The sequence below is a fragment of the Equus caballus genome, chromosome 27 (assembly GCF_041296265.1).
Source record: "Equus caballus isolate H_3958 breed thoroughbred chromosome 27, TB-T2T, whole genome shotgun sequence".
Lineage (NCBI taxonomy): Eukaryota > Metazoa > Chordata > Mammalia > Perissodactyla > Equidae > Equus > Equus caballus.
Genome location: NC_091710.1, coordinates 18,003,376 through 18,063,128, shown reverse-complemented (window position 1 = coordinate 18,063,128; position 59,753 = coordinate 18,003,376). Strand labels below are relative to the sequence as shown.

At 37.9% G+C, this 59,753-nt stretch overlaps 1 non-coding gene and 2 pseudogenes across 1 annotated transcript; 2 read left to right on the top strand and 1 right to left on the bottom strand.

Annotated features, from left to right (window-relative positions):
• OR4C205BP (olfactory receptor family 4 subfamily C member 205B, pseudogene) lies at positions 42,489-43,417 on the top strand (annotated as a pseudogene).
• Positions 45,605-45,734, top strand: LOC111772036 (small nucleolar RNA SNORA18). The gene has a single exon (XR_002805906.1). It is a non-coding gene; the product is annotated as a small nucleolar RNA SNORA18 (small nucleolar RNA).
• On the bottom strand, positions 57,063-58,007 carry OR2AE1KP (olfactory receptor family 2 subfamily AE member 1K, pseudogene; annotated as a pseudogene).

Genomic DNA, 59,753 nt, shown 5'->3' with positions numbered 1-59,753 from the left:
AATTAGATACAAAGAACCCCTGCAACAAGGGGCAGTTCTGACTTGCCCTTAATGGAAGTGATGGAAGAGCATGAAATTCCTTTCTGGAGAGAAAAAAAGCCACTTCACAAGCTTCAGAGCTTCACAGCCGGCCAGGAGAAATTCTAAGTTATGCAGCCTTCTCTGCAGGGTTGGGGAATCTGAGCAGGTGGGTATTACCACTATAAGTCTCCTTTGGACTCAGCACAACTGAGAAGAATCTCATAATATCTGACTTTTCTGGCTACTAACAACAATGTGGAATACCATCAGAAAAGCTATCAGACATAGTGGAGAAAAGTTGGCTCTTAAAAGGCCCATGCACAAATTCACACGTTTCAGAAAGCAACTTAAAATCACCCGAAATAAAGGTGCACACTCCTTTGGTGAAAAGAGACTCGTGTGATAGGTTCTGTGTGCATTTTGGTGAGAGATGCGAGCTCTCCAGGGACTGAGATATTGGCAGCACCCGTTATTATGAGCTAATACAGGTGTGTGGACACAGACACTGGCAGAAACCATTGGAGTTCTTTCCCTTGCCTGTTAGCCTGGGGTCTGCCCCACCCACTACAGTAACAATTTAAACAGCTCAGGGCCACGAGCCTCCCTAAGGACTGGTCCCAACCAACAGCAAGCCCTCAGGCAACTTGTATGTCTGCATAGATGGGGTGCCTTCATCCTCTTCAGTCAGATAATTGGGCCCATCTGTGTGGGACAAGGCATGCGAAAAGGAGCAAGTAGAGAATATGGGGCATTGAATGAGTGTGTGGGGCCTCCACTGTGGGGTGGCTGGGTCTGTTTCAGGGTGTCAGGGTTTGTGCATGAACCAAGACTGTGTTGAGTGTGTGTGGCACTGTGGGCAGTGGGGCTTGTCAGCTGCAGCAGACTTATGTTTCTCAAACAGCCACATCCACATAGGTGAATGGTCCTACTTTCCAAAGCTGGAAAATATTGGATGCTCCCATGCCTGGGTCCAGCCCTACTCAACTGCAATCCTGGGAGAGCTAACAACAGCCTTACAGGCTGGAGGCCTACAGCAATTGGAGGCCCCTGACCTAGCAAGCAGCCACATTGTGGGCCTACTCAACAGAAAAACTGTGACAGGACTGTGCTATTATAGTTTACAGCCAAATGTGCTGGGGCTCCCCATTCTTATTAAAGTGACTGAAGTGTCCATAGCATCCAGATGCAGATGAGCATTTCAAGTAGTAGGCCAGGGGGACAGCTTAGCCTCCTTGGGCAACTACAGAAAGAGGAACTCTGCCACAACATAAGGACACACATATCAAACACAGAGGTCACTCCTGGAACATTTGGAACTGGTGATGATAGGGAAGCACATTGCTGGGTCTCATAAGGCATTGCTTATATAAGGCCACCTCTCCAAGACAAGGAGACATGGCTGAACTACCTAATACATAGATATAAGGAGAAAGAATCAGACAAAATGAGGAGGGAAAGGAATACATTCTAAGTAAGGCAACAGGACAAAACTCCAGATAAAGACCTAAAGGAAACAGCAATAAACAAACTACCTGACAAAGAGTTTAAACAAAAAGTCATAAGCATGCTCACTGATGTTGGGAGAAGAATGGATGACCTTAGTTAGAACTTCAAGAAAGAATTGGAAAATGTAAAAAAGAACAATCAGAAATGAGGAATACAATATTAGAAGTGAAAAGTTCACTAGAGGGACTCAATAGTAGAGTAGATGATACAGAAGAACAGATCAGCGAGCTGGATGAAAGACTAGAGGAAATCACCCAAGCTGAGCAGACAATAGAAAAAAAGATTTAAAAAGAAGGAGGGTAGTCTAAGGGAACTCTGGGACAATATGAAGCACACTAACATTTGTATTGTAGGTGTCTCAGAAGGAGAAAAGAGAGGCAAATGGGCAGAGAATCTATTTGAAGAAATAATACCTGGAAATTTTCCTAACCCAAGGAAGGAAACAGACATCCAAGTACAGGAAGCACAGAGAGCACCAAACAAGATAAACAAAAAGATGCTCACACCAAGACAAGTTATAATTAAAATGTCAAGAAGTAAAAAGAGACAGAATCCCAAAAGTGACAAGAGAAAGGCAACAATTTACATTCAAAGGAAATCCCATAAGGCTATCAGATGACTTCTCATCAGAAACCTTACAGGTTAGAAGGGAGTGGGACAAGATATTTAAAGTGATAAAAGGAAAAGAGCCTACAGAAAAGAATATACCTAGCAATGTTGTCATTCAGAATGGAAGGAGAGATAAAGAGTTTCCAAGACAAACAAAAATTAAACAAGTTTTTATCCAAGAAACTAGTCTTACAAGAAATGGTAAAGGGACTTCCTTAAGTGGGAAAGAGAAGATCACAAATAGGAATAAGAAAATTATCCAAAAAAGGCAATAAGTTCATGGTAAAGGCAAAAATACAGTAAAGGTAGCAGATATAGCACATATGAAGATATATAAAGGTCAAAAGACAAAAATACTAAAATTACCTATTTCCATGATAAGAGGGTAATGGATACACACACACACACAAAAGAGGTTAGATATGATAACAAAAACATAAAATGTGGGAGGAGAGGAGCAAAAGAGTAGAGCTTTCAGGAAGAGGTCAAACTAAAGAAATCATCAACTTAATATAGAATGCTATATAGGGAGGTAGTTATATATGAACCTCATGGTAATCACAAACCAGAAACCTAAAATTAATACACAAAAATTAAGAGAAGGAATGCAAACATAATAGAAAAGGTAGCCATCAAACCACAAGTGAAGAGAGCAGGAGAAGGAGAAAGGAACAGAAAGGAACTACTTAAACATAGAGAAAAAAGTAACAAAATAGCAATATGTACATTTATGAATAGCTACTTTAAATGTCAATGGACTAAATGCTTCAATCAAAAGGCATAGAGTGGCCCATTGGATAAAAAAACAAGACCCATGTATATACTGCATACAGGAGACACACTTCATACCTAAAGACACTCATAAACCGAAAGTGAAGCAATGGGAAAAGATGCTCCATGCAAATGGAGATGAAAAGAAAGCTGGGGTAAACAATAGTTATATTAGACAAAATAGACTTTAAAACAAAAACTCTAACAAGAGACAAAGAAGGGCACTACATAATAATAAAGAGAGCAACCCAACAAGAAGATATAGTACTTGTAAATATCTATGCACTCAACATAGAAGCACCTAAATATGTAAAGAAATTAGTAACAGATATAAAAGGAGAAATATTAACCCAATAAGATTAGGGGACTTTAACACTCCACTTACACCAATGGATAAATCATCCAAACAAAGGATCAATAAGGTAACATTGGCCTTAAATGATACATTAGATCAAATGTACTTAGTGGATATATACAGAACATTCCAACCAAAACCACAGAATATACATCCCTTTCAATCTCCAGGACCGATCACATGTTAGACCACAGAACAAGTCTCAATATATTTGAGAAGACTGAAATAATACCAACCATCTTTTCTTACAACAAAGATACAAAACTAGAAATCAACAGGAAGAAAATAGGAAAAACCACAAATATGTTGAGATTAAACAAAATGCTGCTCAACAATGACTGGGTCAATTAAGAAATTAAAGGGGGACTCAAAAATACCTGGAGACAAATGAAAATGATAATAAATCATGCCAAAATTTTGGGAATACAGTAAGAGCAGTTCTTATGGGGGAGTTTATAGCAAAACAGTCCTACTCCAACAAATAAGATAAATCTCACATAAACATCTAACAGTGCACCTAAAACAAGTGGAAAATGAATAACAAAGGAAGCCCTAAATCAGCAGAAGGAAGGAAATAATAAAAATCAGAGCAGAAATAAATGAAATAGAGACTAAAATAGAATAGGAAAAAATCAATGAAACCAAAAGCTGGTTCTTTGAAATGATAAAAAAAAAAGTTGACAAACCTTTAGCTAGCCTCACCAAGAAAAAAAGAGAGAAGTCTCAAATAAATAAAATCAGAAATTGAATAGGAGAAATTACAATGGACATCTCAGAAATACAAAAGATTATAAGAGAATAATACGAAAAAGTGTATGTTAACAATTTGCATAATTTAGAAAGAATGGATAAATTCTTACAATCATATAACCTTCCAAAAACTGACTCAAGAAGAAATAGAGAATTTGAATAGACCAATCACCAGTAAGAAGATCCAATAGTAATCAAATAACTCCAAAAATATAAAAATCCAGGACCAGATGGCTTCCCTGGTGAATTCTACCACAGATTCAAAGAAAACTTAATACCTATTTTTTCTCAAGCTATTCCAAAAAACTGAAGAAGATGGAAAGCTTCCTGAGTCATTCTACAAAGCTAACATTATCCTGATACCAAAACCAGACAAGGAAGGCACAAACCAAGAAAATTACCAGCCAATATCATTGATCAACATTGATGCAAAAATCCTCAAGAAAATACTAGCAAATCTAATGCAACAAAACATTAAAAAGATCATACACCCATATCAAGTGAGATTTATTCCAGGGATGCAGGGATGCTTCAACATCCGCAAATCAAATGATGTGATAAACCACACCAACCAAATGAAGAACAAAAATCATGCGATCACATCAACAGTTGCAGAGAAAGCATTTGACAAGAAACAGCATCTACTTATGATGAAAACTCTGAATGAAATGGGTATAGAAGTAAAGAATCTCAACATAAGAAAGGCCATATATGACAAATCCACAGGTAGTATCATCTTCAATGGAGGAAAACTTAAAGCTATCCCTCTAAGAACAGGAACCACACAAGGATGACAACTTCCACCATTTAACATAGTATTGGAAGTCTTAGCCAGAGCAGTCAGGCAAGAAAAAGAAATAACAGGTACCCAAATTGGAAAGGAAGAATTGACAATGTCACTATTTGTAGATAATATTTTACGTCTAGAAAACCCTAAAGAATCCAGTAAAAAACTTTTAGATATAAAAAATGAATATGATCAACTTGCAGAATAAAAATCAATATAGAAAAAGCAGTTGCATTTCATTTCTATACACTTACAACAAAGTAATAGAAAGAGAATTTAAGAATATAATCCTATTTACAATTGCAACAAAAAGGATAAAATACCTAGGAATAAACTTAATCAAAAAGGTGAAAGATGTGTACACTAAAAACTACAAAACATTGTTGAAAGAAATTAATAAGACAAAAAAAGTGAAAGATACTCTGTGCTCTTGGATTGGAAGAAGTAACATAGTTAAAATGTCCGTACTTCCTAAAGCAATCTAAAATTTCAGTTAAATCACTCTCAAAATACCAAAGATATTTTTCACAGAAATAGAACAAAGAATCCTAAAACTTATATGGAACAGCAAAAGACCCCAAATAACCAAAGGAATCCTGAGGAAGAAAAACAAAGCTGTAGGTATCACTCTCCCTGACTTCTAAATATGTTCCAAATCTATTGTAACCAAAACAGCATGGTACTAGCATAAAAACAGACACAGATCAATGGAACATAATTGAAAGCCCAGACATAAGCCTACACATCTATGGAAAACTAGTTTTTGAGAAGAGGTCCAAGAGCATACAATGGAGAAAGGAGAGTCTCTTCAATAAATGAGGTTTGGAAAACTGGACAGCTGCATGCAAAAGAAGAAAAGTAGAACACTGTCTTACATCATACACAAAGATTAACTCCAAATGGATTAAAGACTTGAATGTAAGACCTGAAACTGTCATCAGCCACAAATACAGGTTCTTTTTGCACCACTCAAGAATGACGAAATAAAAACTGGAATGCTGGGCTTATGGAAAGGAAAGGGTTTTATTTCAGATGACATCAGCTGGGAGATGAGAGTGAGGTCTCAAATTTGTGTCATCACCCCAAATGATGGAAGACAACAGATTTTAAATGTTTCAAGGTATGTGGCTGCTTTTAGGTAGATGGAGCCTGTGACCTTGCTAGTTCTTACTTTCCCACCAGCCTGCATTTAGCCTTATGAGGCTGCCTGCAGGGAGGAGGATGGTGACACAAGGGAATCTACAGCTGGATGCCCTTGGTTGTCTGTCCCTGTGGTTTATGGTAGATTCTGGTACCAGGAAGCCAAGGAGTAAGCAGGGAAAGGGAATGAATGCTTTTGCTTTTAACTCCATAAATGCTGGGCTTAAGGTAGGAGAACTGATATCGAGGCTGGTATCAATTCTCCCCTATTTTATGTTCATTCCTCAATCTTGAGTGATTTGGGGCAACGTCTGATCTATATCTACTTCCTGCTGAATCGGGGCATAGATCTGTGTTAGAGGAGTGAAACTGTTTAACACTCATTTGGAAATTTGCTGCTGTTGTTCCCAGGTTCAGGTTGACATTTCATATTATTAAATTTTTGTACCTTGTTCAACAGTTTGGAAAAACATCTAAAAGTACATAAATATCCAATCAGAAGGATAAGAAGTATAGATAGGTCAAATTTTAACAGTCCCTAAAATATAGACTTAATCCCTTCTGGAATCCAAGAAAATAGTCCTGAAAATTAGTCTGGACCTGGTACCTCTGGGGATATCTGCTCCTAAGGGACATAGATTGTTCCATCTCATTGATGGATTTTGTGGGCTCCCAATGTTAGGCCTATATCATTTAAGTAAGTAACCATGTAGTTAATAAGAAGAATTTTTAGAGAAAGAAAAAGTAAAAAAAGGTTAATGGTTGGAGCAAATTATAAACCAGTTCCTGAGCCAAGGGGACAGGTAATCAAGAAGGTTTCTGGAATTCAGGATCAAAACGTCTTTTGCAGTTTGAAATGTCTCTGATGGTGTCATTGGGCACTAAGGTATCTTTATGAGAGGGTTACACAGTAGCAGACATAAACCTTTCTTAATTTTATATAAAGATGTCTAGCTTCAGTTTGCAAGGGTTCAGGAAAAAGGAAGTTTCAGTTCTCAATGATTCCAAATGAAAATGATGGAAAACATTAGTTTGGAAATTTGTGATTTCAGATATTTCAGGATGCTAGAACAATTCAAGATTTAGTTAAGTTTAGTAGCAGGAAAAACCCTCAAAAACAATTGAAAGAACAAAAATCCAATATCCACAAATCTGTATTATAGTTTTTATTGAAACATAATTTTTCTCTCTAGAATCACCCCCTTTTTTTACCACAGATAGTCAAACTAAGATCGACTTATTTACAAAATAATTCAAGTTTCAATAAACGTGGCCCATTTACTTACATAAGTACAGCAAGATAGCAATCTATCATATAAGCTCTTTTAAATCTGCTTTGCTAGAACTTTTATAAGAAATCTCAGATTGAACTTTAAAAGCCTCTTGAGACCAGGAAAGCCAGACCAAGGACTTGTCATCAGACTCCACCTGCAATACCAACAGATTTGGGGGAATTCCTCTTTTCTGAGGTCCCCAAAATATTGAACTTCTTTGCACCTGCCCGATAAGTGACCTTCTTTACTTGTCCAGTGTGTGTGCTTTGAACCCTTGTAAGCAAGGTACCAGGCCCATATTTCCAAATGGCTTTATTTTATAAATTCAATCTTCATTCCTCAAAAGCTATCCGGTCATGTCTGAGTCTGTATATTTTTCTCAAATATGACGTTCCAGTCAAAGCCTTGGTACTGTAACCAATGTTTACAATTATGTCCTGTTATAAGGAAAACAGATTCTTATTGATCTTATGCATACAACTATATTGTCGTGAAAACAATACTTATTAAGAATTTCCCAATTCTGGAGGGATAAAGTAAGGAGGAAAATAAAGGTTTCAATTTTGTTTACAAATTGCCCTCAATCATAGTTCCTTAAGAGAAAAAGGTAGTTTTTAATCTGAAAAAAACACAAAAATCAGCAATATTTTAAACAGAGTCATAAAAATTATAATCATCTCTATCAGTTCATTTAGTTTTATGTAACCAACTCTTGATCTTCTATCAGCAGTTTCATGAGTCTGTCAGTTTTTCAGTTACAGTTCTGTAATTTCCTACCCAGCTCAGTTACACAATCTGAAATTTTATCAGACACCTGTATTCTAAAGCAGTGTCAGAGTCCTTTCCATGAATATCTCTAGAGATGAAATATATTTGCAAAAACATCTGAGTTAAACAACTGTCTATAAACAACAAAAGAGCTAAAAATTGCAACTGAGAAAGAAACTTGGTTATTTCTGTGACACGCAACAGTTTGAGATAACAACCAGAATTATAGCAGACAATCAGGACAGATTAGATGTTTAGGAATGTTATACAATTTTTAAAGCATTTATATTAATAACATTTACCCATATAATATCATAGGTTCCTATGAAATAAACTTCAGTTATACATCCAATCAAAGTAGCAATAGGAACAAAGGCAGAGCTAAAACAGCCAAAAAACCCTTTCACAGCCTTTTATCAAGAGGAGAGAAAAAGTTAAAAAAATTCTTTTAAGACAGAGAAGACTAAATTTTAATTTTGTACCTATTTGCTCTTGACATTTAAATAATTTACTTAACTAGATTTACTTTAATTTTAGCCAAGTTGACCATGTATAAAACTCTTTTCTCAGGGTTTTACTTGCATAAACCTTTTTTTTTTTTTAACCAGCAAAATGGATTTATTTAGGAATGGCAGAGCAATTACAATTCGGGACACACAAGCTATGGCGAAACATAGGTCTGTCCCAAGGGACAAAGGGAAGGTCAGGTTTTATGAGGTTTCAGGAGGAAATTGGGCAAGCTTCCTTTGAACAAAAGTTCCTTGGAGAAGAACCAGAGCTTGAGGCTGTGGCAGCTTCTCATTGACTACAAGCAGTGGTTAGTGCCTTGTCGCTGGGGCAGGGAGAAATCTTCCTTGTTTTTCTTAAAAGCAGGAGATGAAATTCCCACATGATTAATGTCCTCCCTTGTCAAAATAATTCTCACCTTTCTTCCTGCTGGTTATGCAGCTGCAACAAGTGGTATGTGTGTCAGTTCCCCCTTCAGGCCTTCCCGATTCCATTTTAAATGAGGTTTCCTTTATTTATTTTCACAAATGTACCACTACTTAATTCCTTCGAATGGCCAAATAATATCCCATTGCATGAATATTCCACATTTTTTAAATCCATTTCTCTGCTCTGGACCTTTGGGTTGTTTTCACCTTTTGGCTATTAAATAGTGCTGCTAGAAACATTTGTGTACAAGTCTTTTTCTGAACTCTGTTTTCAATTCGTACGTACCAAAGAGTGGAATTATATGGGTTATATGGTAATTCTATGTTTAACTTATTGGAGAACTGCCAGACTGTTTTCCAAAGTGGCTGCACCATTTGACTTTCCCACCAGCAATGCACAAGTGTTCCAATTTCTCCCCATGCTCACCAATACTTGTCATTTTGGTTTTTTGATTATAGCCTTCGTAGTGGGTTTGAAGTGGCATCTCATTGTGGTTTTAATTTGCATTTCTCATACTTGTTGACCATTCGTATATCTTCTTTGGAAAAAGTGCCTATCCAAGTCCTTTGCTTATTTTTTAGTTGGATTCTTATGTGCATCATTTATGATCCATTCATTTGGTCATTCAACAGAGCACCTCTCACATTCTGGGTACTGTAAGGCACCTCCCGTGAGGTGGCAGTGGTCTCCTCTCTCATTTACAGGCAAACACAGTTTTGCTCCCTCCTGCCTTGATTTTCCCAATAATTCTCCTTACATAAACCTTTTGCCACTTACTTTTTTCATTCAGAATTTGTCCCATGTCTTATTCTTATTTTTCCTAGTACTTTAGGATAAATTTATGTTTTTGAACAAAACAAACAAAAATATCTCTACTTTTTATACCTTCTTTACTGAAAACATACATTTCACTTTCCTTGTATACAGGTTATCTAGAAATATGTGCTTTCTCATAGAAGATTTCTCAGCATGTGCAAAACACATTTATCAATAAACTTAAGCAACTTTGGTTTCTCTGAGATAAGAAACCAAAGGCAGATAAATCCATGTTTAGTAATTAATACTTAATATTTTATCTTGTTTGGAAAAGTACCCAGATACTCAATAAACTTCATCATTTTAACTTAATTTAGCAAAACTCTAAAGTTCTAAGTTGCCAAAAATATTTTGGGAGCTATTTTTTCAAGAAAATATTCCATAAAACATAATTATTGCACCCAAACACTCTTACACTTGTTTCTTTATCTAAATTATTTGCTTCCAGCAATTATGTTTAGATTTCTCTCAAAAAACATGTGTGACATTAGAGCACCTAGCCATCATCTTATTTTGTTTTAAGTACATACATCATGTTTTAAGTACATCCGTACATAATTACTGTTGAAAAACTTCTCCAAAAACTTTTAAAAAATCTATTTAGTTTACCTGTCTTTAATAATTATCTTTAGATTGTCTGCAAATACCTCAAGAAACATCAAACAAAGTCAGCTATTATTCTATGTTATTACTTTTGATGACAAATTTTGTAACAGAGATAACATGTCTGCATGACATCCAATGTTGATAACTCTGAAAACATATTTATTTTAATCAAAGAAGCAAACTTAAACAGGCTTCCTTTTACCAAAGATCATTTTATATTGTGTTAAATAACTTTGTCTTTTAGATGTTGTTGCATATTAATCAAAGACTGAATTCCATATGAGAGGTTTTGAATCTTCTTTTTTATGGTTGACTCTTAAAGTGGACTCATCTAAAGCAGAGATTACCCAGAATGACCATTACAATTCCAAATTATCTCAAAAGTTTACTTATTTTCACTTGCTTAATTTTACATCAGAAATTTCAGGGGAGTTAAAGTGGGGAAGCTAAGCAAGAGAGAAGAAAGGAGCAGCATATTTGGCTTTGGCTGCTGGCATGTTTAATTCCTTAATTATTTTCTTTTAAAGAGGCACTAGAGTATTCCTGATTTTATTTAGAAGCCTCAAAAGACTAAAATAAGCTTCCTGTTGGTTATTTAACTTTGTAGCTGGCTTTTTCCAATTGCATATGTAATTACACCAGTTTGAGCAAACTGAAATTGCCCCATTTTGGTCATTTTAAAGTGAGATCTGCTTTGGCATGTTTAATTAGCATTGCTAGAAGGGTGGACTTATATGCTCTTACTATGTCAGGCATGGGAAGTGTTCTCCATTCAGAAAATGGACAGACGCACAGATGCAGATACAGAAATACCAGACACCAATGAACCAGTTCCCAGATATAGGGTAGAAAATCTTACAACTGTTCCAACTCAATATGCTCACCCAGAAGGTCCCTCTGTGAACAGAAATTACCCCAGATGGAGGGGAAAGGAGTTCAAGGGCATGCCTAAGGTGACTTACCCTATTGCAGATTGACTCCATCAAATGACCATAAGCAAAAACAATTAAACAAATCTAGAGCCTGTTTCCCTGCCATAAGAAAGTGTGCCTAGGGCCAATGCTGCCAGGTCAGACAGAACGTCCTGGGGACAGTCCCTAAGGCATATGACCTAGGCAGCTGCTGGACTGCTTCTCAGGAAATCCCAGTCAGCCCTGGGTCACAGAACCATGGGCAAGAGCCTCCTGGCTGGCTCACCAGATTGTTACTGGCCACAAACATTGATTTTTTACCTGCCACACAAGAGGGGACAAACAAAAACTGGAACACCAGGCTTATGGAAAGGAAAGGGTGGTTATTTTGAGTGACATCAGCCAAGAGATGAGAGGGAGCCCTCAAATTCATCTCATTTCCCTGGAAGGTGGGAGGCAGGGAGTTTTATAGGTTATAAAGAATGCAGCTGCTTGTAGAGAGATGGAGCCTGCATCTTACTGGTCAGAGCTTTCCTACCAGCCTGCATTTAGCCTTGTGAGGCTGCTTACAGGAAGGAGGTTGGTGAAATAAGGGAATCCACAGATGGATGTCCTTGGTTGTCTGCCTCCATGGAGTATGGTGGATTCTGGTGCCAGGAAGCTGAGGAGTAAGCAGGGAAAGGGGATGAGTGATTTTGGTTTTAACCCCATATGTGCTGGGTTTATTGTAGGGGAACTGATATCAGGGCCAGTATCAAAACCATTAAAGTCCTAGCAGAAAATATAGGCAGTACGCTCTTCAAAATAAGTCTTAACAGAATGTTTTCAAGAACCATGTCTGACCAGGCAATGGAAACAATAGAAAAAATAAACAAATGGGATTACATCAAACTAAAAATCTTCTGCACTGAAAAGGAAACCATCAACAAGATGAAATGACAACCTAACTATTGGGAGAAGATATTTGCAAACCATATATCTGATAAGGGGTTAATATCCAAAATATACAACCAACTCATACATCTCAACAAGAAAGAAACTAACAACCCAATTAAAAATGGGAAAAGATCTGAATAGACAGTTCTCCAAAGAAGATATACAGATGACCAATAGGCTCATGAAAAGATGTTCAACAGCATTAAATATCAGGGAAATGCAAATCAAAATTACAATGAGATATCATCTCAGCCCTGTCAGAATGGCTATAATTATCAAGACAGGAAACAAGTGTTAGAGAGGATGTGGAGAGAAGGGAACTCTCTTATACTACTGGTTAGAGTGAAAACTGGTGCAGCAACTATGGAAAACAATATGGAGAATCCTGAAAAAATTAAGAATAGAACTACCATATGATCCAGATATTCCACTACTGAGTATTTATCCAAAGAACATGAAAACATGAAGGTATAAAGACACATGCACCTCTATGTTCATTGCAGCATTATTCACAATAGCCAAGTCTTGGAAGCAACATAGATGCCCAAAAAGGGATGAATGGATAAAGAAGATGTGGTATATATACATAATGGAATACTACTCAGCCATAAGAAATGATGAAACCTGATCTTTTGTGAGAACATGGATGGACGTTGAGGATACTATGCGAAGTGAAATTAGTCAAAGGGGAAAAGTCAAATACCATATCATCTCATTCATAAGTAGAAGATAAAAACAATGACAACCAAACACATAGAAATAGAGATCGGATTGTTTACTGGAAGGGAATGGAGAAAGGGGAGGCCAAAAGGGGTGATTGGTCACATGTATGTGGTGATGGATTATAATTAGTCTTTGGGTGGTGAACATCATGCAATCTATACAGAAAACGAAATATATAACCATGTACACCTGAATTTGTATAATGTTGAAAACCAATGTTACCACAATAAAAATAAATAGATCATAAAAAATCATGTTAGGAAATAAATACTTCATTAATGCAAGGTTTCCTCCAAGCCTTTTTTCCTGCCTTTTCATGGCTCTTCCGTATGAAACATTTTTCCTCCTTCTCCCTTTATAAGTGCTATTATTAATAGCCAACTTTTTGAGCACCTTCCTTACTCCAAGCAGAGAATAACGCATGATTCACTCTGTTTTACAGATGAAGGAACTGGCTCTCAAAGTTTAGAAAACTTAACCAAAGCTGTACAGCCAGTGAGTGGTGAAGACAGAATGTGGACCATATTTTCTGACTCCAGTCAGTGCCATCAAACATCAACATTGCTTCTCAGGTAATTACAATGTGAGTTTGTCACTCACCAATCACTGAGCTAAGTCACATTACAATCATCATCGTGTTGCATCCTCAAAACAATCTGAAGTGGGTTTTTCCTCCTCTACTCTTTTTCAAACAATATGGCAATTCTTTTGTAATTTTATGCTTTACTTCTATATATTAAACGATCAAAATTCATCTAAAACTATTAATTCTATAGTCAATGGCTAATACATTGTTCAATGATGAAGATTACAAAGTGTGATGCTCTGGCAAAGACACAGATCCTCAATACAACAAACTCAAATCTGAATAAGCCCAAGACATTTCTTTCAGTTTCCTCTGTTTCTCAAATGAAGCAAAGGATCTCAGAACACAATAATAATCCTTAAACAATTAGAATTTAGATTCACTGTGTTGCTGGGCACTGTGCCAAGTATGATGGCATTTAAACCTCATGATACTGCATGAAGTCATTATCATTACTGCTCCCATTGTAAAGAAGATAAACTGAGGTCTTGAGGAGTTAAATCTCTTGTATAAGATTATATAACTAGTGTGCTGTGGAGCTGGCATTTTGATCATACACTACATTCCACCACTGCAGAAGAGAAGAAAGGATTATGTGGTATTTCAGGAGAGTTACAGTGTCAATCTAGAAGAAAAGCTACAATGTGGTATTTCAGGACAGTTACTATTTCAACCTAGAAGAAAAGCTACAATGAAAACCTCACTTATATTACTGGGGATTTTTAAGCAAAGGCTGGCTGTCACATCTTAGAAATTTTGCAAGTAGCGTAGTATCTAATTGATATTTGGACTATTAAACTCTGTGGATGCTGAGAGGTCACTCTTGCTTTTCAACAACCCACCTCCCCCCTTACTCCCTACACACATGCAGAACATCCCCTGGAGACTATGGAAGTGCTGTTGCATTCACATTGCTGAACCTCATCCTCTTCCTCCTAGCCCAAGCACTGAGGTCTTTCTTGTAAGAGCTCTTGTGGATTATCAGGAGCACTGGCTCAGGAGTCAGGAAATGAGAAGTGGATTTTATTCTAGGTTGTGTCACTAACTTAGTCTGTTATTTGGATCTATTGCTGGCATCTCTGAGCCTCAGTTTCCTCATTTGCAGTATAAAGATGGCTCACTAGATGAGTACAACAGAAAGAACTCTGATCTATTCACACACATTCAGCTCTTAATTGAATGAATTGTATATGCCTCTGGATAAGATTTCCTTAAATAGATGATTCCATTCATGTTAAAAAAGAATTGAAAGCCACGGCTCTAATGCCCCATCTGTCTGTATGGCTTGGAACTTAGAGGGATTCTCTATCGATACAGTACAGAATTGAATTTTCCTAACATGTAACTCCTGTCACAGAACATCCTTACTTATTCAAATTCATTTCTCTGTTCTCCTCACTTTAGTTACTCCACTGTGATCCTACCCACTGCTGCCAGACTCACACCATTTCTTTCCACATCTGCCTTTCTGTTTGTTGGGAATGTAACTGGATTCACACACAGCAAACCTACCTCTAAGTCACAGCCAGGACACTTCTTGGCTTTGTAATCTCAGCCTCATGAAGCATCAACTTCTGCAGCAGCACAATTAGTAAAAGAGAAACCACAGATACCACGTAGATATTGCTGACTGTCTGAGTGGAATGTGCAGAGGGCTTTTTCCTCATTTAATCATGCTGCACAGTCATATGATGTAAGTAGTATGATTGTGCGGATTTTCTGAAGCAGCACCTAACACTTAGAGAAGTTGTGTTACTTCCTCACAGTTTCTTGGCAGGTCCATGGCTAACTCCAAACTTCAGGCTATTAACTACTGTGCTTTACAGCCACACTGCTTTTACCTCCTGCCTCACAGACCTGCTGTGATGGCCAAAGGAGGTAATGCACATGAGAAAGCTGTGAAAGTAATATACACACTTCTTTTTTATCGACCATGTCGTGATTTCTATACATTCTAGGTTTGCCTACTGCCTTTGCCCACCTCCTCTATCAGTGAGTCCACCGCCAGCCTCCTTCATGGTGTCCTTCCTGCTACACTCAATGCTCACCTCCACTTTCACCAGGCTGAATATTCACTCTACTTAACCATAAAACACCTTTTCTGTATATCATTATTTCATGGTTCTCCTATTTCCATAGGGAAATGCTCAAGGATTGCTCCTTCTTTCACATTTCTCAAAGTTCCTAACAAATTAGTAAGGACACAGTGGGCATCAATACATTCCAAGACATTTTATCAACTGGAAGGAAACTGTAATGTGTAGTAGGGCATGGGAAATGCTGGTGCCAACTCATCCTCCAAGGTTGAGAACAGATCCATTATCAGAGTCTAGTTGCTATTTCTCTGTCAACCAGGCACAATGATGCCATTTACTAGCTGTAGTCTTCAGCTAAGGAGATCTACCTTAGTTCAATTTTCTGATATTTCAGCAATGCTGCAGTGAAAATATTTGTGTTTGTGTGTATAAAGATGCATATATATTTCTGTAAGAAATTTTTACAAAAGAATTGCGTAATCAAAGAGTCTGAGCATTTTAAATTGGAATAGGTATTGGTAAATTCTTTCAAGATGCTTATTACTCTGTGAGTATTCAACTAGAAAACTCGATTTATCACTGAAGCACTTCAGAAGAACACCTTCATACAATTATGTTCCCAGTTCCTTTCTCTTTTCATAAAACTAAGGACTAATTAGTGGGAATGCTGCAAAATCCAGTGGAATTTTGCAGTAAGTGACAATAATGTAGCAATTAAAAAAATTAAGTTCTACAATAACTTATTTGTGTTTTCTCAGGATGTTCGCACATTTATTTTATAGTCAACACACTAAACCACTGCCACTGCCACCATCATTTTCAGTGTTAGTATGGTTTCCTATGGCTAGATCTACTTGCAAGTACATTTAATACTTATGTTTTGACATATACAAAAATATAAAAATTCAACTCATTGTTAAACTAAACCATCAATCTAAACTATTATTGACTATTAAAATTTTAAGAAAAATAATACTTCAGGTTCTTTTTTTTCCTTAAGCAGAGATCAGATGCCAGTAATAGGAAAGGAAAGAGAGAAAGAGCTTTGGAGTCTAGGAAAGAGCAGAGAGAAAGAGAGGAATGAAATGGAAATAAATCGGGGTACACAGAAACATACTCACAGGCAGAGAGAGGGAGAGAGAAGTGAAATTGGGGAAAAAAGCATCAGAGAATCTCCTAGTAACTATTTCCAGATACGTTATCCATTCTCTTCTTGCTGGCTATGAGCACATTTTGGAAACCTATGCATTTTATTTTATTTACCAATTTTCTAAGATAGAGATGCATTCATTTAATGTTAAATATTTGCTCAAAAGGGCACACAAATAGATAAAGCAAAATAATTTGTCCTAACTCAGGTTAACACTCAACTATACCCTCAAATTCATAACTCAAGTTTCCTTATCCAGAGAATATATATTGCTCATAGATAAAGAAAATAGGTATGGAGTATGAATTATTGACATTTTTAAGAGCAATAGATATCTAGGCACTTATTCAATATAATTAATTAAATTAATAATTTTCATATTTTGGAAAGAATTTCTATACTGTAATTCTACGCAATAACTAAAATCTACATGTCAAGTATTTAACCAAAGAATAAAGATAGTTCTTAGAGCTTAACTTCTACAATTGGTCAAAAATTGAATATTGTATAGATAAAATTTCTAAGATCATCTCAAGACAAACTTAAGATCTTACCAAACTCAAGACTCATTCACACGAAGTAACTTCAGAGAGTCCAAGAACCAGGTGGAATTATTCCAGCTTGTTTTTTCTAACTGTGGAGGCAAGACACCTGGAATACAAATGAGAGAAAAGTCATCAATTATTATGTCTTGTTCAAATTTGTAGAACTAGGACTTTTATTGCTTTCAAAGAGAGATTTAAGAGATGTCTTAAGTATTTAAGATGATCCTAGTGAAGAAATACCCTTTCCAGTTTACAAAGGGATTTATATTCTCTCCAGTTAAGGATGATTGCTAAAAGGTGTCCAAGTGCAGTGTTTACCAAATGCCATATGTCCCTTTTTGAATCCAAGTTGACTATATTCTTGGGTGAAAGTAGAAAAAAATTTTGTTCAGCTTCATAGAACATACATTACGAATATAATGCTCTCCTTTGTGTGCTGGACCTATAAGATAGACCTTAAGATGTCAGAGTGTCTGTTTAAGCAATTGTGATGGCACAGACTCGCACCATTCTAGTTGCATTCCCTGAGGCTGAATCTCCACTGATGGACGTATTAGTCCCTAATGCAGTGAATTTCCACCCACTTGCCTGAATAAGAAGATTTTTGCATTGGCAAGAACATCATCAAGCCAAACAAACATGCAGCCGCACAGGCAGAAATCTAGATCACAGTATTAGCCATTTAGTCATTTGTTCCTGCGCTCTGATCTGTACCTCACTTAGAGAATGGCCACTCCTGTTATCATTCAGCAGAGCCATATGATTCTTGACATGCACTAATTTGCTTTTTCTCCCTATGGAATAATTTCTTTTTAAAGATCAAGAAGTTATTTGATGAGGGGCCGGCCCGGTGGCGCAGCGGTTAAGTTCGCACGTTCCGCTTCTCGGCGGCCCGGAGTTCGCTGGTTCGGATCCCGGGTGTGGACATGGTACTGCTTGGCAACCATGCTGTGGTAGGCGTCCCACGTATAAACTAGAGGCAGACGGGCATGGATGTTAGCTCAGAACCAGGCTTCCTCAGCAAAAAGAGGAGGACTGGCAGTAGTTAGCTCAGGGCTAATCTTCCTCAAAAAAAAAAAGAAAAAAAAAAAGAAGTTATTTGATGACAATTGGTATCCTTGAGCAGTTCTGCAATACTGTGGAAAGCAAGACTTGTTTCCTAGAAGAATTCCTAACCTATCCAGATTCTCTACCCTGAGACAGTCAAGCTGACTATACTACCTCCTGGAGTCCTGTTATTTCCTGTTGTCAATTTTTAACTTTTGTGTCTCATAAATAATTATTGTAGCACCTCCCCCAATGAGGTCCTGGTGTCTTTCAATCAGATTCTCATTCACTATCTTTATATTATTTAAATACTTTCTTGTGCCCTGGAATAAATGGCATCTTTTCAATACTTCTCCAGTACTGACCCTTGACTTGCCCTTCGTTGTATTCCAGCCTCCCACTCAGGACATGAGTATCAGATTGTGAAGAAAGAAGCCACAAATGGTTTATTCTTATTCTAATTTCTGCTACTTCAAATTTTCAGCAACGATTGCAACTTTTATCACTTTTAATAGTTGAAGTAGAAGTTCCAGTATTCTTCAGGAATTAGAACTTCTTGAAGAAAGTGTAATTGCTAGTGCTGTAGTCACCCAGCAGTGGGAATGCCATGCTCCAGAATTAACACCTTCAACAGACTCAAGGGTAGTTGAGAGACACACAGAGATTTTGGGAAAGGGAAGGTATTGTTGGAACTTGACATAAAATATCACATTCGGAGACCCATGTTTCTCTGTCAACTATATAATTTTGTATTTTCATGGGGGAAGTCTATTGCTAAAAGTTACAGTTGAGGAAATGTCATTTTCCAACTTGTTAGTCAAATTGTTTTTTAATGACAAAGTGTAATTTAAGTCAGATTAACAAAAATTATCTACAGGAACTTATACACCAAATACAGCCATATTCTAGTACACAGAACACTGAATTGGAGTTTAGAGATTCAAATTGGAATACTTTATCTGCTACTTATAGCTGTGGAACTCTTGAGTATAAGGAATTTACTAATCTTCTCTTAGTCTTATTTGCTCATCTGTTGCCAAGAGCTGGAAGAAGATTGCCTCTGCAGTATCACCTTCCAAGTACCTCAGGAATGCAAATAATGGAGGATCCTAATATACATCTAAAGTTCAAGATGTAGAGAGTGTGGTAAACATGGCTTTTAGCATTCCAGCACCTTCCAAAGTGAAGGTAGGTGGAATGGAGGTCAAAGAAGCCAACTTGTATTAAGTTTAAAATATGAACTATAGCTGCTCACAAGAAAGAATCAAATATTTCATAGAAGGAGATTTTTAAAGGCTTTATTAAGGTAGTAAAGGTAAAAAAGGAACAGAATATAAATTCCGTGGAAACTGGAATAGTTTCTCTCCTTAGTTCCTAGCACTGAATTATAAGCCATTTTGCTAAAGATGTGGTAATAAAGTGAGCATTTTATCTGATGGCCAATTTTCCAAATATACTAAGAAACCAATATTTAAAAATACATAAAAATATTCATATGGTTTATAGTAATTTATACACAATATGGTATTTTGAAAAAATTTCAGAGTTCTGCAAGTGCTTTGGTGACTCAAAGACTAGTGCAGATTGTTTAATTTTAGTTTAATTTATTTTCACAATATATTAACAAAAATCTGGGTCTAACAAGGTTTTTCATACTTTGGTTCTACACATTTTATAAGTTTATTTATTCTTTCCACAAATAATTATTGAATAACTATTATATGCCAGGCATATTTTAAGTGTTTGAGATAAATCAGTGAACAGAATACAGAAAGATCCTTGACCTCCAGAGCTTAGACTCTAGAGAGGGAGAGAGAAAATAATAAACTAACACAGAGTAGATTGCATATTTCATTAGTAGTTTACATGTACTGTGGAAAAATAAAACACAGAGGACTGTAATAAGGATGATCAGGGCCAGGGGAAGTTCTGTACTTTTAAATAGATGGTCAGGGTAGTCTTCATGAAGGGAATCACATTTGCATAAATATTTGAAGAAGGTGAAGGTGTCAGCCATGTGAATATTTGCTCGAACAAGTGTGTCTGGTGGGTTTGAGGAACAGTAAGCTGGCCAGTAAAGTGGAAACTTAGAGAGTAGGAAGAGATGAGGTCAGAGACAGGGTGGTGGGTCAAGATGACATACAGCTTTGTAGATTACATTAATATTCATTTTTATGATAGTGAAATTCTTTTCTGATTGTTTCAAGATTTCTCTGTAAAGTAGAAAGTAAAGTCATTGTGGAGACTGAGGAAAAAGACGAAGGTATGGGGATTTTAAAGAGAGAGAGCAGAAGAGATAGCCCTTTAGGCTGTAAAGTCCATTATTATTAAAATTCTAATAGCCGTTTAGTCACTTTAGGACAGTGAGAGAATACATGGACTGTGCACGCCAAGAGTGCTGGTCTAGCAGCACCAAGGGCTCACTTGAGATCCAGTTCGTGTATTTAACATGAAACCAGCTAGTGTGGTCGCTAAATACAATGCAGAGGATGAGGTACAACCTAGTTAAAAATTCACATAATCCTTTACCATTTTCTGAAGACAGGAAAATCTACAACATCCTCTAGTACCAGATTAAATTGAAGGAGCGACGACGTGAGTGCCACCTCGGAAGATCGCATAAGGGCCAAATTAATCAAAGTGTTGTAGAGTTACAGAAATGGCCATTAAGAAGGCTGCCTAATCTGAGTAAAGGTTGTGAGGCTTGTTCCTCTATCTGCTTAGGAAATCACCTGGGGAATTTGTCTTTATCTGAGCATTTATCATAGCATTGGCTGAGCTTATTTCTCCACAGCCGTGACCAATTTTCCACTTTTAAAAACATGTATTGTTAGCTCTCTTCAGTATTAAGCTTTTCCTATTCCCTCCAGATTGAGTCTTTGTACTTTTAGTTCTCTCTGAAAGGTCTGAAGAGTGTTGTGCTTCAGCTAAAAGTTCTGTAAAATGTGTATTTGGCACCCTCTGCAAACAAATCTCAAAACATCTCAAATCTGGCAGCCAGCCACCCAGGTGTGAAAGCTGCTAATGGTACCCCAGGAGCCATCCCCAGAGTACCATTTATTCCTGATTTTATCCCAAAGATTTGCTGCCAACATTTCCTATAATTAACAGGATTCTTCCACTTTATTGTGCCTATGAACGTAAATGTGGTTCAAATCTGTTTTCATGGGACGGATTGTTAACTTCACTTTCTTACAGAGTTTCATTTTCTGCGCAGAGCATGTTACAATCCTAGGACCCCAGGGCTGGCTCACTTTGCCTCTGCTCTTTGGATGACCATGTCCAGTCTAGAGGGCAGGACAGTTACCTAAGTTGACAGACATCTGACAAAGCAGAATTATTACATCATAGATCTAGTCCTTAAAATCTACTGGGTCTTTCCCTAAGAGGAGGACATGTTTTGATACATTTTCACATTTCTTATAGTCCACAAGGTTTTAATAATTACAATACACTCATCTTTTAGCTTGGTTCTGCCTGTTTTATAGAGGCAGCATGTACAACTTTCAGGGGATTTAAGAGTTGTAGCTATCTCAAGTGGATATTTAAATTTGGGTTTTGACTATTTGGTACACAGAAGAGAAAGCATTAAGATGGAAATTCTCTTGTGACAAAACTCTCATTTTACAATAAGCAAAAATGAGCTGATGTTGATTTTTGCTGACATAGAAATCATATTATTTGTACTTGAAAATACATTTACCACTTCTGATGGCCTTCCTTCCTTTCACTGGATCCAAACTTCCATTTGGTATTATGTGTCTCTCACTGATGAGTTTCCTTAAGCTTTGTTATTGTGAAGTCTAGTGTTGAGGAAATCCTTGAGTTTGTACATCTGAAAGTTTTTACTCCATCTTAGTTTTTGAAAGATGTTTTTGATGCATTGAATTCTAGATGGGAAATCTTTGTTTGAGTACTTTAAAGATGTTGCTCCAGTGTACTATGGTTTACATTGTTTCTGGTGACAATTTGTATCATTATTTCTCTGTACATAAAGTGTCTTTTCTCATTGGCTGCTTTTAAAGTTTTCTCTTTATCACTGCTTTTGACCAATTTATTAGGATGCAGTTTTAGTGTATTTTTCTTCCCTGATTTTTTGTGCTGTGGTTTGTTGGATTATTGGATCCAGGGGTTTATAGTTTTCATTAAATTTGGAAAAAATTTGTCCATTAGTTTTGTAAATATTTTTTCCTGTGTTTTCTGTTAATCGATTCTTTGAGGATTCCAGTTACTCATGTTAGGCTATCTAAAGTTTTTCCATAGCCCACTGGTAGTCTTTGTATTTGTTTTTCACTCTCCTTGTTCTTTGTTTCTCATTTTAGATAGTTTCTATTGCTGTTTCTTAGAGTTACTAACCTTTTCTGCTGCAGTGTCCAATCTTCTGCAGTGTCCAATTTTCTGTTAATCTGCCATTAATTTTCCGTTAATCTTCCATAACTGAAACCTTTTGCATTTCAGTTATTGTATTTTCATCACTAGAATTTCAACTGAATCTTATTTGTATGTCCCATGTCTCTACTTACCAATCTTGTCTCCACTTTCTTGAAAATACTTAATATAATTATAGCAATTGTTTTCATATACCAACTTACTAATTTTATAGTCACTGTAATTTTTTGGTTTGTTTACACTGGTTATTTTTCTCCCATATGGTGGATTATTTATCCCTTTATCTTTGCATACTTGTTAATTTCTTTTTATTAAGATTATGATAGTTAACAACCTTGTGAAATTACAGTTGTACATTATTGTTAGTCATGTTGTAGGTACACCACTTCACCCTTTGTGCCCTCCCCCCAACCCCCCTTTTCCCTGGTAACCACCAATCAGTTCTCTTTGTCTATATGTTAACTTCCACCTATGAGTGGAATCATACAGGGGTTGTCTTTCTCTATCTGGTTTATTTCACTCAACATAATACCCTCAAGGTCCATCCATGTTGTTGTGAATGGGACAATTTTGTCCTTTTTATGCCTAAGTAGTATTCCATTTATATATATATACCATGTCTTCTTTATCCAATCATCAGTTACTGGGCACTTAGGTTGGTACCATGTCTTGGCTATTGTGAATAATGCTGCAATGAACATAGGGGTGCATGGGACTTTTGGAATTGCTGATTTCAGCTTCTTAGGATACCCAGTAGTGGGATGACTAGGTCACAAGGTATTTCTATTTTTAACTTTTTGAGAAATCTCCATACTGTTTTCCATAGTGGCTGCACCAGTTTGCCTTCCCACCAACAGTGTATGAGGGTTCCTCTTTCTCCACAGCCTGTCCAACATTTGTCACTCTTGGTGTTGGATATTTTTGCCATTCTAACAGGTGTAAGGTGATATCTTAGTGTAGTTTTGATTTGCATTTCACTGGTGATTAGTGATGATGAGCAACTTTTCATGTGTCTATTGGCCATCCCTATTTCTTCTTTGGAGAAATGTCTGTTCATGTCTCTTGCCCATTTTTAGATTGGGCTTTTTGATTTTTTTGTTGTTGAGCTGTGTGAGTTCTTTATGTGTTATGGATATTAACCCTTTGTTAGATAAATAACCTGTAAATATTTTTTCCCAATTAGTGGGCTGTTTTTTTGTTTCAATCTTGTTTTCCCTGCCTTGAAGAAGCTCTTTACTCTGATGAAGTCCAATTTGTTTTTTCTTTCTATTGTTTCCCTTGTCTGAGGGGTTATGGTGTCCAAAAAGATTCTTTTGAAACTGATGTCAAAGAGTGTACTGCCTATATTCTCTCCTAGAAGACTTATTGTTTCAGGCCTAATCTTTAGGTCTTTGACCCATTTTGAGTTTATTTTGGTGAATGGTGAAAAAGAATGGTCAATTTTCATTCTTTCACATGTGGCTGTCCAGTTTTACCAGCAGCATTTGTTAAGGAGACTTTCTTTTCTCCATTGTATGCCCTAAGCTCTTTTGTCAAAGATTAGCTGTCCATAGATGTGTGGTTGTATTTCTGGGCTTTCAATTCTGTTCCATTGATGTGTGCATCTGTTTTTGTACCAGTACCATGCTGTTTTGATTACTGTAGCTTTGTAGTATGTTTTGAAGTCAGGGATTGTGATGCCCCCGTCTTTGTTCTTCTTTCTCAGGATTGCTTTAGCAATTGGGGGTCTTTTGTTGTCCCATATGAATTTTAGGATTCTTTGTTCAATTTCTGTAAAGAATGTCATTGGGATTCTGATTTTGATTGCGGTGAATCAGTAGATTGCTTTAGGTAGTATGGACAATTTAACTATGTTTATTCTTCCAGTCCGTGTGCATGGAATGTCTTTCCATCTCTTTATGTCATCATCAATTTCTTTTAAGAAAGTCTTGTTGTTTTCATTGTATAGATCTTTCACTTCCTTGGTTAAATTTATCCCAAAGAATTTTATTCTTCTTGTTGCAATTGTGAATGGGATTGCATTCTTGAGTTCTTTTTCTGTTACTTCATTGCTAGCATATAGAAATGCTACTGATTTATGAAGTTTGATTTTATACCCTGCAACTTTTCTGTAGCTGTAGATTGTTTCTAACAGTTTTCCTATGGATTCTTTGGTGTTTTCCATATATAAGATCATGTCTTATGCAAAGAACAAGAATTTTAATTCTTCCTTGCCTATTTGGATTCCTTCCATTCCTTTTTACTGCCTAATTGCTCTGGCCAACACCTCCAGTACTATGTTGAATACAAGTGGTGAAAGTGGGCAGCCTTGTCTTGTTCCTGTTCTCAGAGGGATGTGTTTCAGTTTTTTTCTGTTGGGTATGATATTGGCTGTGGGTTTGTCATATATGGCCTTTATTATGTTGAGGTACTTTCCTTCTATACCTATTTTATTGAGGGTTATTATCATAAATGCATGTTGGATCTTGTCAAATGCTTTCTCTGCATCTATTGAGATGATCATATCGTTGTTGTTTCTCATTTTGTTAATGTAGTGAATGATGTTGAGTGACTTGCGGATGTTGAACCATCCCTGTGTCCCTGGTATAAATCCCACTTGATCATGGTTTATAATCTTTTCGATGTATTGCTGTATTCGGTTTGTCAAAATTTTGTTGAGGATTTTTGCATCTACGTTCATCAGTGATATTGGCCTATAGTTTTCCTTCTTTGTGTTGTCCATGTCAGGTTTGAGGATCAGGGTGATATTGGCTTCATCGAATGTCTTAGGGAGTGCTCCATCTTCCTCTATTTTCTGGAAAAGTTTGAGAAGTGTAGGTATTAAATCTTCTTTGAATATTTGGTAGAATTCTCCAGAGAAGCTGTCTGGTCCTGGACTCTTACTTTTGGGGAGGTTTTTTATTACTGTTTCTATTTCTTCACTTGTGATTGGTCTATTCAGATACTCTATTTCTTCCTGATTAAGTTTGGGTAGGTTTTAAGAGCCTGGGAATTTATCCATTTCTTCTAGGTTGTCCAATTTGTTGGCATATACTTTTTCATAGTATTTTCTTATGATTCTTTGTATTTCTTTGGTATCTGTTGTGATTTCTACTCTCTCATTTCTAATTTTATTTATTTGAGATTTCTGTCTTTTTTTCTTAATGAGTCTGGCTAAGGGTTTATTGATTTCGTTAATTTTTTATAAAAACAAACTCTTTGTTTCATTGATCCTTTCTACTGTCTTTTTGGTTTCAATATTGTTTATTTCTGCTCTAATATTTATTATTTCCCTCTTTCTACTGACTTTGGGCTTTGTTTGTTCTTCTTTTTCTAATTCCGTTCGTTATCATTGAGGTTATTTATGTAAGATTTTTCTTGCTTATTGAGGTGAGCCTGTATTGCAATGAATTTCCCTCTTAGGACTGCTTTTGCTGCATCCCAAACAAGTTGGTATGGCGTGTGTTCATTTTCATTTGTCTCCAGATAATATTTGATTTCTTCTTTAATTTCTTCAATAATCCATTGTTTGTTCAGCAACATGTTGTTTTGTCTCCACAATTTTGCCCCTTTCCCAGTTTTCTTCTTGTAGTTGATTTCTAGTTTCATAGCATTATGATCCAAAAAGATGCTCAATATTATTTCAACCCTCTTGAATTTACTGATGCTTGCTTTGTTTCCAAAGATATGGTCTATCCTTGAGAATGTTCCATGTGCACTTGAGAAGAACGTGTAACCTGCTGTTTTTGGATGAAGTGTTCTATATATATCTATTAAGTCCATCTGGTCTAATTTTAAATTTAATTCTACAATTTCCTTGTTGAATTTCTGTCTGGATGATCTATCCATTGGTGTTAATGGGGTGTTGAGGTCCCCTACTATTATTGTATTGTTTTTGTTGTGTCCTTTTAGTTTTGTTAATAGTTGCTTTTCATATTTTGGTGCTCCTGTGTTGGGTGCATATATATTTATGTGTTATGTCATCTTGGTGGAGTGTCCCTTTTATCATTATATGCTGCCCCTCTTTGTCTTTCTTTATATGTTTTGCTTAGAAGTCTACTTTGTCTGATATAAGAATGGCAACACCTGCTTTTTTTGTTCATTATTATCTTAGAGTATTGTCTTCCATCCCTTCACTCTGAGTCTGTGTTTGTATTTGCGGCTGAGGTGTGTTTCCTGGAGTCAGCATATTGTTGGATCTCATTCTTTGATCCATCCTCCCACTCTGTGTCTTTTGCTTGGAGAGTTCAATACATTTATGTTTAGAGTGATTATTGAAACGTGGGGGCCTACCACTGCCAATTTATCTCTTGTTTTCCGGTTCTTTTGCATTTCTTTTGTTTCTCGTCACATGATTTTTGGATATCTAATTCAGGTAGGTAAATTTCTGTATTGGCTTTCTTCTTATTTGTAATTTGTGTCTTTATTCTTGTTATTTGTTTAGGGGTTACCAGGTGGTTTATATAACACATCTCATAGAGGAGATAGTCCTTTTTCTGATAGTCTCTTATTTCCTTAAATTAAAACATTTCGTCACTTCTCTCTTCCCCTTCTAAGCTTTTATTGTCAGATTTTTCTTTCCTCTTCCTTCTTGTGTTGTGAGTTTGTGGTTAAAATGACAAGGTTATATTTTTTCTTTGTGTTTCCCTTCCTTTTATCTTTAATGTTTTATTTAACTTTTGCTAACCTGTTCTGATGGAGAGCTACTACTTTCTGTTATTGTCCTTCTACTTATCTCCTTTGTTCTGGATTTTGTAACCCCTTTCCTTTTTTTGATTTTTCAGGTATGAGGTTCTTCCTGAGCTTTTCTTGAAGAGGAGGTTTTGTGGTATTGAACTCCCTTAACTTTTATTTATCTGGGAAAGTTTTTATTTCTCCATTGTATTTGAAGGATATTTTCACTGGGTAGAGTATTCTTGGCTGCAGTTTTTGTCCTTCAGAGTTTGGAATATTTCACTCCATTCTCTTCTAGCCTGTAAGATATCTCCTGAGAAATCTACTGATGGCCTTATGGGTGTTCCTTTCTAGGTGATTTTCTTCTGCCTGGCTTCCCTTAGTATTTTCTCTTTGTTGTTTACTTTTGCTAGCTTGACTACTATATGCCTTGAGGTTGGTCTTCTTACATGGATAAATTTTGGAGGTCTATTGGCTTCTGTCACATGAAGTTCGATATCTCTCCCCAAGTTTGGAAAGTTCTCAGCCATTATTCATTTTATCAAGCCTTCTGCCCCCTTCTCCTTCTCTTCTCCCTCTGGTAACCTATAATCCTTATGTTGCATCTCCTAATTGAGTTGGATAATTCTCGGAGAGCTTCTTCATTTCTTTTTAGTCTTAGTTCTCTCTCCTCCTTTGAATGCAGCGTTTCTATATTCTTATCCTCCAAATTGCTAATTCTGTCCTATATATTATTGACCCTACTATTCAGAGAGTCCAGATTTTTCTTAATCCCCTCCATTGTGTTCTTCATCTCCAGTATTTCTAATAGCTTCTTCTTTATAGTATCAAGCTCTTTTGTGACACAGCTCCTAAACTCATTGAGTTCTCTATCTGAATTCTCTTTTAACTCATTGAGTTTTTAAATAATGACTGTTTTGAATTCATCATCATTTAGGTTATAGATTTCATTGTCTTTGGGATTGTTTTCTGGGTACTTGTCATTTTCCTTATGTTCAGGAGATTTAACATATTTTTCATACTGCTTGATGTTGTGGATTTGTGCCTCCGCATAGGGATAGAGTTTAGTTACTCTTTCCGCTTGTTTCAACTGGTGTGGGTGGGGAGCATCTGTTTAGACTGCACCAACCAGGAACCCTGTCAGCTGTTACTGACTGGACCTGGGCCCCTCCTCGTAGTCACAGTGGTCCTGTGGGGTCCCTCCTCATTTGTGGGGGAAATCACAAGGGGGCCTCATGCTGCTGGTGCCTACTGTTGCAGACCACCTAGACACACTCCCTCCTTTGGGTCTGCAGCAGTGTTAAGGCTTTCCCAGCGTCTGTGAGCAAGGTCACCTATAATTGCAGCTCTGTCACTGTCAGAGCCTAAAAGATCTCACCTGTCCACTCTATGTCCCAGCAGAGCTATAGGTATCTTCTGCAGTCTGTGGTTAGCTCACCTAGCAGTGCTACTTTTGCCCCAGGGCCTTGCAGCCTTGTGATTGCCAGTCAGGGCCTCTCCACTAGTGCTGTGCAGAGGCTTTTGCTGAGGCTGCTGTGGGAAACTGGACTTCCCTGCTGGGCCACTGAGCTGGGCCACTGGAGCTCCACCTAGCACCAGACCACTCCCATGGAATCTCTGGGTGCCCCTTGCCCCATCTGGGACACAGACAGAGTCCATGAGTCCAGTGGTGGCTGGCAGGCTGCTGCCCTGCCTGGGATCCTGCTCTTTGGGAGCCCCCCCATGGCTCTGATGATGGATGCTGCCAGTGCAGGACCCTGGATTTTCCCCCTGGGATGTGGAGCTGGGCCGTTGGAGCTCCACCCAGCTGCTGACCATGCCCATGATATCTCTGGGTGCCTCTTGCACCATCTGAGGCACAGCCAGAGTCCTGAGTCTGGTGGCGACTGGTGGGCTGCTGCCTTGCTGTGAATTCTGCTCTTTGTGAGCTTCCTGGCTTTCTGAATGCTGGGCACAGCTTCTCTGCTAATGGCGAGCAGAGGCTTTCCCTGCTGGCAGTGTGGGACCCTGGAGTTTACCCTGGGCCACAGAACCAGGCCCTGGAGCTCCACCCAGACCCCAAGCACACCCACAGGATCTCTGGATGCCTCTTGCACTGTCTGGGGCACAGCCGGAGTCTGTGGGCCTGGCGGTGGCTGGTGGGCTGCTGCCTTGTCAGGAATTCTGCTCTTTGGGAGCTTCCCAGTGTTCTGAATTCTGGGTGGGGCCTCTCTGCTAATGGCAAGCAAATGCTTTCCCTGTTGGTGGTGCAGGACCCTGGAGTTTCCCCCTTGCCTTAGGTGTAATTGCAGGGGGCTTAGGTACGTCTGTAGTCACCTTTGTCCACCATAGCTCCACCGGTGCATGCATATGCCCACCCTTGGTGTGTGATGATGCTATGGGGGAGTCCACTGGAAGAGAGCCTCTTGCAGGTACTAGGCTATCTGTGGGTTTGGGGGTCAGAGAGTGTTCACCTATCTCCACCTCCTCCCAGGGGGAAGTCTGTCCACTTTCCAATGTATAGCAGCAAGGGTCTCTCAGGCATCTTGAGATGCTATTTGGATATCCTTTGTTAACTTATTAATGTCCAATTAGTTGTAGATTTGAAGGGGGAGAGGCAAGTAAGACTACTCACTTTGCCATCTTGGTCCTGCTCTCCATACTTGGTAATTTTTGATTGGATGATAAACATTATGAATTTTACCTTTGTTCCTGGATATTTTGCATTCACATAATTATACTTGAACTTTGTTAAGTGAGACTAGAGCATTATTTAGTTTATGGTAAGTTCATGGTTAACTTTCCTTCACTACTGAGGTAATGCATTTCTGAATAATCTAGTTGGTGTCCTGTGAATTATGAGATTTTTTATTCCAATGAGTGAGAGACCCAAACTATTCCAGGTCCTATGTGAGTCACAGCCTTGCTTCCTCTAATATCACTAATCCTACTTGATATATTAAAGATACTCAACATTTTAAAAATCTCAACTTCTCCACAAGTTGAGTTATACATTAAGGAATTCCCAAGTAAAATTACTAATAATACACTTTTTAATTAGAAAAGTTTGTTCACATTGAAAAATAAATATACAAAACATGGGAAGGTAAATTTTTATCAAAAAAAGGGGGAAAAGTGTTCCCAGATATTAAAATATAACACTCAGCTACAATAATTACAAAATTGTGGTATTAGCCGTAGAATAGATGTATCAGTGAAACTGAACACAAACCTCGAAGTAGAACATAATGTGTATGACATTTTGGAATAAAGTTAAGGTGGTGTGTCAAGTTACTGGAAAAAATAAATCATTCAAAAACTTGGTGTGGAACTGTACAGCTATCTGGAAAAAATATTCATTATATTATGGTAAATATATATAGACAAACATTGAAATCGAAAATATCTGTCAATGTAATTCAGGAAGCTATGGAAAAATTGTTTCACAACTTTGTCTTTTCTAATAATGATGTAAGCACAGTTTGAATTGAGAGAGGGTTTTATAACAAAATTCAGCAGATGGAAAAATTAAGGACTGAGGATAAATGGGAGGGAAAAAAGAAAGTAAAAGTGGTGATTTTCTTGAAATTATAGCAAGGAGGAGGACCTGTGCTTTATAATTTGGGACTCTCTTCTGGTCATATGAGTATTCGAGGAAAGACATGAATGATTGAGAAAGTGCAGCATCATGTTCTCAGAAGATCTCAGATTCCTGTGATCCAGTATGTTTATGTTTGAAAATTTAACTGTTCACTGATTCCTTTTATGTCCAAGGTTTATCAAAACCCTAGGACATTTGCCCCATCTAGGATGGAGCAGGGTTGTGATTGGGGAAGCAGGCCTGTGTGGCAGCTGCTGCTCTGGGATGGGGCTCCAATAAGTTTATTGCGTTCAGGAGGCAGAGAAAGATTTCAGTTGGGAAGTTCTGAGAATCTGAGCCTCTATGTATGTTTTACATGTTGACATTCTATAGTCAAGTAGAGGTATATATATTTATTTTTGCAAGAGTACAATGCTCCAATATTAACAATGGTCATAACATCTGTAGTATTAAATAGCTCAAAGACAATTAAGAGATTTCAAATAATTAAATAGGAAAATAGATTGACAGTTAATGAAATATTAAGAGAATATGTTGGCTACATACAAGTTTGGGAAGAATGCTATAGCCTGTTCTAGCTAAGAAATATTTCAAAATATTTTTAAAAAATTAAATCAAGGAGATTAATAATAGCTAGAATATGTCAAAATTCTAATCTTCATATAAAAGGTCGAATTTTAGCATTTATAACACTAGCAAAAATTACTTTTAAGGACTTTATTTTATTCTAAAGTATTTAATTCATTTAGGTCAGGGATCTTTCAAGAAAAAGCACTCTGGAAATTCTTCACACTAGATAATGATAAATTTAAAAAAAAAGAAATAGAGTGTCCACTGTGCCATCTCAAAATGTCAGCAAGAGGAAAATTCCCAAAATGTACAACAACATATTTACAACAAAAAGAATCAGACATAATAAATAATACAAAGAGTAAAAATAAAAAGATGTTAGAAAAAATGTTAGCTCAGGTCATTTGCCAAGCTTACACCCAGGCAGCTGGTTCATTTTGACAACTTGGATGGGAGCAGAAATGGCCATTCGAGGTTTGAACGTAATTTTTTTTTTCCATTCCAAGAACCTATGTGCCCTGAGGTTAGAATTTGTTAACACCAATACTAAAGATGACCAAAAGCAAACAAATAATGAGTATAAATTCCACCAAAGTGCACTCCAATCTGAGAGCACATTTCATTATGGATTCTTAGGACCTAATGTGGGGAGTTCTGATGCCATGTTCTCACCGGCTTAGGTCCCCACACTATGTGCCCCACAGAGATGATACCAGATATCACCATGATGAGTTAATTTTACTAAAGACCACTGACATCACAGAGACCTCCCTACATACTCAGGTGTGCTAGCATCCTTCTATGATGCCACACAGCAAGGAGAGAAATCTTGGCAATTGATAGTTCTCAGTCTTATTCCAGTAGCTTAGAGCCATAGGTTAGTTTCTGTTGTAGTATACCCTTCTGAGGTGCATACTCAAGAGATCATTTTGGAAATCTTTGTGGGTACCATAAGTGGTACCTACAGCATGCACCATGCCCATGGAGTTTCAAGAAGAGTTTATTTTCCTTCCCTCCAAAGACTGTGCATTTTTAACTTGACTCAGTGTCCTGTTTGTTAACTTTTATTTCTCCTCTTCCTCTTTTCTCTGCCCTATCCTGGAAAATTTCTTCAACATCTCAATGGAGGAATTTCCAAGACCCTTTCCAATAGTCATCATTCTCTACAAACGTCTAAACAAAATAAAAAGTAAAAATATTTTCAAAAGATAAATTTCATATTTTAATCAATTTAAATACTACAGAATTAAATATCACAATTTAAATATTTCAGAACTGTTCGAGCCTTATCAGATAATTTTATTAATTTGAAGCAAGAAGAAAAAAATAGGATCCCATTCTTTATCAGTGAGATGTTAGATTAAGAAAAATAAAGGAAGAAAAAATTTGTGCAATTTTATTTTTCTTTGTGATCCTATTTCCTTGTTGCTGAAGTGATTTACTGTTTCTTGCAGTTATGGTTGTCATGTCTATGTTCACATTTTGGAAAAGTGTATATTATAATTATTAATATTGTAAGAATGTCACTCTGCTTAATGTTTCATATCCAAAAGAAAATCAAAATGAAAAATAAAACAAATAAGGAGATATTGTCTCCAAGCCATATATAGAATGTTCACCAATATTTGAGAGTAAATATTCACATATTGACAATGAATCTGCATATCATGACTAGTTTGTAATAGTACCATCCTGCAGGTTGGACATGGTGGTAACGCATCAGTCGTATCTCTAAAGGGCAGAGATGTCAGCAATGACACTGATGTAGGCAGTTAGCTGTTCAGTGTTTCAAATTCTGAAGTCTAAGCTGATGAATGATTTGGGCTGAATACCAAGGCTGAAGCTGAACTTCAGAGCATCCTTATTTACAAGTCTTCTGCAAGATACACAAATTTGAGAAACGATCTACACAGTAAAAAAGGTACACTTAGGTACCATGTATGTAAACAATGGAAATTTAGTTCTAAGAGACACACAAGTCTTGAATGTGAAAGTGCTGCTGTACCCATGTTCTGAATGATGAGTAGACGGAGAAGAATGATCTCAGGAAGAGATTCTGTGTAAAGACAGAGAGTTGTCATGAACTTGTGGATTGGAGATAAAGGAAAGAGGCCTGTCACAATTCTTGACTGGGCAGGGCACTGGAGACAGAGACACCTTTCAAGGTGGCTGTTGTAATATCTTCAGAGGATCTTTTATTATGTTGTGGACATTGGGACCTGCTAGTAAGAGCCATTTTCAGTAGCTCAGTAGTAGGATTCAGCTCTGAAGCCTCTTGAGAAGAAACTGTTGCTAAAAGAAGTTATCACTGGGGAGTTGATAAATGACAGTGCCTATTAGTGTGGAAGTGATTTTGGCACCAAGCACTCTGAGTAATTAAAGCATTGCATCAGCCCTGGAGACCAAGAGTCCACGGCGGCAGGAGATATTGACCACAATTGGCATGTACCTCAAGGAATGCACATTGTCCTTCCCTCCTTCATGAGAGAAAGGCAAGTACTGTGATTCCAAGGAATCTCCATAAGTAAGGCTAATCTGAAGACTGCTTCCTTGTCATTGCCTCAATATAGCTTATGACCTCCAAAAATTACACTTTGGAGAAAACTTGGCCTATGTCTATAAAAGTCTATACACTAGCTAATAAATCATATTGGATTTTTTTATTAATCACTTTTTATTTTTCGGAGCAGTTTTCAGTTCGCAGCAAAATTGAGAGGAAGATACAGAGATTTCCCATATACCCCCTGCCCTAACACTTGCATAACCTCCCCTATTATCAACATCCCTGACCAGTGTGATACATTTGTTACAACTGATGAACTTACATCGACACACACACCATAAGCACCCAAACTCCCTAGTTTACTTTAGGGTTCTCTCTTGGTGTACGTTCTATGTGTTTGGACAAATGTATAATGCCAGGTATCCATCCTTATAGTATCATGCAGAGTTTCACTGCCCTAAAAATCTTCTGTGCCTCACGCATTCATCTTCCCCCCACCTCTTCATATTGGGCTTTTAAATTATGAAATAAGATGAAGATAAATCTACCTTTAATTAGGCCGTCTTCTTACATTGCTTTTAAGAGATTTCTTATGGGCTAAATTATCTGCAGACAGAGTCTGCCATTAGAAGGAACTGGGTCCACTTGGGACACAAGGTTCTGAAAGTTCATCTATTTTTGGAGCTCTTTAACAAATCAATAAGAGAACAAACATGACACATGTCATTATCATTTTTCAAACAGAAGATCTTATTCTACTTGGCTAGATTTTTGAGCCCAGGCTATATTCTAGGGAACAAAGAATTTTATAATGTCACGCAATACTCTTAACTCCTTCAGTGCCATGTCACTCTTGACCTCTGCAAGTTATCTTCAATTAATGTAGCTATGTAGGAGTACATGGAAATCTTTTTATAAATATGTGTCTCATTAATATAAGCATAATCATAAACCTCATGTCTAACTTTCTAGATCACACATGTCAATGATAATTGATAAATAAAGGGACATCTTCCTGCCTCAAAGAAACTCTCTCTTCCTTTCACAGGACGTGAGTCTATTTTAGCGTACAAAATTTTTATTCCTAGTGTGCCACAGGTAAAGTGGCTGAGAATTGACATCTTTAATTTTTGTTAAAAAAATATAAACCCAGGTTGTTTTGTGTATTATGAATTTATTCACGTTCTTAATTAAAACAGTAACAACAGTGCAGAACATTCATCTACTTAATCCTTCACTCATCATGTATAGTTTTTTGATCTGTTTGTAAATATTCCAGTCCTCTCCTTTTTTTGGTTTAGACTGCAATTCCTGGACTCCTTGTGGAAATATATTACATTATCTTGTAAAGTTGAATATTGCCACATCCTGCAACATATTAATTACATTTCTAGAGGACATGTTTAAAAATGTTCGTAACTACTATTCATAGTAATGAAATACTAATTGAGAGGATAATGGATGAAAAAATTTTGAAATTATCACGCAATAGAGTATGTATAGAAGTGAAAATGAATCTACAACTATATTCAACAACTGATATAAAAGTTAGTAGCCTTAATGTGGATGAAAAAATAAAACAACTTTTAGAAGTCTGCAGATAGTATGCTAAGTTCAGAACCAGGAAAAAACTAAAAAACTACGTACGTGATAAAGATATTCTGCTTTTAGGAAGCAAGATAATTGTACAATTAAAAAATCAGGATATTGGCTATCTTTAGGGTAGGGCAGGGGGCAGGATATGGAAAAGGTTAAAAATTGATTTAATTATTGGTAATGGTAGGTAGAAACGGTCTTGGGATAGTAGTAAGCTTACAGATATTCATTATATTATTTAAATAAATGTAAAAGGCAGTAATATAAAATGAATCAAATAAAAGACAATAAAAAAGTTTGGAAATGGGTGAATTCTACAGCTGGAATTCTATTATAAGAATCGCTTTCTTCTGCTTGTATGTTGCCTCTGTTTCATTTTGTGTTGGTTCCATTTTCAATCAGGCTTTCTCCACTCATGGTAAGATTATGAGGAGTTCCACATCTGTACTCTCAGAAACTCTATTAGGGAAAAAAAAGACTTTTCTCAATAGTTCAAGAAAAGTACTGAGATTGCATCTTATTTGCTAATAGATGCATGACCCAATCATTACAACCTGGGGAAATGCTTTCTGATTGACCACACAGGAATGATACCCATCTTTGGGAGATAGCACTGCTCATACCTTATGTAATGAAAAGGCAGAAATTGTGGTTTCTCAGAAGGAAATCAAGTTTCAATTACTCCAAGAAGGAAAATGGACTTGTGTCCAGCAAAAACAATCAATTCAGGGCCTATAAGATAGTTTTTTATAACTCATCTTTAGCATCCTTATGATGAAGGCAGGATAAATCTACAGAAGTATTTAGACATTTTTATAGCAAAACAAATACACACCAAAGGTTGAATACATCATTCTTTGGGGGCTATATTCCACACAACAGCATGAGAAATATCATACTCTATTATAAGAACAACCTGACATTTTCAGTGTCCCAGCTGATGTCTCCCAGGGCTGTTGATTCTAAAGGCTGCTGAGGCACATAAATGAAAGCGATTCCCAAAGGAGTATTTGTTGTATCCCAAGACCTGACCTCACATCTAACTCTGCCCTAAATTAGTGGTTTTAGTGTAGTTCAGAGAGAACCTTAACCTATTTTTTTAACCATTACACAGGTAATTTTTCAGAAAAGGTAATTAAAAAATGTTACTCAAATTATTTTCAATTAGGCTTGAATTGTTTTAATCATTCATTCACCTAGTAAACAATTGATAATTTGAAGCACAATGTGAACTGTTGTTTATAAATATTTACTATTGTAGATATGCTGTAGAACAAGATAGTCACGAACCCTACCCTCGATGACTATCTACAATTTCCAGAACTCAATAAGAGTTTGAAGAATAAAATAGGATTTTTTCCTGGTTTCTGGTCTTTATGCAACATTTTCCTATTTTTAATTTCTCAATGATTGATCATTTCAATCAGGACGTTCATCTATCTGAGTTTTACACACTAGTACTCATGTGGCCTTCTTATGCAGAAGATTCGCTCGCTTCTTCCTGAGAGACTAATCCTTTGGATTTCAAATCACTGTGCTTTCATGATTTTACTCATGATCCTTTAAGCATGCTTCTTAAGAGTCTTCAAAAATTCTTTTAAATGTTCGCGAAACTCTACATTTTGTCGTTTGCTCATTTCTCCAAACTACCCGTTTACTTTGGGTGACCTCACCCAATCTCATGATTTAAGCTATCATTTACCAGTAAAGATTTCCCAATCTAGTTCTACAGCCCTAACTTGAGATTCACAATTTTTAAAAAAGCCAACTGTCTACTCAACATGTTCCCTTGTATATCCTATTTCGACCTGACCCTGTCATCATTGCCCTATTATTCTAAACTCCCCAACCTGAGATACCACTGCTAGCCATTAGAAATTTTTTTCCTCATCATCACTGTCTAGTACTACCTGGTTTTCAATTTGGGCTAGTGTCACGAAAATGTGTGGAAAGAAGACAAACCATGGAAAAAGAGAGTGATTAGATCTCCCCATTGAAGTTATTAAATATGCAATTGGGCAAGCTGCTTAATTTCTGTGAGTTTTATTTTTTTATATGAAATGTCATTGTTAACACCTACCTCATTGAATAGGTATGTAAATGAAATGATATAACTTATGTAGGGTGATAAATAGAGTCTAATATACAAAATGTATTCAATAAATATTTGGTGAAGTAACATTGTTTCAATAAAATGTATTCCAAAATAAGTGTCTGTTTACTAACATTAATTAGCAAAATAAATAGAAATGAATTCAAAAAAATATGAGATATCTATTCAATGCTCAGTATGCATGTTAATTCTCAGTATAAATTTGTGGTTCCTTCATGAAGAATGGCTATAGCACACAGAATAGAACTTCTCATTGCGGGACACCATACTGCCTTCCCTGGATTGTACTTGCAAATAAATTACGAGAGCTAGGAAAGTGTCTCTCCTAATGCACAGAGGGGTAATTTAGGGAACTAGGTGGGAGCAGAGTAGTTTCTTGCTGATCTACTTCCTCTTCCACCACAGACTCTGTTTTTCCTTCTTCCTCTTCTCTATCACCCTCTCTGCCATCCATTTATGTTTTGCTCTTCTTCCCCTGATATCTTTGGTCAGCCTAACACACATAAAACCTCTAAACCCTTGTTTGTATTTGGATACCGAGTGTGAGGAGGGTTCACTTTCTCTTTTGTGGGCTACATAGACAAATTAAAAGTTAAATTTATTACAGCATGTGGGATGCTTCTGATTAGCAAAGAAAAGGAAACTTTAGCGCATACTACTCTCTAGGATGCTTATATTTTACATCATCATGTCAAAATATTCCCTCAGGAATTAAGACGGGGAATTTTTCTCCCAGTATTCCGTGGGATGGCTGCCTTCAAAAAGGGAAGGAAAGACTTGACACTACTATAGAGTGTTCTAACAGGTAAGTGACAGGTTATTTACATCTTTGTACCCAGAAAGGCATCATTACAGAATAATGCAAATTAGTTTTTAAATATATTTTATGTGTGTCTATATTGCTCCTACTTCCTCTGATAAAGGAACAGATAAAAGAATAAAGGAACAGATAAAAGAATAATGTGTTTAAAAAGTTTACTCTTAATATAGTAAATAAATAGAATCAAATATAAGCTTTAGAATAAAAAGGTCTTTTGAACTCAACAAATATGTTATGAGCACAAAGTATGTGAAAAGCCACCATTGTTGTGTGTGGATACAAGGAGGAATTCCATGCCCTAAGCTTTACTACAGATTCTTGAGATGGCCGGGTAAAAAAGTTCACAAATGCTTTTCATGTAAGGTAGCTTAGCAAGAAAACTCCTCACTATGGGCATTAAAAGTTAGAAAAGATTATGCCTGATTAGAGCTTAGAGAAAAGGTTAATACAGGTAGTGACCTTCACATAGCTTCTGCAGAATGTCATCTGCAAGTGACAGCTTTAAATATAATGTTGTTTGTTACAGTATAGAATTACTAATCTCTGCGTGTTTCTAAAATGATATCATAAGAATAGAATTTGCAGTTTACATGCATCTCAGATTTAGTTTGAAAAACTGAATAACCACTACTCATGGAAAATTCAGAAATGACAATGTGCAGGCTAAAAACTATGTAAAGAAGAAAGGTAATGTCCCATATGTGGGGGAGGGGAGCTTTTTCTCATTCTTTAATTTGGGCTTTTGAGGGATAAAGAATCTTGGGTCAACCTTTTAACCTTCCCACAGAAAATGGTAAATTTTGTGTATACATAAAATGAGATTCTCCCAAAGATAGAATTCTAGTGTAGCCAAATCAGGGAGGGGTGAGTAGTTTAAGAGACAGTTGTTAAGGAGAGTAAAGATTCTTACTGTGGCCTCTGCAATAAAACAGATAGGATAGGTTAGAAAGATCCACCTAACACTCTATTCCACTCTCATCTATTTTCCACCTTTATCTCTCTGCTTTTCTTTCAGCTCTTTTCTGTTACCTCCCCATCCAACACATTGTTTATTATTGTTTTGACAAATTTAGCCATGCTAAGTTTGGCTAAACTTGTTTCAGGTAAGTACAATAGTTATTAAGTTGTGCTATTTTATTAGTGTTGTCTTCAGATCATTGTTACCCATTTTTTGTGTCAGATTCCTTTGAGAACCTGATGAAAGGTGTTAACACACCTCTGGAAAAAATCTACATATGATCATCCACAAAGACATGAACAAAAACATAACCAATATCAGGAGGATATGAAAAATGTCAAGGCTCTCATATTCTTTAAGGGCCAAGGATTCATGATAAAAAATGGTTAAATGCTAAGATGATCATTTTTATGGGTGTCAGGGTCTCAAATCTTGCATGGCCATGTGGTGCTGTTCAGACTACACCATCTTCTACTCCAGATTGTGGAGATGATTTACTAAGTTATTTAAAATTCATCTCAGTATTTTTTTCTGAATTTATAAATTGGGAGTATGTTTGTCTGCCTACCATGCATAATAGAAGGCCACAGAAGATTAATGATGTGAATGCATTTTGTAATCAGAATAGCACTAAACCAATCAGATAAATATATTAAGAAGTAATTGAGAAGGTTCAATTTAAAAACATTTACTCAGCACCTACATTGTACAAGACATTGAGTTTTGAACTGTGGAGAATAAAATCTGAGAATACATAATTTTCAAAGATTTTTATTCCAAAAAGGAAGCTAAAGAGAGAGCACATACAAGTGAATTTAACTAATATTATGTAATATTATAAGAAAAGCTATCAGAGAAGCCCTTAGGGAACAGGAGAGAGAATTTCTTTTATCATAAAGCAGTCACTGAAGGCCACCAGATGTTTCTTAGCAGTTGGGTCCTGGAGTTTTGGGACAGTTGAAGTAGTTAGAAATGAAGTGACATTCTAAGAAGGAAGGAGACTATTGATTGAACTGCTGACTAAATATTTATGAGAACTCATAATTATTAATAAGTTAATGAAAATATATGTATTTATAATTCTTAAGTTATCTTAAACAATATATGTCCAGATGTATAAATAAACTTGTTCCTACGGCCAGCCCCATGACCAAGTGGTTAAAGTTCCACATACTCCACTTCAGTGGCCCAAGTTTGTGGATTTGGATCCTGGATGTGGACCTATTCTACTCATAAGCCATGCTGTGGAAGCATTGCATATACAAAAATAGAGGAACACTGGCACACATGTTAGCTCAATGTCAATTTTCCTCAAACAAAAAAAAGATACCTGTAACATTGGCAACAGATGTTAGCTCAGGGCAAATATTACTTAGCAAAACAATAAAATAAAATAAACCTGTTCTAGAAATGAACATTCTAATTGGGTTGATAGCACAAATCAAAAGTCATACACTCAAAGGAGTGGCCACAATTATGGGACTTAATTCCAAGTACAAATATTTCATGATGGATCACTCTTTCAAATTAAGAAGGAAAGAATGAGCTTATGGTTTTGATTAAGAGACTAAGGATCAGTTTCCTCATAGTTGAAGATCTTTGTCAAAAGTTTCATTGTGCAAAGAGAGTTTTTTAAAAATCTTTGTATCCTAATATAAATTACTTCATCAGACACTTTCCTGAGAGTAGTTTTTGATTTGGAGGAACATAAGGTATATTTCAAGTGGGCTCAGGAGAAGAAAGCTTACCAAGTGAGAGGAAAAGATGTATAAGGGAAATTTGCATCTGTTTACTCTATCATAGTCTGTGCTTTGGCCACTTACAACTTTCAAGACAGTGTATTGAAGGATTGAAGAGGAACACAATGAGATACATAAACCCTCCAAACTTTTTACTTGCATATAGTCCCTTTCAAAATTATCTTGAAAAGAATGATGTAGATAAAAAGTTTTCTTCTTAGAAGTGAAGGCAGTGATAGTATTCCTTTCTAAGTTTGAAAAAAGAGAAATAATCATTGAAATAAATTAAATTTCAAAGTTAAATCATCAGTGACTTAGCCAGGACAGAAATAAATTGAATGAAGTATTACTGACTGTCCACTACTCTTGTTGTCTAAAATTATATCTCCTTCCCTCCTCTGAATCTCTAGTTTGTTACAAGAACAAAGGAGTTTTCAGGTGCTTGGATAATACAAACTCTACCGGAGATTACAACCACCATCTGATACTACATGAACTGCGTGGTGTCCTCCCAAAATCACTTCAGATGTAAAATGTTTAAGTTAAACACCTGAATTATGAAAACAAGAACTGTTGAGTTATAACACCCCTCTTTCATTTTTATGCAACCTCAGGGACTTTGGGTCCTCTAAGGGATGTCTTTCAGAAATGGGAAAAAGGAAAAAATAGAAATAAGGATATTTGAGATATTGCCAACTATTAAAGAATATTCACTTCTCTACATTAGTATATATCAAATACTAAATATCATAAGAGCACCACAAGGTAACATCATATTATTTAGAGGATATAAGTACTTCCTGTTTCTCTTTTCAAGCTCTAATATCTGGAAATTAGCATTCGGTGAAGGGATGCATAATATATATTAAAAAATAGACATTTCTAGAATTATGTGTAACAAATATGCAATGATAAATATATGTGTAAAGAAGATATTCTTCATGGGTTTGGGCTGGGGTATAATTTTCCATTTGTATTATGAGCTTCCAAAAGTAGTCAGATATATCCAAAATCCCGAGATACACCATCCAAACATGGATGTCAATTTATTAAATATGGAAAAATAATTAATTTAATAATAAAATGGAGCCACATTACAAACTGTGGAACAAAGTGTTGAGGTAAGTTACTAAGAAGCAACAGCTAAAATGCCCATGATAAGGAACATTTATTTTTCTTCAAATATTCCATAACATCATATATCACACTATATGTTACACATACAACCCTGAATTAATTCCCTTATATTTTGCAGATGAACCATTTCACACTCCTTCTTCTCATTCAAGAAATCATGCAGCTGAATAATAATGCGACTGAGTTCATTCTGCTTGGGTTAACCCAGGAACCTGTTAGGAAGAAAATAGTGTTTGTCACTTTCTTACTTATCTATTTGGGGACTTCGCTGGGTAACTTTCTGATTATTGCTACCATCAAGACCAGCCGGGTACTTGGAAGTCCAATGTACTTCTTCCTTTTCCACTTATCTTTATCTGATACCTTCCTCTCTACATCCATAGGACCTAGAATGGTTGTGGATGCCCTTTTGAAGAAGACCACTATCTCTTTCAATGAGTGCATGATCCAAGTTTTTTCATCACATTTCTTTGGCTGCTGGGAGATCTTCATCCTAATTATCATGGCTGTTGACCGCTTTGTGGCCATCTGTAAGCCCCTACATCACATGATCATCATGAGCCATCAAGTCTGTGGTGCATTGGTGACTGTAGCCTGGGTGGGGTCCTGTGTACATTCTTCAGCTCATATTTTCTGGCCTTGAGTTTACCCTTTTGTGGTCCCAATGTGATGGATCACTATTTCTGTGACTTGCAGCCTTTGTTGAAACTTGCCTGTACAGACACCTACGTGGTCAATCGACTCTTGGTGTCCAACAGTGGGGCCATTTGTACAGTGAGTTTTGTCATGGTGATGTTCTCCTGTGTTATCATCTTGCATTCTCTGAGAAACCACAGTGCTGAAGGGAGGAAAAAAGCCCTCTCAACCTGCATTTCTCACATTATCATGGTCATCTTGTTCTTCGGTCCTTGCATATTTATATACACACGGCCTGCAACCACCTTCTCCATGGACAAGATGATAGCTGTGTTTTATACAATTGGAACACCTTTGTTCAATCCTCTGATTTATACACTGAGAAATGTAGAAGTGAAAAATGCCTTGAGGAAAATATGGAACACGAAGTTGATCTCAGGTAACAAATGATGAATAGAAGTTTCAAATTTTCTTTATCATTAGGATTGATCAAAAAAGTCCATAGAGAATATTGTCCTCTTATTGCAGAGTTAACATTATCCTAACATGGGGCATAAGAATTAGTTTCTTCAAGAAGATAGGCAATATGAACACATATACTGATTAGCATTGAGTCAATTTTATATAGAAATAGAGACAGCCCCAGCTAGAAACAGTCATGTAAGACATATGCTTTACTCTGCCTCTCTTGCTTGCCTAATAGCACTGTGTTGTGATCTAGTATTATCTCTGCCTTTCCTCATATTGATTCTTTGTGTTCTCTATTTATTCTTACACTTCTATATGCTTATATCCACAGCCTGGCAAGGTTCCCTCCAAACTGTTCATTTATTAAATTCTGTGGGATCATAATGTCTATCATGAACCTTCAACTTGGTTGTTCTTCCTGACTCAAAGAAAGCACCAGATTCAAATAATTATAGAAACTTCATGTTGTAAAGGACAAGACATGTAATGTAGATAATCTCTCTTCTATGTCCTGTGGTTATACTTTGAATTGTTACCATATGTTCACTAAGATCCTTCTAGAAGAGTGACAGAACACTGTGAGAACAGTCACCCTTCTGAAGGAGTCTTTTTTATCTTAGGAAGGTTCTGATTATTTAGGTTATACTCAATATTATTCTGTTTGTAAAAATTACTTTTTGCTTCTAAAATGATCCATTCTAATTTTGGGGAAGTTTTAAGTTTTCTCTTGAGTCATCCCAATTATAATAATTTGTTCATAAGATCAGGTTCTTATGATTATGGCATAGATGGCCCAAATTAATATGGATATATTTATATGGCCTAGAAGAGTATATGCAGTTGATAGTAGGGAACTTGAAAATAAGAATTGATTAAAGAAATAATATTGTAACCAGAGGAGGATTTTTAGGCTTTGGAGCAGAAGAGTTACATCACTGATATGAATTATTTTAGTTAGATTTAATATAATCCAGAAAAGAGAGTAATTTGAATGAGACTGAGATATTTGAATGAAAACTATGTTTATGCAATAGAGATGGATATCACCATTTGTCACCATCCATCAGCACCACAGACTAATTGTATGAACAGTAAGAATCTTCTGATTTTAATTTCTATTCTTGTTTTTATTTTTATCCATAGAGAAAATTCAAGGAGTATTTTTGTTTATTTGGAACTTCTATCTCTATTTATAAATTACTTAATTATATTAAGATTACTAGTTTTATATTAATTTTATTGTACCAGGAACTTTAGAATTTCTTTAGCTTGAGAAAATGAGCATCTATTTCTCCGTGTGGGAATGTAAAACTCTGAATTCCACAATAAACTCTAGTGACATATATACATCACTTTTTTCAGATTCTATGAATTTCAAGGCTACTTCATCTCAAGCATTTATTATTGGTCACAGCTGCTGGAGTTTGATTCTGCTCTTGTAAGCTTTGCAAAATAGTCATTTCCAGTTGGCATAGTTTTACTTGATGTCTTCTATTTCAAGACAAAGTAATTATGAAAAGGGGTGTATATTGGATCCAATTTAGGTGCCTCCCGAGATACACTCTATCTAATATGTCTTGTGGACATACTTTTAACACAGAGCTTCCATGCCCACTGTCGCCACGTCTCCTGCCCACAGAAATTCTGGTCTAATTTTTGTCCAGGATTTTATAATAAAGATGACAGAACTGTAAAGATGACTGAATATGCAACCTAACTAGGAATTTTTTGTTGAAGTCAGTATTCTGATAAGAAAAGAGTGGGGCTCTGAGATCTAGACAGACATAATTGTGCAGGGTAGGGTGAAAACCATGAAATCACAAATTATCTTGCATCCTCTTTATTATCGTAAGTAGCTTCCTCTCCCTTGAAAGAGAGGAAAGAACAGTCTTCCTTAGCCTAGACACCATTCCATTACCTTATTTGAAGAAATTGTCATGCAATGGTATTTGCTTTCCTCATGGGCTTCCTCCTACACCCCTTATTGCTTCCAACCAGCTAACCAGGGGAAAGCTGCAAGAAAGTCTAAGCAAGAATGTACATTCTTGCTCTAGGATAAAATGAAATGCATGAGAAATTGCAGGACTTTGGGGCTAAGTACAAGTGTGAACCATGGGAGCATTTCATTATGGGAGACGTTAACGCAGAATGGCAAAATATAAATCTTGAATTGAGGTCTATCCAATGGGGCTTTTTCTGTAGACTCACACTATTGGAAATGGCTTGTTAAGTAACTATGTGGTTTGCTTTACTCACAGAACTATTTGTTAGATCTGTGGGAAAGAACTACAATAGAGTTCCTAAAAGTATAAAAGACCCAATAGTTGACTTTTTTTAATCTTAGGTATTGACAGTATCATAAATATCTGTACTATTTTTTGGTGTGGAAGCTTAGGAGTGAATATGATTTGAACTTAATTCATATTTAGAAGACCCCAAAGGAAATTTCTTGAAGAAATTAATTCCCAAAGTTTCTAGGTGGGACATTTTTGAAGTGTGTCATCAGTATATCCATATTCAAGTGGAGATAAAATAAACTCAACTAAAAAATTGTGGGCTGACTAACATGACAACTGTGGATTAAACATGGGTTATATTTATTTGTTTATTTATTTTTATCTTTTTTACCATTCTCAGAAATGTTTATTACAAGTATTCTTAAAGAGTTCTCTACATTCATTACAGAATGGCAAAACTTCCATTCACTGATATAACAGTGTTCTCACTGCATTTTTTAAATTCTTCCTTTTCTAAGGGAATCATATTACAATATGTACCAACTTAACATATGCACCTTAAATTTACACAACGTTATATATCAGATATACTTCATCTAAAAAAAAAAAGCATAGGGTCTTTGTAAAAGGGCTGTTGCGTAGATGAATCTTGACTCAAATTTTGGTGGAACTAAAGTAAGCTTGATGGGCAGTGGAAGGAATATTATGTAAAATTCCCTAAATAAAAATTTATTGACTTTAATCAGCCATAAGAAATGATGAAATTCGGCCAATTGTGACAACGTGGATGGACCTTGAGGGTATTATGCTGAGTGAAATATGTCAGAGGGAGAAAGTCAAATTCCACATGATCCTCTCCAACCAGGCTGGGACTTCCAGTATGTCAAACACCCTGTCAGTCTTGCTCACCAAGTGTCCAGACCACTGAACACGCACGGACCAGAGGAAAGGAAAGACTTGTCCCAAAGTCAACTCTCCAGACTTTCTGTGGAAGGAGGGAACGAACGGAGCACCCTCCAGCCTCACGCTTTCTTTGCCAGACTTTCAAGTGTGGGACACATACCTGTGCTCACAACGCTCCACGGACAGCCCCCACTGCACCCCTGACAGGTAGACTTCTGCACACTCAAGGGCTTTGGAAAGCACTGGCTCTGCACACAAATATGATGTGGCCCTCGACAGGCCACTTCCCCTGAACCGGCCTGAGCTTCAGGGCCACAACAGGCTTCATGAAAACCCCAACGGAACGTAGCCTCGAAAAGAGGGAGACCTGCACTCCTCAGAACGCATGGAGACCAGTGTCCTTATCGACTTCGCGTCTGTCCTTCCAGGAAGCCAAGACCACGGGATGCCGCTTCAGCGCCCGACTCCCGGGCACCGCACCCCCAGGCAGGCCCCGTGCCCGGCACACACCTCCCGTTCCACGAACGCCTGAAGCGCACGAAGAGACCCCCTCGCTCCCCACGCCGCACAGCTGTCCCGCCACCTGACGGGCACCTCTCGGCGCACAAGCCTATTTCTCAGGGACACGCTCGCCTCCCACCAGCCCCCAGGCCCACGCCCCCAGGTACCTCTCCCAGATGGAATCACCTTCGCAGGCGCCCTGGTCGTCCGTGTCCGGCGAGCAGGAAGAACGGGAGCTGAAGGAGGGCCTCCTCAGGCTAGCGGCCATGGCTGTGGAGGGCCCGGGCTGCTGTGCCCACCGGGGACATGGAGCGGCGTCCACGGCCGCAGGGGGAACGGACGAGCGAGCCCGGCCCGGGAGAGAGCAGCAGAGCGCGGCCGGACTCCGCCGGGCTCGGCTCTGGGCAGGCAGGCGCGGCTCACCGAAGCCTCCCAGGACGGCGGCCCAGCAGCCGCGCGCTCCTCTCCTGGCGCGCGCGCGCCCGCCGCCCAGACGCTCCCAGGCCGCTGCCCCGCCCCCCCTCCGGCGGTGGACTGTGGACAGCGACAGGGACACCCTCCTGGGAGAACTCCTGCGGCCCCGCCACACGCTGCTTCGGACCTTCGCGGAGCGGGAAGGTGCGCTGACAGGGACGCAGGGTCCCCGCTACGCTCGCTCTCAGCGAACTGCAGCCTCCTCCCTCGGCTTTTACTTGAATGTCACACCCGAAACCATGCAACGTCTACAAGAAAACATAGGCAGTATGCTCTTTGACATCAGTCTTAGCAGCCTGTTTTCAACTACCACGTCTGACTGGACAATGGAAACAAAATACAAAATGAACAAATGGGACTACATCAAAGTCAAAAAAATCTTCTGCACGGCAAAGGAAACCATCCACAAGACCAAAACACAACCTAACGACCGGGAGAAGATACTTGCAAACCGTATATCGGATAAGGGGTTAATATCCCAAATACAGAAAGAGCTCATACATCTCAACAACAACAAAAAATCAACAACCCAATTAAAAAGACGGGCAAAAGATCTGAGCAGTGATTTCTCCACAGAAGAGACAGGGATAGCCAACAGGCCTATGGAAAGGTGCTCAACATCATTAGCGATCAGAGGAATGCAAACCACAACTACAAGGAGATGTCACCTTCCTCTGGTCAGAATAGCTCTAATGAACAAGACCAGAGACAAGTGTTGGGGAGGATGTGGAGAGAAGGGAACTCTCCCACACTGCTGGTGGGAGTGCAGACTGGTGCAGCCACTATGGAAAGCAGTGTGGAGTATCCTCAGAAAACTAAGAATACATCTACCATAGATATGATCCAGCTAGCCCACTGCTGGGTATTTATCCAAAGAACTTGAAAACACCAATGCAGAAAGACACATGCACCCCTAGGTTCACTGCAGCATTATTCACAACAGCCAACACTTGGAAGCTACCTAGGTGCCCATCAAGGGAAGAATGGATAAAGAAGATGTGGTATGTATACACAATGGAATACTACTCAGCCCTAAGAAATGATGAGATCCGGCCATTTGTGACAACGTGGTTGGACCTTGGGGGTATTATGTGAAGTGAAATAAATCAGAGGGAGAAAGTCAAACACCGTGGATCTCACTCATAAGTAGAAGTTAAAAACAATGACAAACACACACAGAGCAACGGAGATTGGATTGGTGGTTACCAGAGGGGAAGGGGGGAGGGGAGAGAGCAAAAGGGGCGATGAGGCTCACATGCGAGGTGACGGACTATAATTAGTTTTCGGGTGGTGAACACGATGTAATCTACACAGAATTTGAAAGATATTACAACGGACATCTGAAAGCTATATGATGTTAGAATCCACTGTTACTACAATAAAATAAAATAAAATAAAATAAAATAAAATAAAGAAGTGTAGGAGCCTCAAGAGGCTAACAGGCTTTTGAAAAGTTATTCTAGGGACTTTTATGGCTTAGCTCAGGGCGGCAGACACCAGCCTGAGACACAGCTGTGACATAGCCACTAACTTCAACTAAATTATATTCCGACTGGAGGGAAATCAAAACTACTGTAATCATAATTTATTGAAGGCTTCACTTTGTGCCAGATCCTGTGATAACCGCTTTGCACCAACTGTCTCATTTAATCCTCACATCCAAAAGGTAGGTTACCATTATTCTCCCCATTTTAAGGGGGAGGAGGCGGAAGCAGAAAGATGGCCATCTGCCTGGAATTCACATAAGGATTCTTTATGTAATGACATGACTTTTGGACAAGATTTAAAGGTTTAACACATTACAGTGAAGATGCAGATCACACTATCACAGAACGTGAAAAACACTGAGTCCTGCCAAATGTATTAAAACACTAATTATGGATCCTCACAATCTCTTGGCCTGTTTTTTCAGATGAGGGAAAACCCAGTGTGAAAAACCGTTGAGGAGATGTCTGCAGAGGAGGACTACGTCTGGTCTTTAAAGCCGGGAACTATCCCAGTAGATTCTGAGTCAGTGGGTCCAGAGTAGGCCTTGAGCGTCTCTGTTCTTTTCAAAAGCCCCACAGGCTACACTTCCGTGCCCTTGGAGTTGGGAAGTACAGTCATGCCCTACATCGGGACGTTTCAGTCAACAATGGGGGTCCCATCAGATTAGTCCCATATGGCCTAGGTGTGTAGGAGGCTCTGCCATCTAGGTTTAGGAATTCCGTGGTGTTTGCACAGTCTCGAGATTGCCCGACCATGACACACTCCTCAGAACTTATCCCCACTGTGAAGCAAAGCATGACTGTACTGCCTTAGATTCTCCATGGTTCCAGACCCTGCACTGTTTACGTGACTGCACATGCAGAGGGCACGGTGTCTGAGGCAGAGACCAGCTGGAATCACAAAAGCTCTCGACAGAGAGTCAAGGAAAGGCGTGCTCTGCTTACACGACTCTCTACTTTTCTCTGTGTCTGAACCATTCCATAGCTAATCTGCTTTTTCTAACCGAGCAGCTTTGCAAAAAAAAAAAAAAAAAAGGTTACCAACAAATACTATAACAAACCAATATAAACGATACATATGAAATAAGCCTAACCCTACTATAATACTGAAAAGGCTTTTATTTCCCTGGGATAATTTGGACAGCCTTAGATTCTTTTCCCAAGAGCAGCCAAGTCCAGGGAGATTATTTCTAATTCCACAGTGCTACAGATGCGGTCAGTAGCAACTGTAAACTGGAAAGGAAACAAAGTTGGGTGTAATCCATTCCAGTTCACACGTTTCACCAGGGACAGCCTCCAGGCCTTTAATACTTATGTCTGCGTTTATCCATTTATTTAATCAACCACTACTAACTCCTACTAAAGGCCAGACACTGCTCTAAGTACTTTACAGATATGAAATATCCTTTAACCTATTTTCAGATTTTAACAAGACTTCCCTCTGATTTCTTTAGATTCCTTGCTCTGTGTGCTGCAATAGCTGTGGCCCTGCATCCATGCAAGCTCCCCCACAAGGAAACCGTGGAGACCTAGTAAGGAGTCAGAACTTCTACACCAACCTAAAGAGATGAGGAGATCTTCCCTCATCATGTGCCATCACAGGCTGAGTAGGAAAATTTGATTTCTACCTCCCTTGCAGTAACAAGACAGTGTCCCCCACTCTTTCTCAGCCAGAACTATAGCAGACAAAGCTAGATAAAACAGAAGGTTTAAATAAAATCCAGAACCTCAAAAACCAAAAAAATCCAGGGCCTCATATCACAATACACAACTTGCTCCAGTTTCCATCAAAAATCACTCGTCATAGCAAGAAACAGTAAGATCTCAGACTGAATGAAAAAAGAAAACCAACAGCTGGTAACATGAGGATCACAGAGATATCAGAATTATCTAATAAATATTTTAGAGTAACTATGATAAAAAATGCTTCAATGAGCAATTTTGAAGTCACTTGAGACAAATGAAAAAATAGAAAGCCTCAGCAAAGAAATGGAAGATTTCAGCAATGAACATCAGTGTCAGTATCCTGGTGGTGACATTGTACTAGAGTTCTGTGCCATGTTACCATTGGAGGAAACTGGGTAAAGGGTACACAGGATATCCCTGTACTATTTCTAACTGCATGCGAATCTGCAATTACCTTAAAATAAAAAGTTTAAGTTAAAAATTACGTAGCTCACGTTTAGGAAAACAGACTGAAACACAGCATTTTTATGTCAATTAACACCCAGAAATTTAGGCTTATTGAAGATCAAGGTGTGGTTATTCTGTCCCATCTCATTGTTGATAATCAGTGAATTAGTTATTCAATAGGTAACTGTATTTGTATTCACCAATATGTATATTCAACAAAAACATGTTGAGTGCCTATTGGGTGCAATACACCATGTTAGGAGGAAGTAATACCAGCTACAAATACCAGTTACTGAGAGACTACAATACAGGAATATACATATGTACTCATTTTTTTCCATAAAAATACTTATGGGGGTAGACGTTATCATCATTACCTTTTTTTTCTGGGAGTTGAGTTTACTGTGACTATAAATATTTAAAAGTTAAGCCCATGACCCTCAAAAATACAAAATAAACTTCTATCAAATATTTTATTCAACTAAGTAATGTGGAAATCAATGAGATGATCAAAGTGGTTCCAAGAATCACAAACCCTTTTTGGGAAACAGGGGTTTATATAGTTTATCAGTAAAAGCACATTTGACAACACAACATCAACCAAAGAATGTTAGATCAAGGTTGTTAGGTTATATAGAAAATGGTTAAGATCCTAAAGGTCAATAAAACTGTAATCTCTGCTTTATCTTTCTCCTGGACAGAAATCTACAGATTAACATATAACTGCACAATGTTTGGGTTCTAATCAAATAGTAAATCATAAAGTCAAACATTTACATTGTTCTAGATAAATGAATAAGCCTTAGGTTGGCTGGTTAGACGATGCTATGGTATGCCAATGAAAGGACATTCAGTCATCTTCTTACATTATTTCCAAGTTTTTAATAATTTTTATGAATGAAATTAATGTTAGACCCCCCTAATAAGTGGAAGAGCCCAAACTTAAATACTATTCTAACTCCAAATCTTATTCTCTTTCAAATAAACCACGCTTCCGTCGAACATCTCCAGCCTAATGATATAAGCAGGAAAGTAAAGAAAAATTCCAATAAAGTATAAAAAGTGATTATAGAAATATAAGTAGGATGTACTGGGGACATAAGGAGTCAATAAGCCTTACAAAGACAAGGAATGCTACTCAGGTGAGACGATTCAAGCTCAGTCTAGAGACAGGTGTTGATAGTTAGTCAGATGTAGAAGGAAAGAATGATGCCCCAGGAAGAAGAGAAAGCATGTGTTACAAGCACTTGTACGAGGATAATGGAGCATTTTGAGAATTGAAGATAGATTTCTTTTAAGGTTTTAATAGTGTTTAAAGATTTCAAAGGGCTACCCACCCAAAAAGGCTCTACGTCCAGATAGGTTCACATGGGAATTTCATAAAATCTTCAGGAAACAGATAATTTTCACGCAATTTGAACTAAACCACAAAATTAAAAAGAGGGAAAGCTTCAGGAATTTTGTTGTTTGTTTTTATTGATTATGATTCAATATAAAATTTATACCAATATTTGGACTGTCTTGAACTCATTTCTGCCTCACTATAAGCTGAGTGTTCTTTGAAGTTTTTCCATTTGAAACACTTAAAAAGCCCTAATTGAGTGTAGTGTGCCATTTCTTTATTGTGCTTGATTATATTTTCTAATATTTTATTTAAGGATTTAGGCTTTCATTAATGAGATTGGTTTATAATTCTTTTTAGTGATGAATTAAATTTATGAAATTAAATCTTCAGAAATTCCTCTTGAGAAAAAATATCAAAATACAGAAATATCTATAAATCCTATAATTCTAAGAGTATGACAACTTTTTAAGAGAAAAGATTGTGATGAACATTAAAGTCAGCAAAAGGTATGTAATGGAAAGATCACTGGCTTTGGAGTCAGACAGTACTGAGTAAGGCCAGGACTAGGGAAAGGTAGGTGAGGTGTCTGGGGTACAAAATTTATGGAGGCACTCACTCTCAGGGTCATTCAAGGGCAGGGTTGGCACATGAAAGTGAGTGCTTCCTTAAATTTTGCACCTCTGGTTTTTCATTCCCCTCACCCTAGTCTGGCCCCGTGCTCTTAAGTCTGGATCCTAGCCCAGCCCCCACTACCTTCAAGATCCCAGGTGAGTTATTCAAGCTCTTTAAGCCTCAATTATTTTCTTCTGCTAAATGTGTTGATACTGTCCACCTACCTCAAATGATTCTGTAAGAATTAAAGAAAGATATATTATGTGATACATCAAGCAAATTGCCTACAACACCACAGATCCACAATAAAATGTGTACTTTTATCCTCACTACACAACTCCTCTCAAAAAAGGTGATACAGGAAAAGTAGTTAGAAGCAAGATAATCATGCACGTTTTCTATGTTGCTAGGAGTTTGGATTCCATCAAGAATGATGGTTCTCAAAGTGTAGTACCTATACCAACAGCATCAGCCTATCATGAGAACTTATTAAAATTGTAAATTCTGAGTTTCTGAATCAGGAACCCTGATAGCAGGGTGAAGCAACCTGTTTTAACAAGCCATCCAGGTGATTCTAACATGCACCAATGTTTGAGAATCAGTGGTCTAGAAGAAGATGAGTATAACTGTGATATTTTAAGCAAGGAAATTATGTGGATGGATTTAATAATAGAAATATGAATGGGTGTGATTGAATGGGTGAGAGGTGAGAGGGATTCAAGACAGAAGACAGGAAGACTTGTTAGGGAGTTATTTTGTTAAAATAGATGTTATTCAAATCTGAACAAAAATAATAGAAGTGGGAATGAATAGGAGATAGGTGTGCAATAAATTGGATGGCAGAAATGTAATTTTGAAGCTTCAGTGACAGGTTATATCTTGGCCATCTCTATATCTGCAAACCTCTGGAAATTAGGTCACTGAAAGTTATCAAGTGCCTGCTTTTGAGGGAGCGAATCGAGGATATGTCCTACCCTACCCATATTTAAGTGATATAAAAGGTGTCATTTTTGTTTCTAAGAAAAAACTAATTCCCTTGCATACAGAAGATGAACAAAAGAGGTGAGGCTAGAGCTCCTTGACTTTTGTTATACCGAGAACACAATAGACACCATTATCTTGGAATTTCTCTCCCTATAGCATTCCTTTATTTGTTGTCTAATCATATCAATTTGGCCAAATGTGAATATTTTGAGGACTCTTAAGAATCATTGAACCCAAGTTAGTGGCACCATGTTTTTCTTGCCAGATATGAAGCAACGTATGAAGTGTCCAGACAATCAATACCCAAATAGTGATCGAGATCATTGCCTCTCAAAAGTTGTGATCTTCTTGGCCTATGGAGATCCTATGGGGATGGTACTTGCCTGTGAAGCTCTTTGCCTGTCTGTCCTCACAGCTGTGGTTCTTGGCATTTTTGTGAAGTATAGCGACACACCCATAGTCCAAGGTATTAACTGGGCTCTCAGCTACTCCTGCTCACCTCCCTCATCCTCTGCTTCCTCTGACCTTACTCTTCATTGGACATTCCAACCCTCCACCTGGATCCTCCAACAAATGTTGTCTGGAATCATGTTTATTGTGGTGGTTCCCACCATTTTGGCTAAAACCATCACTGTAGTTCTGGCTTTCAAGTTCACAACCCCAGGGATAAAGATGAGGCAGTGGTTGCTGTCAGGGGCACCTAATTCCATCATCCCCATCTGCTCATTGATTCAGTTGACTTTCTCTACTCTCTGGTTGGGAAACTCTCCCCCTTTTGTTGATGTACATGCGCATTCTGAGCCTACCTTCCCCATAATTCTGTGCGATAAGGGCTCTGTCATTTTGTTCTACCTTTCCTTAGGATACTTGGGCTCCTTGGCCTTCATGAGCTTCACCTTGGCTTTCCTGGCCAGGAGCCTGCCTGGCAATTTCAGGGAAGCCAAGTGCCTCACATTCAGCATGCTGGTGTTCTGTAGGGTCTGGATCACCTTCCTCCCTGTGCATAACAGCACCAAGCGGGAGGTCATGGTGGCTGTGGAGATCTTTTCCATCTTGGCTTCTAGTGCTGGGCTACTAGGATATGTCTTTGCCCCAAGAGCTATAAGGTTCTGCTAAGCCAGATAGGAGTATCCTGCCAGGATTAAGGGGTAAAACAACTCTCACGGAAAATGAATATTCTATGGAATTACTGGATTATACAGTAATTTCATTTTCTAATTTTTGAGGAAACGTGAAACTGTTTTCTATAATGGTTGCGCCATTTTACATTCCCACCAACAGTGCACAAGGGTTCCACGTTCTTCACCTCCTCACCAACACTTGCATTCTGTTTCTTTAATGATAGCCATCCTAATGGACATGAAATGGTGTCTCATTGTAGTGTTTGTTTGTTTGTTTGTTTTTATTAAAGGGTGAGATTTATTGTTTCCTGTTTTATTAGATATAGTTGACATATAATATTATATTAACCCAAGGTGTCCAACACAATAATTTATGTATCTATCGTGAAATGATGACCACAGTAAGTTTAGTTAACATCCATCACCTCACAACATTATACATTTTTTCTCGTCAGAAGAACTTTTATGATCTATTCTCTTAGCAACTTTCAAATATACAATACTGTTTTGTGAACTATAGTCACCATGCTGTAAACTATATCCATAGAACTTATCCATCTTATAGCCCTTACTGTCCTTGAATAAGTATCCATAATGTTGGCTTCGATTGTTTTGTTCTCAAATAATCTTATAGGATTCCTGACAAGGGCATTGTTGTGTGTGTAGAGAGGGAGAGGCAGCAGAAGAATAACCCCCTGTCTCTAACTGGGATTGTCAGCTAGCTGTTTATGAATCACCCTTGGGACTTCAGAAACAACCCAGGTATAGTTTGTGTAAAAATTAATTCTACTTGTCATTGGAGTATTACAAAGTAAATCCAACCTCAGGGCTAGGTGGGTAAGATGACACCCAGCTCATGAGGGGTGGCTCACCCGATTACAGATGGCTAAAAAGCTGTTTCTCAGGGGAAAATACTTAGTTGTCGAAGACAGTATAACTTTCCTCTCAAACCTTAAGAGTTATTATTCTGAAGATGGTCCCAGGGATTCATGACATTTTTAACTAGTAGGGAAAGCAGGATATAAAAATTTGTCCCTCACTCTGGCATCCCTCAGACCATTAGACCCCAGGAAAGTTCACTGGGATGCCAGGCCTCTGAATATACACGTGATTAATATCTCGCTGAGACAAATGATTCTTACCAAGCTATCCACTGTAGTATTCTTTTTATAGTATCTTCAGCTCTTTGAATTAATTACCTTGAATGTCATGTGGGACAGTAAAATAATCCAGGTCCTTTTCATTTATTAACCCATGCAAAAATAGTTATTGAGCAGTTAGTTCATGTCAGGCTCTTTTCTTGACTCTGGTGAAACAATAGTACACAAAGTAAAGTCCTTGCCCTCAGGGAGATTACATACTTGTAAAATAGACAATAAGTATAATGTAAAGTAATTTTGTGTAACATCTTGTAAAGTAGTGCTACAAAGTGAAAGAAGGGCACACAGAATGGAGAGTGCTGCTTTGGATAGGGTAGTCAGGAACAGGCTTAGAAATGCTTACATCTAAAAAGAGATAAAAAGGAAATGAGAGAGTGTCAAGCACTTTCAAGGCTTGATATTGGACTTCTCAGTTGGCAGAACTGAGAGAAAACAATGTTTGTTGTTTAAGCCACCCTGTGTGTGGTATTTTTGGAATAGCAACCCAAATGGAGTAAGATAGTACTCTATGGTGCTTTGATGCCTGCGACCAAGTTAGAATACTGGAATTGTGTGCTGACCACTTCGTTTATGTAGTAGTCATCAGGAACCTGAACCCTTGAAAACTCTTAAAGGTTTACTCAGATCACTGTAAGGAGATTATCCCATTCTATTGGCATACTCAGGGCAACTCCAATTGCTGTCTTTGAGTGATAACATCTCTCCCCAGCACTCTCCTCAGAGCCTTAGCTACATCCTTATTCTGGAGAGTATAAATCAAAGGATTCATTGTGGGAGTAATGATGCTGTAGAAAACAGAACCAACTTTGTCTTGCAATGGAGTGCACTGGGACCTGGGCCTCATATATGAGAACATGCAGGCACCAAACCAGAGGGAAACCACAGTGAGGTGAGAGCTACAAGTGACAAAGGCATTTCTCTTACTCCCAGCTGAACGAATCTGAATGATGCTGTGGAGGATGAAGGCATAGGATGTAGAAACCAGCAAGATGGGGAGGAGGAGAAGTAGGATGCTGCTGATGAACACTGTGGTCTCAAAAACAGCAACGTCTCCACATACCAGCTTCACAACAGCTGGAAATTCACAGTAGAAGTGGTGGATTTTTCAAGGCCCACAGAAAGGCAATTGCATCAACATCACCGTATAAATTAGGGAATTTATGGATGCCCCCAACCATGACATGACAGCCATCATGAGTCCCACCTTTCTCTTCATGAGAGCAGAGTAATGCAGTGGATGACAGATGGCAACGTAGCGGTCATAGGACATGAGAGCTAGGATAAGACATTCAGCACCACCCACAGACAAATAGAGGAAGTGCTGGGTGGCACAGCCCACAAAGGAGATGGACTTCTTGCCAGATAGGTAGTTGGTAGCCATCTTGGGGATGGTTGTGGAGACAAGCATCAGATCCACGAGGGAGGGATGGCTGAGCAGAAAGTACATGGGTGTATGAAGCCGGGGATCGGCACAGATGAGGAGAATGGTGAGGGCGTTGCCACTCACTGCAATAAGGAAGAGCACCATGGTCAAGGAGAAAAGAAAAAGATGGGTGAGGGAGTCATCAAAGAGCCCTTCAAAGATGAAGTCTTCCAGAGAGGTCTGATTCCTCTGCCGTATCTCCCCTTTCTCAGTCCCTGGAGAAACAGGAAGTGGAGATGAAGTGTGGTATCAAAAATACTGTGGTTCAGCATACCTGACGATAAGACATTTCATCCATGAAATAATTTTTGGAGAAATTTTTTCTATTTTCAATTATTCATCAGCTCAAATTATTGAAGTACGCTTTTAAAAAAAGAATTTCATGGGGCTGGCTCCGTGGCCAAGTGGTTAAGTTTGCGCGCTCCACTGCAGCGGCCCAGTGTTCAGATCCTGGGCGCGGACATGGCACCACTCATCAGGCCACGTTGAGGGGGCATCCCACATCCCACAACTAGAAGGACATGCAACTAAGATATACAAGCATGTACCGGGGGTGTGGGGGGGTTTGGGAAATAAAGCAGAAAAAAAAAGAGAAAAGATTGGCAACAGTTGTTAGCCCAGGTGCCAATCTTAAAAAAAAAAAAAAGAATTTCACATCTCTTTTCCCAAATATGATCACTCTGAAATTCCAGAATATCTGGGATCTATTAAGTGCCAAATTTCAAAACAAGAGTATCTCCTCATTAAGCAGGAAATAAATATGCACACATGTATATACTTTTATAAATATACATACACACATATATATACTTTTATATAAATACACTAAATTTTATTTATATTAAATGAACATATAAAAAGTATACATATCTGCTTTTTTGGCTTATTCTATCAGTCAGGGTTTAACCAGAGAAGCTGAACCACTAAGATATTTACCATACATAGAAACATACATTTAATATTGTACAGAAACTTGGCCTTATGCAGTTGTGAGAGCTGGTGAAGCAGTCTGTGTAAGGCTGTCACCTTTGTGTCTGATGCTGGTACTTGAAGTCCATGAGACAAGCAGTCAGCAAGGCAAGTTGCGTATAAAGTGTAGATCAAGAGCAAGCTGGAATGTACAAGGTTGAGCTGTAATTCCACAAGGTAGACTGAAACCCATGTCAGATCTTGTGGCCTTTGGAATTGGTGGTATTGTGGAAGCTGGGGCCCTTCTTAATGAGGCTGAACACACACACGTAACCCAGAAGTCACAGAAGCTAAAGGAGGATCCAGGGAAAGGTAGAGCAATCGCAGTCCCGGCTGCTGCTTCAAAACAGGAGGCAAGTCAGCTGTTCAGGAACAACATCTGTAAAGCAGAAAACAGCTGCTTCCCATCTGCCTCTAAATCTCCCTGAGAATCTTTCGTGTGGCCCACCATAACCAGAAAGACACAGAAATGGGAAATCAGGGAAATGTACTTCATCCTAGCCTCACCCACCCATTAAATACCAACAGGGTCCATCCCCTGTCAATTTGGTACACGTGCACATCTCCTTAAGCCACACTTCATCCCAAAATAAACACAACAAAGTCATCTTTCCACCTAACATGATATAGCTAGCCTGCACATAACCAAAAGCATGCCAAATACTCATATAAAAACAAGGAAGAAATACCCATTACTATTGTCCACAGAATGAGTCCTCCTATCCAAGTGCTGACCCATTCTGTGGAAGTCAGTTAACAGTCTTCCTCAGGCACTCCTGTTCCTGCCAATGGACTCACAAACAAAGTGGCCATGGAAGCCAGGATGGAGGCTATATACGGGCTCAGCAACATGGATTTCCACTCACCAAGTCCAATCTAGTTACAGACACTGCTGTGTCCCAATCTGCCAACAGCTGGTGCCAACACTGAGTTTTTGATATGCCATCATTGCCCAGGGGAACAGCCAGC